Raw genomic sequence first — 72,089 nt, 5'->3', positions numbered from 1 at the left:
GTTTATTTCCAATACTTCAGAAATTGCTTCTTTTTTGAAATATTATAAAAAACTATACAAGACACCACATGATGAACCAGCTTAAGGCATGGAGTTTCTTAGACAAGCCAACTTGCCGACTTTAACCGATGAGGAGAGGGCCTTGTTGATAGCGCCAAATATCAGATGTTAGCTCCCCATATATTGTCCCATTTAATCTCCCAATATAATTCTTTGCTTGAGGGGAATCCACCTCCTTTGGGGTTCAATGAAGCCAGAATCATTATATTTCCTAAACCAGGTAAAGACCCTACCGTGGTTCATTCCTACCGGCCTATTTCTTTATTGAACCAGGATTTAAAACTTATGTTCCAATGTTTGCAAAGAATATTGCTCATATTTTACGGCGCAGCATGGTTTTATACAAGGGCGTTCTTCGGTGTACAATCTTCGTATGCTATTTGCAGCGATGTTTAGGAATTACCAACTGGCTAAAAAAATGCTATAATTGTCAGTTGTGATGCTGATAAGGCTTTCGATAGGGTTTCCTGGTCACATATACTATGTGTTCTTCATTGTCAACAATTTAGACCCGATTTTATACATATCTTCAGAATGTTATATTCCCAACCAGAGACGTTTATTACGGTTAATGGCTGTAATACATCCTTCATATTACAATGTGGCACCCATCAGGGATGCCCCTTATCGCCTTTACTTTTTAATATTGCCTTAGACCCCCTCATAAGAACTTTTATTCAGACAACTTCCTGGAAAGGAATCCCCACAGGAGATATAGACATTAAGGTCTCTGCATTTGCGGATGACCTTTTACTATATTTTAGTGAACCCACAATAGCTATACCCTTGTTACAATCGATACTTAAGGTTTTTCATAACATCTCCGTTTTTTTGATCAACCGCACTAAAACAGAGGCTCTGTCCCTGCACTTTTAAGCAAAGACTGACTGGGGAGATACTTTTCCCTTTCGTTGGGCCGACAATCTCTTGACATACTTAGGTTTGAGGATTTCGTCTTCCCTTAGAGATTTGTATAGATATAATATATCTTTTCATGTTCAGCAGCTGCTGAGAGAATTTGAAAAATGGAAACACTTACCACTTTAATTTTTGGGTAGATGCCACCTATATAAGATAGTGGCTTTTTCCTAGACTGCTCTATTCAGTCCAGATGCTTCCCTTTTTACTCTCGAAAAGAGAAAATCAAATTATTAAAACGGCTCTTGGTCGTTTTATTTGGGCAGCCAAGACGCCTTGCATTTTTCTTTATTTAAGCTGCAAGAACTACTTCTCAGGGCGATGTTAATTTACCATATGCTCAAGAATATGCCTTGGCAACGAATTATAGGGTAGAAGTGGACTGGATAGGGAGTGGGGATAATTACTGCTATCATAAACTGGATCATTCATTTTATCCACAAACTGACCTTTTAAGTTTATTACATACCCCGATGGGATGACTACCCCCAAATATAAAGTGTAATCCACTTCTTTATGCCCCTTGGATGGCCTGGCAGACTCTTAGGAGGTGACTAGGACTATCGCACACCCAGTCGTTTTTCTTACCGTTAGTGTCCAATCCAGATTTTCAAAAGGGTGATTCGGGTGTGGTGATTTGATCTTTGCAGCTCCGGGGTTTACGTATGGTTTATTAATTTCTAGATGTAGCGTGTTAATCTTTTCTGACGATATCTCAATTTAGGGAAAAATTTCCCTCTTTAGACTTTCCCCTATTTGTTTATTTTCAAGTAAGGACTTATGTGACTCCTCTGTTGTCACAACTTAATTCTTCTAACTTTTCCTGTGCCTTGGATTCCTCAATTAGATGTTGCCCACTCAGGCCTCACACTACCTCATTCATATACAGCTGTTCAAGACGTAAGTTGGATATGGATACGGTGGGGACGGGCTTAGCTAAATGGACGGAGGCCTGGCCTGGACTAGAATTAAAATTGGTGTTATCTTCTTTTGTATCACTTTACAAACAACTGGTGTCATCTTTCTATGCGGAGGTGCATTATAAGTTACTGCATAGAGCGTAGTACACACCTAAATTGAGGTTTCTCATGGAAGTTGCGGATAATGCTGTTTTAAATGTGCAGCTCCTGATGCAGATATTTTACATTGTATGTGGTCGTGCCCTATACTACAGGCTTTTTGGAACAATGACCAGACCTATATTAACTCTACACTGAACCTCCTGTCAAAGTCAAATTGCATATTTCGATATTTAGAATACACTATGGCATTTACTAATGGACGTGTCTACGGCGCATGCGTCAAATACGCATGCTATAGGTCAGTGATTTTCAACCTTTTCCAGTTCGTGGCACACTGAACAAGATTTAAAAATTGCCAAGGCACACCATCGGTACCCCACAGGAAAAAAAAATCACTCAGGGAAATAAAACAAACATATTTGTCCCCAAGGGGTAAAACACACACACATTGTCCCCAACAGTTATTGAAATAATGCACAGTAATTGAACACACTGTCTGCCACAGTAATTCCACACATTACCCCCCATAGTAATACCACCGCACACATCGACCCCCACAGTAATTGCACACATTGCCCCCATAATAATGCCACCACACACAATGACCCCCACAGTAATGCCCCCAGAGACACTGACCCCCATAGTAATGCCACCAGAGACACTGACACCCACAGTAATGCCACCAAACACACTGACCCCCCCAGTAATGCCCCCAGAGACACTGACCCCCACAGTAATGCCCCCAGAGACACTGACCCCCATAGTAATGCCACCAGAGACACTGACCCCCATAGTAATGCCACCAGAGACACTGACACCCACAGTAATGCCACCAAACACACTGACCCCCCCAGTAATGCCACCAAACACACTGACCCCCACAGTAATGCCCCCAGAGACACTGACCCCCATAGTAATGCCACCAGAGACACTGACACCCACAGTAATGCCACCAGAGACACTGACCCCCCAGTAATGCCACCAAACACACTGACCCCCCCAGTAATGCCCCCAGAGACACTGACCCCCATAGTAATGCCACCAGAGACACTGACACCCACAATAATGCCACCAAACACACTGACCCCCCAGTAATGCCACCAAACACACTGACCCCCCCAGTAATGCCACCAAACACACTGACCCCCCCAGTAATGCCCCCAGAGACACTGACCCCCACAGTAATGCCCCCAGAGACACTGACCCCCATAGTAATGCCACCAGAGACACTGACCCCCATAGTAATGCCACCAGAGACACTGACACCCACAGTAATGCCACCAAACACACTGACCCCCCCAGTAATGCCACCAAACACACTGACCCCCACAGTAATGCCCCCAGAGACACTGACCCCCATAGTAATGCCACCAGAGACACTGACACCCACAGTAATGCCACCAGAGACACTGACCCCCCAGTAATGCCACCAAACACACTGACCCCCCCAGTAATGCCCCCAGAGACACTGACCCCCATAGTAATGCCACCAGAGACACTGACACCCACAATAATGCCACCAAACACACTGACCCCCCAGTAATGCCACCAAACACACTGACCCCCCCAGTAATGCCACCAAACACACTGACCCCCCCAGTAATGCCACCAAACACACTGACCCCCAAAGTAATGCCCCCAGAGACACTGACCCCCATAGTAATGGCACTGCACACACTGTCTGTCGTAGTTATAAAGCACTGGCCCAAACCTTTTCTTCTTTTCCCCCTTAGCGGCAGGAGCAGTGAGGAGCAGAGCAGCACGGGCCACGAAGGGAAACTACCAGGCGGGATGGTGATCATGTGTAAGTGACCTATGAGTCACGCCACGTCATGTCATAGGGGTCACGGACGGGCCCGCAGGAGAGCTGCTGTCTTCACTATACCATAACCGCGGAAGAGCTGTCTGCGCTGCCCGATAGTAATACTGTAAATCAGTATCACTATCGGGCAGCGCAGGCAGCTCTTACGCGGTCATGTAAAGTGAAGACGGCAGCAGACGGGGACGGGCAGCAGGGATCTCTGGCGGCGGCACACCTAACAACCGCTGGCGGCACACTAGTGTGCCGCGGCACAGCGGTTGAAAAACACTGCTATAGGTAATACGGTAGGGTGCGAATGACCGTAATGGTGAGTTACTATGCACATTACGGTAGAAGACGCATTTGTTGATAAATATCATACTGTAACACATAGCGAATATTTCTTACTTACAGATAATATAAACTCAAATGTGTTCAAATTATGACGCGGCGAAAGAGAACAATCAGAAATACAAATGTAATATTGTCCTAGAACATATCAGATTGTTCTGTCCAAACAGGCATTGTGTCATAAAATGTGGTATTCCTTTATTCATGGAAGATAGACCTTTGACTGATTGGATGTGTAAATACCGTTGTTTGCCTCAATTGTTAGCGTGAACAATTGGTACTTGGTGGTGATTTAGTTGATCTTGTGCTGTCATTGTCTCTGAACTGCAGTATAACAAACAAGAAGCCAGATACCATACAATTGCTAAGGATATGTAGATTTCTGAATGTATGCGCTAACTCTGCATTTTTAACACACCCCTGCACATACCAGAATCTTGTGTGCATTTTAAATGATCTAAGCCAGGTGACCAAAAGTTGTATTCAATATAATACAGACCAGACATTGATATTTGAGTCAATAGTGATATGTCAAATGTGTTATGTATTCTGGCTTTGTGGTTTACACAGTACTGACCTGTCCCCTACACAATGAGTTACACATAGGCCCTCATTCTGAGTTGTTTGCTCGCTAGCTGCTTTTAGCAGCATTGCAAACGCTAGGCCTCTGGGAGTGTATCTTAGCTTAGCGAACAAAAGATTTGCAGAACTGCTACTAAATAATTCCCTGCAGTTTCTGAATAGCTCCAGACCTACTCCTAGACTGCGATCACCTCAGTCCGTATAGTTCCTGGTTTGACGTCACAAACACACCCTGCATTCGGCCAGCCACTCCCCGTTTCTCCAGCCACTCCTGCTTTTTTACCTGGCACGCCTGCGTTTTTTAGCACACTCCCTGAAAATGCAGAGTTGCCGCCCAGAAACACCCACTTTCTGTCAATCACACAACGAACACTCGAGCGATGAAAAAACATAGCTCGAGTAAAACCACAAACTTTTGTGTGAAAGTACTTAGCGCATGCGCGCTGCGTACCATGCGCATGCGCAGAATTGCCATTTTTTCACTTGATCGCTGCGCTGCGAAAATCGGCAACGAGCGATCAACTCGGAATGACCACCATAGTCTTTACACAGCTGGTCTGCTGGTCCCCCCCGGCACAGCCTTTTCTGCTTCCAGCTGCAGAGTGGGGGAGGAGGAGGAGCCTGGGGACTCCCAGTACACATCACCTCCAGGGGCTGGGAGGTGACAGGCCCCAGAGAGACCTCCCCCACACCTTCTGACAGGTATCAAGGGGGGCTCTGTCATCGCATTGCAATGTTAATCACATATGTTAGTACATATGCGATTAGTAGCACTGGTGAGGGGCGGCGAGGTATTTTAATTCATCCCGACCTTTGTCTGCAATATTTTCAGTGCCTGCAAATTAGTATTTCTACACCTGTGAATACCTGTCTTGTCAAGTATTTGTCAATATCATCCAAGTGTCTGCAAATCAGTATTTCTACATCTGTGAATATCAGCCTTGTATGGTGCTTATTTGTATCTCAAGTTTACTGCATATCCAGCCACACCTGAAGTTTATTTACCTTTGTTGTTTTACTGTTTCCTGCAATAAACACATTCGGTGGGATGTAATGGCGTCCGAGATCGGCGGAGGTGCGGGATAACAAATACCAGCTGTTTTGGGGCTGTCCCTGGGTTCTTGGATGGATTCAAACATGCTATACAACAGTCCCCTTTTCCATACATTGTTGAGTTCCTGTTTCCTTCATTGTGGAGTTCCTTTCTTTTGCTGCACAATGTTTTCTGAGGATGGATCTGACCTTTGGGCTAGTTGAAGTCTTCCCGATCTTGCTCCACCAAGTCAAGTATTGTCAATAAGTCAGAGGAATTGACAGGGGTGTAGCCAGAACCTTGTGGGACCCATAGTAACATTTTGAAGTGGCCCCTGTCCCAATGGTTCTAGTGAGATACTTCTCCACAGCAGTTGTTAATTTCATGCTCCATAATAGCACCCTACAGTAGTTAATTTTCTAATCCACAGCAGTGCCTTAGTTAATGTATTCCCCATAGTAGTGTACTACTTTATTTTATTAACATTAGTAGTGCTCTAGTTCATATTATGTCACATTGTAAAGCTGCCAATTCATATTATGTAACGCAGTACCCCCAATTCACATTAGGCATACAGAGACCCCAGTTCATATTATGCCACATTACAGTGCCCCAAGTTTATATTATGCCACAGTACAGTGCACACACTTCCTATTATGCTACAATATAGTACCTCCACTTAATATTGTGCCACATTACAGTGCTCCAGTTCATGTTATGTAACATTATAATGCAATCCAGTTCATTTTATGCTACATTACAGTAAGCAGATCCAGGGATATAACTAGATATGCTGTAGGCCCCAAGGCGAAAGTTTGTAAGGGCCACTATGGGTATCCCGGCTGTTGGGATCCCGGCAGCCATAATACCGACACCGGAATCCCAACAGCCACCAGAACACCGACAACGGAATCCTGACAGTCAGGATTCCAAAAGTAATGTTTAAGCTTCGGGAGGGGAGGGGGGGGGGGGGGGGGAGTTAGGTTTAGGCACACTCCAGTGGGGGGTTAGGGTCAGGCTGCAGGGTGGGGGAGGTTAGGGTTAGACACCACCAGGGGAGCGTTAGGCACTAAGGGGGAGTGGGGGTGGAGGTAGGTTTCGCTACCACTGGGGGGAGGTTAGGGTTAATCACCAATAGGAGAGGCTAGGGTTAGGCTGTGGACAGGGAGGGTTAGGGTTATGGAGTGGGGGAGGGAAGTTACGGTACCTAACACTCCCCTGTCGGCATTGCTGCGATCGGGATGCCGGTGTTGGGCTACTGACCGCTGGCATCCTGACCGCCAGCTTTTCATACTGAATCCCCACTGTGTACCACTCATGTACCATGGTGAAAAAGGTTTATAACACACCTAACTGTGACAGGGAAGGTGGGCGCCTCTCAGCTCTGGGCCCCATAGCAGCTGCACTACCTGCACCTATGGTAGCTACACCCCTGGGTGTTCGTACTACTGTCTTATGCTGCAGGTTCTGATGTTATGCTCTGGCACTGGGTTTTTACCTTTGGTAGTGGTGTACCATTTTTGGTGTAGCTGCGTGACGTCATGCACAGCTGTGGAAAGATGGCGACGGTGCGCCTGCCTTCGCAGCCAGGCTCCGAAGGCAAGGATGGTCCACAGTTGCTGCGACCGCAATTAAATTGTGGTCGCATACACAGGGTGGGATGGTCAGCATGCTGGGCGGCCTTGAGGTGGGTGGCCCCCAGCATGCGATAGAAGCAGTAGCAAATTCTGCTTTTTACAGAATAGGGTCCATTGTTCCTTTAAACATCAACCTTCACTTACCACTAATTATATTTCTGAAATAAACTCAAAAAATTTCATTTATATCCTTTGCAAATATGTCGAATAAGGTTATACAATTTTAATAATTTAAACATAGGTAATGGAGTCTGTTTTCTTATCAATTGGTTCTCCACACGAGCAGGACATTGTCCTCACAGCTTGTGTGGACAGACCACTAACTAGGGAAGGCCATCGATGTGCCCGCCATCAATGGTTGCCATTAATGGAAATTTCATTAGGAGCAATCAATGTTATGAAACTATGAAATGGCGTACCATTGATGGTTCCTGATATCAGAGATTTGCACATGTGCAGAAGGCACTTAACCTACACTAACGAACAGAATCAGTGGGAATAGTCACCTCTGTGTGGCTACTGTGAGAGAGCCAGGGGGCACGGCAGAACTGCTGACTGGCAGCTGAGCGAAGCCAGTCTCAGGTCAGTGAGTATAGATAAAGGCATCTCAGGGACATGTATTGAAATAATTTTTTTTGCATCTTCAGAAAAATATATTTTCTGGTGATATCAAATGATCACCAGTGAAAAGGGAACATGTCTATGTTGGTGGTGTTACATACTGACAGTGTCGGCTTTAGAACTTCAAACACGATGGTAAAGAAACATGTTTGAAGTTTTAAAGCAGGCACTATTAAAATGCTATAAATCGTATTAATAGCATATTGGCATGCCGCGTTCAATCTAACGGTGTCTACAATCTCATTGTCAGCATGATGACTAGAGATTACAACTACAGGTCATCCCCTTTATTTCTTCTCACTCTCGCTCTCTTTAGGCATGATAGATTTTTTTATACAGCTGTAAATGAAAAGATGGTCACCTTATAAGAGATTTTTATTTTCTTTGTTTGTATGAATAACTTTGTTTACATCTTTCACACGTGTATGCTAATTCTCATGGATACATACAATACTGCATTACCTAGTCTGATGCACTGTGCATGTACATGGTAATCTGCTGGGGTCTCAAGGACGACATGTAATTAGCTCATTCAGATGGAAGTGTGGGGACAGTAATGTGCGCTACCATTCCCTAGGAAACAAGTCTTTAAAAATAATGAACTAATTAGCTAGTTGTCTTCAGTACACTTCATTATACTTCATTAATGCAGTTGACAATGATCTACCTTTTCTTAAGATATCACTGAAACTGGATCCAATTATTTTCATATCTTTTAGAATAGCTCTGCTCTCAGGCATAAAGTATCTTCTATCAGTTATACAGCATAAAGGGGCTAATTCAGTAAGGATTGCAAATTCTGCTAATTAGCAGAATTTGCAATCCTTTGGATCGCATGCTGGGGGCCGCCCATTGCAGGGCAAGGCCTCCCAGCACACTGACCGCCGCCTTCCCCCCTTGATGAAGCAGAAATTGCGATTGCATTGCAATCTCTGCTTCATCGCAGGAATGTTCCCGATCGCGGTGGCTGCATGTGACATCACGCAGCCGCCGCGATCACGCCCCTGCCACGCAACCATTCATGCAGCACCCCCCATTTGGCCACCTCCACCACCACAACGTTCTGAGCAGTGGAAATGGAGTGTTGCCTCTCCCCCCTTCCCCCCCCCTGTGACCGCCTCTGCCTGATTCACAGGCAGAGGCGATTGCAAAATAATACAAATTCATATTACGCTGTACAGAAGTCGCCATTATTCAAATTACGCTCTACAGTAGCGCCACTTACACACATTACACCAGGTAGAGCCCCTTCCACACAATACGCTAGGCAGAGCCCCATTTTACACATGACTCCAGGTAAAAACCCGATCACACATTATGCCAGGTAGAGTCCCCTTTTGACACAGTATGGAATATATAGTCTTCTTTTGACACAGTACGGCAGACAGAGTAACTTTTACACATTGTGGCAGGAAGAGTCCCCCTTTTACACATTAGGCAGGTAGTGTCCCCTTTTACACATTACAGCAGGGAAAGTAACCCTTTTACACATTAGGCAGGTACTGTCCCCTTTTACACATTATGGCAGGGAGAGTCTCCTTTTTACACTTTACGGCAGCAGAGTCTCCCTTTTTACACATTACAGCAGCATAGTCCCCCTTTTTACACATTACAGCAGGCAGAGTCCCCCTTTTTATACATTACGGCAGGCAATGTTCCCTTTTTACATATTACAGCAGCAGAGTCCCCTTTTTACACATTACGACAGCAGAGTCCTCCTTTTTAACCATTAGGAAGGCAGAGTCCCCCTTTTACACATTACGGCGGCAGAGTCCCCCTTTTACACATTACGGCAGCAGAGTCCCCCTTTTACACATTACGGCAGCAGAGTCCCTTTTTTACACGTTAGGCAGGCAGAGTCCCCTTTTTACACATTACGGCAGCAGAGTCCCTCTTTTTACACATTAGGCAGCAGAGTCCCCTTTGTACACATTAGGCAGGCAGAGTCTTCCTTTTTTACACATTAGGCAGGCAAAGTCCCCCTTTTTTTACACATTAGGCAGAGTCCCCTCTAGTTACACATTAGGCAGGGAGAGAGAGAGTGTATAAGTATTATACTTACCTGTGACCAGCTGACACGCCTCTCCACCTTCCAGCCCCACACTGCGGCTCTTCGCAGTGCAGGGTATAGTGGGTAAGCTGGGGGCGGGCTTGAAGAGACATCTCTCCCAGCACTGGGGGGAGGATGGGGGGGGGGGGTGGAGGCGACTCGAGCTGCGATGTGGGATCTCCAACTACCTATGTGAGAAGAGGTAGCCGGGCAAGGCAGCTGAACGGTGATGGTGAATATCACAATTTCTGCTAGTTAGCAGAGACAGAGGACTGCACCTGCCGGCGCAGCTTAGCTGTACACGCAGGAGTCCCGCCGCCACGTTCTTAAACGCGACGGCTGCATGTGACATCACACAGCCACCGTGATCCCACCCCAGACAAAAGATGACATGCCCCTCCCTCATGCGGATTGGTTAAGTTCTCACTGTGATCGACAGACCTGCCTGGGAACACCAGGGACTTCCCCTGTGACATTGGGCAGATAGCAAACTCGTGCAGCACTGCAGCTGTACATGGTGACCTGGACGGACCGCTTTCTACCTGCTTTAGTAACTCCGGTTCAGATTCAACGGAACACACAGGGCCAGCATCCCTCCCCAAAACCTGGGCTCCGCAGACCTATAAGGCTCTTTTTCTCAATAAAAAAAGTACATCAAGTGGTATAGGTGGACTACTGGACCCTCTGGGCCGTAGGAAGCCGCCTATGCCACCCCTAACTCCTCAACACCTTGTAGCTGAAACCAGGCTCTCATATTCTGGTGCGGCACCTTCTGCAAATTCAGAACACCAATCATGAAATGACAGGGGCTGCCTTACTGACCTGCTTACAGACTCTGGGCCTGATTCATAGCTATACGCTACTGCTTCCGCAGATGCGATTTTTTTACTCCGAGGATGTACAAAAATATACAAATGTAACAGCTGCCGGGATTTGTATAGAGATGCCCCAGATGCAACTGCATACACATTTGCAGCATTGATGCAGAACCGGAAACATAGACTCAGAATGGCCGCCGCAACTGAAATGCCGGAGATGTGATTCCTGTGTACAGGATTGCAGTTGGTGGCTGATACAAGCCCCAAAAATGGTCCCGACACACTGGCATTTTTGCTGCAAGTCTCCATTACCTCTCAAATAATGGTGGCTTTCTGTCAATCACTTGCTAATGAATCCTCCCTTACAGTGACACATGCACAGCCAGTGCTGAAAGTAGAGATGAGCGCCTGAAATTTTTCGGGTTTTGTGTTTTGGTTTTGGGTTCGGTTCCGCGGCCGTGTTTTGGGTTCGAACGCGTTTTGGCAAAACCTCACCGAATTATTTTTGTCGGATTCGGGTGTGTTTTGGATTCGGGTGTTTTTTTCCAAAAACACTAAAAAACAGCTTAAATCATAGAATTTGGGGGTCATTTTGATCCCAAAGTATTATTAACCTCAAAAACCATAATTTACACTCATTTTCAGTCTATTCTGAATACCTCACACCTCACAATATTATTTTTAGTCCTAAAATTTGCACCGAGGTCGCTGTGTGAGTAAGATAAGCGACCCTAGTGGCCGACACAAACACCGGGCCCATCTAGGAGTGGCACTGCAGTGTCACGCAGGATGTCCCTTCCAAAAAACCCTCCCCAAACAGCACATGACGCAAAGAAAAAAAGAGGCGCAATGAGGTAGCTGTGTGAGTAAGATTAGCGACCCTAGTGGCCGACACAAACACCGGGCCCATCTAGGAGTGGCACTGCAGTGTCACGCAGGATGGCCCTTCCAAAAAACCCTCCCCAAACAGCACATGACGCAAAGAAAAAAAGAGGCGCAATGAGGTAGCTGACTGTGTGAGTAAGATTAGCGACCCTAGTGGCCGACACAAACACCGGGCACATCTAGGAGTGGCACTGCAGTGTCACGCAGGATGTCCCTTCCAAAAAACCCTCCCCAAACAGCACATGACGCAAAGAAAAAAAGAGGCGCAATGAGGTAGCTGTGTGAGTAAGATTAGCGACCCTAGTGGCCGACACAAACACCGGGCACATCTAGGAGTGGCACTGCAGTGTCACGCAGGATGTACCTTCCAAAAAACCCTCCCCAAACAGCACATGACGCAAAGAAAAAAAGAGGCGCAATGAGGTAGCTGTGTGAGTAAGATTAGCGACCCTAGTGGCCGACACAAACACCGGGCCCATCTAGGAGTGGCACTGCAGTGTCACGCAGGATGTCCCTTCCAAAAAACCCTCCCCAATCAGCACATGATGCAAAGAAAAAGAAAAGAAAAAAGAGGTGCAAGATGGAATTATCCTTGGGCCCTCCCACCCACCCTTATGTTGTATAAACAAAACAGGACATGCACACTTTAACCAACCCATCATTTCAGTGACAGGGTCTGCCACACGACTGTGACTGATATGACGGGTTGGTTTGGACCCCCCCCAAAAAAGAAGCAATTAATCTCTCCTTGCACAAACTGGCTCTACAGAGGCAAGATGTCCACCTCATCTTCACCCTCCGATATATCACCGTGTACATCCCCCTCCTCACAGATTATCAATTCGTCCCCACTGGAATCCACCATCTCAGCTCCCTGTGTACTTTGTGGAGGCAATTGCTGCTGGTCAATGTCTCCGCGGAGGAATTGATTATAATTCATTTTAATGAACATCATCTTCTCCACATTTTCTGGATGTAACCTCGTACGCCGATTGCTGACAAGGTGAGCGGCGGCACTAAACACTCTTTCGGAGTACACACTTGTGGGAGGGCAACTTAGGTAGAATAAAGCCAGTTTGTGCAAGGGCCTCCAAATTGCCTCTTTTTCCTGCCAGTATAAGTACGGACTGTGTGACGTGCCTACTTGGATGCGGTCACTCATATAATCCTCCACCATTCTATCAATGTTGAGAGAATCATATGCAGTGACAGTAGACGACATGTCCGTAATCGTTGTCAGGTCCTTCAGTCCGGACCAGATGTCAGCATCAGCAGTCGCTCCAGACTGCCCTGCATCACCGCCAGTGGGTGGGCTCGGAATTCTGAGCCTTTTCCTCGCACCCCCAGTTGCGGGAGAATGTGAAGGAGGAGATGTTGACAGGTCGCAATCCGCTTGACTTGACAATTTTGTCACCAGCAGGTCTTTCAACCCCAGCAGACCTGTGTCTGCCGGAAAGAGAGATCCAAGGTAGGCTTTAAATCTAGGATCGAGCACGGTGGCCAAAATGTAGTGCTCTGATTTCAACAGATTGACCACCCGTGAATCCTTGTTAAGCGAATTAAGGGCTGCATCCACAAGTCCCACATGCCTAGCGGAATCGCTCCGTGTTAGCTCCTTCTTCAATGCCTCCAGCTTCTTCTGCAAAAGCCTGATGAGGGGAATGACCTGACTCAGGCTGGCAGTGTCTGAACTGACTTCACGTGTGGCAAGTTCAAAGGGCATCAGAACCTTGCACAACGTTGAAATCATTCTCCACTGCACTTGAGACAGGTGCATTCCATCTCCTATATCGTGCTCAATTGTATAGGCTTGAATGGCCTTTTGCTGCTCCTCCAACCTCTGAAGCATATAGAGGGTTGAATTCCACCTCGTTACCACTTCTTGCTTCAGATGATGGCAGGGCAGGTTCAGTAGTTTTTGGTGGTGCTCCAGTCTTCTGTACGTGGTGCCTGTACGCCGAAAGTGTCCCGCAATTTTTCTGGCCACCGACAGCATCTCTTGCACGCCCCTGTCGTTTTTTAAAAAATTCTGCACCACCAAATTCAAGGTATGTGCAAAACATGGGACGTGCTGGAATTTGCCCATATTTAATGCACACACAATATTGCTGGCGTTGTCCGATGCCACAAATCCACAGGAGAGTCCAATTGGGGTAAGCCATTCCGCGATGATCTTCCTCAGTTGCCGTAAGAGGTTTTCAGCTGTGTGCGTATTCTGGAAAGCGGTGATACAAAGCGTAGCCTGCCTAGGAAAGAGTTGGCGTTTGCGAGATGCTGCTACTGGTGCCGCCGCTGCTGTTCTTGCGGCGGGAGTCCATACATCTACCCAGTGGGCTGTCACAGTCATATAGTCCTGACCCTGCCCTGCTCCACTTGTCCACATGTCCGTGGTTAAGTGGACATTGGGTACAACTGCATTTTTTAGGACACTGGTGAGTCTTTTTCTGACGTCCGTGTACATTCTCGGTATCGCCTGCCTAGAGAAGTGGAACCTAGATGGTATTTGGTAACGGGGGCACACTGCCTCAATAAATTGTCTAGTTCCCTGTGAACTAACGGCGGATACCGGACGCACGTCTAACACCAACATAGTTGTCAAGGACTCAGTTATCCGCTTTGCAGTAGGATGACTGCTGTGATATTTCATCTTCCTCGCAAAGGACTGTTGAACAGTCAATTGCTTACTGGAAGTAGTACAAGTGGGCTTACGACTTCCCCTCTGGGATGACCATCGACTCCCAGCGGCAACAACAGCAGCGCCAGCAGCAGTAGGCGTTACACGCAAGGATGCATCGGAGGAATCCCAGGCAGGAGAGGACTCGTCAGACTTGCCAGTGACATGGCCTGCAGGACTATTGGCATTCCTGGGGAAGGAGGAAATTGACACTGAGGGAGTTGGTGGGGTGGTTTGCGTGAGCTTGGTTACAAGAGGAAGGGATTTACTGGTCAGTGGACTGCTTCCGCTGTCACCCAAAGTTTTTGAACTTGTCACTGACTTATTATGAATGCGCTGCAGGTGACGTGTAAGGGAGGATGTTCCGAGGTGGTTAACGTCCTTACCCCTACTTATTACAGCTTGACAAAGGGAACACACGGCTTGACACCTGTTGTCCGCATTTCTGGTGAAATACCTCCACACCGAAGAGCTGATTTTTTTGGTATTTTCACCTGGCATGTCAACGGCCATATTCCTCCCACGGACAACAGGTGTCTCCCCGGGTGCCTGACTTAAACAAACCACCTCACCATCAGAATCCTCCTGGTCAATTTCCTCCCCAGCGCCAGCAACACCCATATCCTCCTCATCCTGGTGTACTTCAACACTGACATCTTCAATCTGACTATCAGGAACTGGACTGCGGGTGCTCCTTCCAGCACTTGCAGGGGGCGTGCAAATGGTGGAAGGCGCATGCTCTTCACGTCCAGTGTTGGGAAGGTCAGGCATCGCAACCGACACAATTGGACTCTCCTTGTGGATTTGGGATTTCAAAGAACGCACAGTTCTTTGCGGTGCTTTTGCCAGCTTGAGTCTTTTCAGTTTTCTAGCGAGAGGCTGAGTGCTTCCATCCTCATGTGAAGCTGAACCACTAGCCATGAACATAGGCCAGGGCCTCAGCCGTTCCTTGCCACTCCGTGTGGTAAATGGCATATTGGCAAGTTTACGCTTCTCCTCCGACAATTTTATTTTAGGTTTTGGAGTCCTTTTTTTTCTGATATTTGGTGTTTTGGATTTGACATGCTCTGTACTATGACATTGGGCATCGGCCTTGGCAGACGACGTTGCTGGCATTTCATCGTCTCGGCCATGACTAGTGGCAGCAGCTTCAGCACGAGGTGGAAGTGGATCTTGATCTTTCCCTAATTTTGGAACCTCAACTTTTTTGTTCTCCATATTTTATAGGCAGAACTAAAAGGCACCTCAGGTAAACAATGGAGATGGATGGATTGGATACTAGTATACAATTATGGACGGACTGCCACGGTTAGGTGGTATAAAAAAACCACGGTTAGGTGGTATATAATACAATTATGGATGGACGGACTGCCTGCCGAGTGCCGACACAGAGGTAGCCACAGCCGTGAACTACCGCACTGTACACTGGTTGATAAAGAGATAGTAGTATACTCGTAACAACTAGTATGACGACGGTATAAAGAATGAAAAAAAAACCACGGTTAGGTGGTATATATTATAATACAATTATGGTTGGACGGACTGCCTGCCGAGTGCCGACACAGAGGTAGCCACAGCCGTGAACTACCGCACTGTACACTGGTTGATAAAGAGATAGTAGTATACTCGTAACAACTAGTATGACGACGGTATAAAGAATGAAAAAAAAACCACGGTTAGGTGGTATATATTATAATACAATTATGGTTGGACGGACTGCCTGCCGAGTGCCGACACAGAGGTAGCCACAGCCGTGAACTACCGCACTGTACACTGGTTGATAAAGAGATAGTAGTATACTCGTAACAACTAGTATGACGACGGTATAAAGAATGAAAAAAAAAACCACGGTTAGGTGGTATATATTATAATACAATTATGGATGGACGGACTGCCTGCCGAGTGCCGACACAGAGGTAGCCACAGCCGTGAACTACCGCACTGTACACTGGTTGATAAAGAGATAGTAGTATACTCGTAACAACTAGTATGACGACGGTATAAAGAATGAAAAAAAAACCACGGTTAGGTGGTATATATTATAATACAATTATGGTTGGACGGACTGCCTGCCGAGTGCCGACACAGAGGTAGCCACAGCCGTGAACTACCGCACTGTACACTGGTTGATAAAGAGATAGTAGTATACTCGTAACAACTAGTATGACGACGGTATAAAGAATGAAAAAAAAACCACGGTTAGGTGGTATATATTATAATACAATTATGGTTGGACGGACTGCCTGCCGAGTGCCGACACAGAGGTAGCCACAGCCGTGAACTACCGCACTGTACACTGGTTGATAAAGAGATAGTAGTATACTCGTAACAACTAGTATGACGACGGTATAAAGAATGAAAAAAAAACCACGGTTAGGTGGTATATATTATAATACAATTATGGATGGACGGACTGCCTGCCGAGTGCCGACACAGAGGTAGCCACAGCCGTGAACTACCGCACTGTACACTGGTTGATAAAGAGATAGTAGTATACTCGTAACAACTAGTATGACGACGGTATAAAGAATGAAAAAAAAACCACGGTTAGGTGGTATATATTATAATACAATTATGGTTGGACGGACTGCCTGCCGAGTGCCGACACAGAGGTAGCCACAGCCGTGAACTACCGCACTGTACACTGGTTGATAAAGAGATAGTAGTATACTCGTAACAACTAGTATGACGACGGTATAAAGAATGAAAAAAAAAACCACGGTTAGGTGGTATATAATACAATTATGGTTGGACGGACTGCCTGCCGAGTGCCGACACAGAGGTAGCCACAGCCGTGAACTACCGCACTGTACACTGGTTGATAAAGAGATAGTAGTATACTCGTAACAACTAGTATGACGACGGTATAAAGAATGAAAAAAAAACCACGGTTAGGTGGTATATATTATAATACAATTATGGTTGGACGGACTGCCTGCCGAGTGCCGACACAGAGGTAGCCACAGCCGTGAACTACCGCACTGTACACTGGTTGATAAAGAGATAGTAGTATACTCGTAACAACTAGTATGACGACGGTATAAAGAATGAAAAAAAAACCACGGTTAGGTGGTATATATTATAATACAATTATGGATGGACGGACTGCCTGCCGAGTGCCGACACAGAGGTAGCCACAGCCGTGAACTACCGCACTGTACTGTGTCTGCTGCTAATATAGACTGGTTGATAAAGAGATAGTATACAATACTACTAATATACTGGTGGTCAGGCACTGGTCACCACTAGTCACACTGGCAGTGGCACTCCTGCAGCAAAAGTGTGCACTGTTTAATTTTAATATAATATTATTTATCATGTACTCCTGGCTCCTGCTATAACAACCTGCAGTGCTCCCCAGTCTCCCCCACAATTATAAGCTTTATATACAATACATTGATGTGCAGCACACTGGGCTGAGCAGTGCACACAGACTGAGTCACTGTGTGACTGTGTATCGTTTTTTTCAGGCAGAGAACAGATATATTAAATAAAACAAACAACTGCACTGTCTCTGGTGGTCACTGGTCACTGTGGTCGTCAGTCACTAAACTCTGTCTGCACTCTCTTCTAATCTACAGTATCACAGCAATCTCTCTCTCTCTCTCTCTTCTAAATCTAATCTAAATGGAGAGGACGCCAGCCACGTCCTCTCCCTATCAATCTCAATGCACGTGTGAAAATGGCGGCGACGCGCGGCTCCTTATATAGAATCCGAGTCTCGCGATAGAATCCGAGCCTCGCGAGAATCCGACAGCGTCATGATGACGTTCGGGCGCGCTCGGGTTAACCGAGCAAGGCGGGAAGATCCGAGTCGCTCGGACCCGTGAAAAAAAAAGTGAAGTTCGTGCGGGTTCGGATTCAAAGAAACCGAACCCGCTCATCTCTAGCTGAAAGTAGGGTCATACGAAGTACATTTAAGAAATATGGTGCTGTACCACAAGCCCACCGCTGGGGCATAATTTATAAGGGGCATTTTTGTGTGTGGGACATAAATTGTGTCAGTAGCATAACTGTGTGTGGCATAATATGTAATAGGCATTACGGTGTGTGGTATAATATGTAAGGCATTACGGTGTGTGGCATAATGTGTAATGTGTGTTACGGTGTCGGCATAATGTGTAAGGGGCAGTGTGTGGCTTATTGTGGCCATGCCCCTATTGTCATGTAGCCAGTCCCCTAGTTTTGTGTGACCACGCCTCCTCATGACACGGGACCACTCCCATTTTTATCAGTACCACTAAGAAAAAAATTCTACTTGCACCACTGTGCACAGCTTACTGTTAATCACCCTACCTATTCCTGCAAGCTTATCTAGCTGCTATATCTGATCACACCACTTTAACATGAGGCCAATGTTCTGAAATACTCTACCAGTCAAATGTTTAGAATACCCCAGATTTTCATTTTTTATTGAAGTGTAAGCATTCTAGGCAAGTGAAAATGTCATATTTCTGCAGCAGGTTACATTGCTTTACACAGGGAAAACATTGGGGTGTAACAGACTAAGGGGTCTATTTACTAAGCCTTGGATCGAGAGAAAGTCGCTGGAGATAAAGGAGGTCATTCTGACCCATTCGCTCGCTGCTTTTTATCGCAGCTGAGTGAACGGGTACCCACTGCGCATGCGCCGGTGCATGCCAGACGGCCAAAGGCCGTAGCGGGGCTGCGATCGCCTCTGCCTGATTGACAGGCAGAGGTGGTCGCTGGTTGGGAGGGGGCGGAACGGTGGCATTTGGCCGCCATTTCGTGGGCACGGTCCGGCCAACGTAGACGTGGGGAGTGGTCCGCAGCTGCTGCATGACGTCATACGCAGCCACTGCGGGCCGGGGAGTGACGGGGAGTGCTAAAGCTGCGCTGGTTGGGAGCTACTCTGGAAGTGCAAAGGCATCGCTGCTGTGCGATGCCTATGCACTTCTGCGGGGGGGGGGAGGGGGGGCGGCACTGACATGCGGGTGGACTAGCCCTGTGCTGGGCGTCCCCCCGTATGTCAGTGTGAATGATCGTAGCTGTGCTAAATTTAGCACAGCTACGATCATCTCGGCTAATCGGCTCCTAACTGTCATTTTTCAAACACAGCCTGTGGCATAGCAGTTAGGAGCCGATTGGCTGGTACTTTATCTCAATCCAAGGCTTAGTTAATAGACCCCTAAAACTTTATCTGTCCCACGATGCATTGGGGCCTCCTCTATAACCCCGCCTCCAAGCACTGAGAGCTCAGTTTCGAGTTGGTGCCTGCAGCAGCAGGTCACCTAACAGGAGGGCGGCACTGGGCAGCCCTGAAAAGCTTTTTTGAAAGAAGATTTCTTCATCTCTGGCTGGCAGCGCTGTAAGTCATAGTGACATTTCAGTGCTGCAGCTCCATCACTTCCCAAGCAGCATCGCATACTCCCGCGGCCTGGTCCTTGCTGCGGAGAAGTCATGGTTTAGGCACAGAGTTGCAGACCGCTCTCCTGGTTCGCGTGGCTGCTACGAGGAGGAGGTAAGAAGGTCCCCCAGGTGGTACCCGCCATTAAATCGCATTCCATCCGCGACCTAGGGAGACAGGTCATGGCGCTGGCATAGACACTGTCACCGAGTGGGGACCCCACTAGACCACCAGGGCAATAGAGTACAGGTCGGGTGTACTAACGCCCATTTATTAAGCCTTACTAGTAACTGGGGGGGAAGTCCAGCATAGGGGAACCGGCGCTTGACCTGTAGCCCCTCCCACGGCCCAGGGCACCATCTCCTCACAGACTTTCTACCCACTCACAGAGACACTGGGTGCTGTCTTACAGCATAGCAGTAGCAGCAGCTGGTCTCTGGGATTGCAGTGCAAAGTCTCCCATGTAAAGCTGCCTGTATACAGAGCCGTGACTTTACATTCACTTGAGTATCCTACATGTCTTGATACAGATAGCGTTAGTGTACTATGTGTATTTCACGAGACAATGGAACACTATACCCAAAACATTTTAATTTGGATGAGGTATATAGACGACCTGCTTATACTGTGGGATGGTCCCAGAGAAAAGTTTAGGGAGTTTATTGATATACTTAATAATAACACTTGAATCTTAAACTTACCTATGAGATCAGTGAGTATGAAGTGACATTTCTAGACCTGAAGGTGAAAAAACTGGAGGATGGTCAGATAGGAACAGATCTATATAGTGTTATGACAGCCAAGGCATCGACCACGCCTGTCCTGGCTTGCCGCATGCTGTGGTTGGGGTCATGGAAAGTGGACCTAGACTCCAAAAGACCTTGGAGGTACTCCCCTTCACTGGAGACATTTTGTTTGTGGAAGACCTAAATAAAATAGCGGCCACTAAAGACGGCTTTTTTCCCCACTACTAATCCTTCTGCACTGAAGGCAAAAGGTACCACTTTTCGTTCCTTTCATCCTGGAGGGAAAGCAAAAGGTCAGACATACCTGAGACAATCTTGTGATCCCAAAACCACCAATCCCAAGGCGAAATGATCCTGGGCAGCCCGTCAGCCTGCTTCAAAATATGACAAGCCTGCTGCATGACGGGGCGGGCTGAATTCTACAGTTCACCCAGGTCTGGTTAAAGACCACTTCAGATGCATGGGTACTGGAAGTTATCTCTCACGGGTAGCGCTTATTACCTGACGACAGCGGTTTGCTTGTGGGGAAATCCTGGGAACCCTTTTCCCACAGACTCTCATGCTGTTTATGAACTGTCTTATCACAGTTCCCACATCCTTGGTAATTATCCCATGCATAGAGTGATTGGAGAGCTGCCACTTAAAGGGCCACTGCTTCAATTTGTTATGTATAAGGAATTTTAACTGTAATTATCTGGACATTGGTGGTCATTCCGAGTTTTTCGATAGCTGCTTTCATTCGCTGTGCAGCAATGAGGCTAAAAAACGGCACTTCTGCGCATGCGTACCCAGCGCAAGGTGCACGCGCGACATACTATTACAATGAACTATGTCGTTTCACACAGGGTCTAGCGATGCTTTTCAGTCGCACTGGCTACCGCAGAGTGATTGACATGAAGTGGGCGTTTCTGGGTGTCAACTGACCGTTTTCAGGGAGTGTTCAGAAAAAACGCAGGTGTGGCTGGGCGAACGCAGGGCATGTTTGTGACGTCAAATCCAGAACTGAATGGGCTGCAGTGATTGTAAGCGCTGAGTAGGTTTGAAGCTACCCTGAAACTGCACAAAATTATTTTGTAGCCGCTCTGCGTTACAATCGTTTGCACTTCTGCTAAGCTAAAATACACTCCCAGTGGGTGGCGGCATAGCGTTTGCACGGCTGCTAAAAACTGCTAGCGAGCGATCAACTCGGAATGACCACCATTGTACTCTGTTCTTAATGTGATATTAAACTGTACTTCACTATATTTATTTTTCCTCATTTCCATACTGGCATGAGCTATTTCTGAAATGAGGATAAACTGTCTGACACCTTCAGTGAGCTAAGACTACTAAGGAGCGCTGGTTAAGTTATTTCTCCATTTCTTTATAAATTTGAAATGTCCATTGTTGGGTAGAACGCCATCTGCCAGCTATATCGGCAATGTTCATACCTGGTGTCCTAAACTGGGAAGCGGACTTCCTCAGTCGACAGGACATGGATGCCGGAGAGTGGAGTTTTCATCAGGAAGTCTTTCAACTCCCAGTGGGGCCTACCGAAGGTAGACCTCATGGCGTCTCGACACAATTACAAGGTTCCGGTCTATGGATCTTAGACCAGGGATCCTCAAGCAGCGTTCATGAATGCACTGGTGGTTCCATGGAACTTCCGGCTGCCCTACATGTTCCCTCCAGTGTCCACTCCTGTCCAGGGTCCTATGGAAGTTGAAACAAGAAGGAGGAATACTTTTTTTAGTTGCTTCAACGTGGCCCAGACGGCAATGGTTCTCAGACCTGCATGCGTCTATACATGACGTTCATACATTCACACAGGGTGTCCTGCGGATTCAGCCTCCCTATGTCCCTCTTGTGGCTCCATGGGACCTGTCTATTGTACTGCATGCCCAGCAAGAGTCTCTAAATGAACCTCTTGAATCGGTGGACCTGAAATGGCTCACGGCCAAGGTCTTGGCTATTGCCTCTGCAAGATGGGTGTCGGACTTAGGTGCTTTGTCCTGTCATCCACCCTTTCTGATATTTCACCGTGACGGGGCGGTTCTACGAACTCGACCAGGTTATTTACCTAAGGTGATGTAATCTTTTCACCTTAACCAAGAGATTGTGGTTTCGGCCTTTATCTCTTCGGACTTTCCTTCTAAAGAATGGACTGCCTCTGTCAGGAGGTCAGACACCCTTTTTGTCTTGTTTGGTTTCCACAAACGTGGCTGGCCTGCGAATAAGCAAACCTTGGCCAGATGGATTAGAATGGTGATTGCACAAGCGTATGCGCTATTAAAGCCCTTTCTACTCAGTCCGTTAGACCTTCTTTGACGGCCCGGCGTGGCGCGTCCACAGAACAATTGTGCAAGGCAGCTATGTGGTCCTCTATGAACATGTTTCTTAGGTTCTATGCCTTTGATACTTCGCCTCTCAGGATGTTTCTTTTGGGCACTGGATTTTCACATCCACTAAAGGCACGTCCCCTCCCTTGAGGAACTGCTTTGGGACATCCCCAAAGTTTTCCCTGTGGAAACCAATGTAACTTACCGCAGAAAAGGAGAGTTATAGTAGACTTACCATTGTTAACTCTCTTTCTGCAAGGTACATTGGGTTCCATAGGGAAAACATAGGGGTATAGTGTTAACCATAGTAAGTGTACCATAACTCTCCTTATATAGCACATAAATACAATTTAATCACATTAATACCGCCACAATTATGCAACAGACATCTTAAAACATTTAAAATCTGTATTAATAACACAATAAGTGTGTTAGTATAAGCGAGAAGCAGGGATAAAGCAGTCTTTTTTAGTGTTAGTGTGGTTCCTTAATTTAAATGGCAGTACAGTAAATAACCTGAACTGGTACTAGGGTAAGTGGTAAGATGCTATAGTTTAAAAATAGAAAGTTAGTAATAGCTCAAAATAATGTACATTTTTAGGAATGTAGGAAAAAAGTAATGGGTTAAGAACCAGGGACGTGCGGTGAGCTAAATGGCTCTGGAGGCACTGGCTAACCCCAGAGCCAGATTTACATGCAATATATGAGCCAAAGGGTACATCAGGGCATTATACACAGGTGCAGTATTATAAACTCCTGGAAATCGGGTGAGTTTTGATTAGAGATGTGTGGAAAAGATACACAGGTGAGGCCCAGAGTTTGAGCTATAAAAATTGTTAGAATAATGCAAAGAAGATATTTCCAACAAATTACAGGTTGAGTATCCCATATCCAAATATTCCGAAATACGGAATATTCCGAAATACGGACTTTTTTGAGTGAGAGTGAGATAGTGAAACCTTTGTTTTTTGATGGCTCAATGTACACAAACTTTGTTTAATACACAAACTTATTAAAAATATTGTATTAAATGACCTTCAGGCTGTGTGTATAAGGTGTATATGAAACATAAATGAATTGTGTGAATGTACACACTTTGTTTAATGCACAAAGTTATAAAAAAATATTGTCTAAAATGACCTTCAGGCTGTGTGTATAAGGTGTATATGAAACATAAATGCATTCTGTGCTTATATTTAGTAGAGATGAGCGGGTTCGGTTTCTCTGAATCCGAACCCGCCAGAACTTCATGTTTTTTTTCACGGGTCCGAGCGACTCGGATCTTCCCGCCTTGCTCGGTTAACCCGAGCGCGCCCGAACGTCATCATGACGCTGTCGGATTCTCGCGAGGCTCGGATTCTATCGCGAGACTCGGATTCTATATAAGGAGCCGCGCGTCGCCGCCATTTTCACACGTGCATTGAGATTGATAGGGAGAGGACGTGGCTGGCGTCCTCTCCGTTTAGAATTAGAATAGATTAGAGAGACACTTGATTTACTAATTTTGGGGAGCATTAGGAGTACTCAGTAGTGTACAGTGCAGAGTTTTGCTGATAGTGACCAGTGACCACCACTTTTATTTATAATCCGTTCTCTGCCTGAAAAAAGCGATACACAGCACACAGTGACTCAGTCACATACCATATCTGTGTGCACTGCTCAGGCTCAGGCCAGTGTGCTGCATCATCTATTATCTATATATAATATTATATATATCTGTCTGACTGCTCAGCTCACACAGCTTATAATTGTGGGGGAGACTGGGGAGCACTACTGCAGTGCCAGTTATAGGTTATAGCAGGAGCCAGGAGTACATAATATAATCCGTTCTCTGCCTGAAAAAAGCGATACACAGCACACAGTGACTCAGTCACATACCATATCTGTGTGCACTGCTCAGGCTCAGGCCAGTGTGCTGCATCATCTATTATCTATATATAATATTATATATATCTGTCTGACTGCTCAGCTCACACAGCTTATAATTGTGGGGGAGACTGGGGAGCACTACTGCAGTGCCAGTTATAGGTTATAGCAGGAGCCAGGAGTACATAATATATTATATAGTGAGTGACCACCAGACACACAGTGCAGTTTATTTAATATATCCGTTCTCTGCCTGAAAAAAGCGATACACACAGTGACTCAGTCAGTCACATACCATATCTGTGTGCACTGCTCAGGCTCAGGCCAGTGTGCTGCATCATCTATATATATTATATATCTGTCTGACTGCTCAGCTCACACAGCTTATAATTGTGGGGGAGACTGGGGAGCACTACTGCAGTGCCAGTTATAGGTTATAGCAGGAGCCAGGAGTACATAATATTATATTAAAATTAAACAGTGCACACTTTTGCTGCAGGAGTGCCACTGCCAGTGTGACTAGTGACCAGTGACCTGACCACCAGTATATAATATTAGTAGTATACTATCTCTTTATCAACCAGTCTATATTAGCAGCAGACACAGTACAGTGCGGTAGTTCACGGCTGTGGCTACCTCTGTGTCGGCACTCGGCAGCCCGTCCATAATTGTATATACCAGTGACCTAACCGTGGTTTTTTTTTCTTTCTTTATACATACATACTAGTTACGAGTATACTATCTCTTTATCAACCAGTCTATATATTAGCAGCAGACACAGTACAGTGCGGTAGTTCACGGCTGTGGCTACCTCTGTGTCGGCACTCGGCAGCCCGTCCATAATTGTATATACCACCTAACCGTGGTTTTTTTTCTTTCTTTATACATACATACTAGTTACGAGTATACTATCTCTTTATCAACCAGTCTATATATTAGCAGCAGACACAGTACAGTGCGGTAGTTCACGGCTGTGGCTACCTCTGTGTCGGCACTCGGCAGCCCGTCCATAATTGTATATACCACCTAACCGTGGTTTTTTTTTCTTTCTTTATACATACATACTAGTTACGAGTATACTATCTCTTTATCAACCAGTCTATATATTAGCAGCAGACACAGTACAGTGCGGTAGTTCACGGCTGTGGCTACCTCTGTGTCGGCACTCGGCAGCCCGTCCATAATTGTATATACCACCTAACCGTGGTTTTTTTTTCTTTCTTTATACATACATACTAGTTACGAGTATACTATCTCTTTATCAACCAGTCTATATATTAGCAGCAGACACAGTACAGTGCGGTAGTTCACGGCTGTGGCTACCTCTGTGTCGGCACTCGGCAGCCCGTCCATAATTGTATATACCACCTAACCGTGGTTTTTTTTTCTTTCTTTATACATACATACTAGTTACGAGTATACTATCTCTTTATCAACCAGTCTATATATTAGCAGCAGACACAGTACAGTGCGGTAGTTCACGGCTGTGGCTACCTCTGTGTCGGCACTCGGCAGCCCGTCCATAATTGTATATACCACCTAACCGTGGTTTTTTTTTCTTTCTTTATACATACATACTAGTTACGAGTATACTATCTCTTTATCAACCAGTCTATATATTAGCAGCAGACACAGTACAGTGCGGTAGTTCACGGCTGTGGCTACCTCTGTGTCGGCACTCGGCAGCCCGTCCATAATTGTATATACCACCTAACCGTGGTTTTTTTTTCTTTCTTTATACATACATACTAGTTACGAGTATACTATCTCTTTATCAACCAGTCTATATATTAGCAGCAGACACAGTACAGTAGTTCACGGCTGTGGCTACCTCTGTGTCGGCACTCGGCAGCCCGTCCATAATTGTATATACCACCTAACCGTGGTTTTTTTTTCTTTCTTTATACATACATACTAGTTACGAGTATACTATCTCTTTATCAACCAGTCTATATATTAGCAGCAGACACAGTACAGTGCGGTAGTTCACGGCTGTGGCTACCTCTGTGTCGGCACTTGACAGCCCGTCCATAATTGTATATACCACCTAACCGTGGTTTTTTTTCTTTCTTTATACATACATACTAGTTACGAGTATACTATCTCTTTATCAACCAGTCTATATATTAGCAGCAGACACAGTACAGTGCGGTAGTTCACGGCTGTGGCTACCTCTGTGTCGGCACTCGGCAGCCCGTCCATAATTGTATACTAGTATCCAATCCATCCATCTCCATTGTTTACCTGAGGTGCCTTTTAGTTGTGCCTATTAAAATATGGAGAACAAAAATGTTGAGGTTCCAAAATTAGGGAAAGATCAAGATCCACTTCCACCTCGTGCTGAAGCTGCTGCCACTAGTCATGGCCGAGACGATGAAATGCCAGCAACGTCATCTGCCAAGGCCGATGCCCAATGGCATAGTACAGAGCATGTCAAAACCAAAACACCAAATATCAGTAAAAAAAGGACTCCAAAACCTAAAATAAAATTGTCGGAGGAGAAGCGTAAACTTGCCAATATGCCATTTACCACACGGAGTGGCAAGGAACGGCTGAGGCCCTGGCCTATGTTCATGGCTAGTGGTTCAGCTTCACATGAGGATGGAAGCACTCAGCCTCTCGCTAGAAAACTGAAAAGACTCAAGCTGGCAAAAGCACCGCAAAGAACTGTGCGTTCTTTGAAATCCCAAATCCACAAGGAGAGTCCAATTGTGTCGGTTGCGATGCCTGACCTTCCCAACACTGGACGTGAAGAGCATGCGCCTTCCACCATTTGCACGCCCCCTGCAAGTGCTGGAAGGAGCACCCGCAGTCCAGTTCCTGATAGTCAGATTGAAGATGTCAGTGTTGAAGTACACCAGGATGAGGAGGATATGGGTGTTGCTGGCGCTGGGGAGGAAATTGACCAGGAGGATTCTGATGGTGAGGTGGTTTGTTTAAGTCAGGCACCCGGGGAGACACCTGTTGTCCGTGGGAGGAATATGGCCGTTGACATGCCAGGTGAAAATACCAAAAAAATCAGCTCTTCGGTGTGGAGGTATTTCACCAGAAATGCGGACAACAGGTGTCAAGCCGTGTGTTCCCTTTGTCAAGCTGTAATAAGTAGGGGTAAGGACGTTAACCACCTCGGAACATCCTCCCTTATACGTCACCTGCAGCGCATTCATAATAAGTCAGTGACAAGTTCAAAAACTTTGGGTGACAGCGGAAGCAGTCCACTGACCAGTAAATCCCTTCCTCTTGTAACCAAGCTCACGCAATCCACCCCACCAACTCCCTCAGTGTCAATTTCCTCCTTCCCCAGGAATGCCAATAGTCCTGCAGGCCATGTCACTGGCAATTCTGACGAGTCCTCTCCTGCCTGGGATTCCTCCGATGCATCCTTGCGTGTAACGCCTACTGCTGCTGGCGCTGCTGTTGTTGCCGCTGGGAGTCGATGGTCATCCCAGAGGGGAAGTCGTAAGCCCACTTGTACTACTTCCAGTAAGCAATTGACTGTTCAACAGTCCTTTGCGAGGAAGATGAAATATCACAGCAGTCATCCTACTGCAAAGCGGATAACTGAGTCCTTGACAACTATGTTGGTGTTAGACGTGCGTCCGGTATCCGCCGTTAGTTCACAGGGAACTAGACAATTTATTGAGGCAGTGTGCCCCCGTTACCAAATACCATCTAGGTTCCACTTCTCTAGGCAGGCGATACCGAGAATGTACACGGACGTCAGAAAAAGACTCACCAGTGTCCTAAAAAATGCATTTGTACCCAATGTCCACTTAACCACGGACATGTGGACAAGTGGAGCAGGGCAGGGTCAGGACTATATGACTGTGACAGCCCACTGGGTAGATGTATGGACTCCCGCCGCAAGAACAGCAGCGGCGGCACCAGTAGCAGCATCTCGCAAACGCCAACTCTTTCCTAGGCAGGCTACGCTTTGTATCACCGCTTTCCAGAATACGCACACAGCTGAAAACCTCTTACGGTAACTGAGGAAGATCATCGCGGAATGGCTTACCCCAATTGGACTCTCCTGTGGATTTGTGGCATCGGACAACGCCAGCAATATTGTGTGTGCATTAAATATGGGCAAATTCCAGCACGTCCCATGTTTTGCACATACCTTGAATTTGGTGGTGCAGAATTTTTTAAAAAACGACAGGGGCGTGCAAGAGATGCTGTCGGTGGCCAGAAAAATTGCGGGACACTTTCGGCGTACAGGCACCACGTACAGAAGACTGGAGCACCACCAAAAACTACTGAACCTGCCCTGCCATCATCTGAAGCAAGAAGTGGTAACGAGGTGGAATTCAACCCTCTATATGCTTCAGAGGTTGGAGGAGCAGCAAAAGGCCATTCAAGCCTATACAATTGAGCACGATATAGTAGGTGGAATGCACCTGTCTCAAGTGCAGTGGAGAATGATTTCAACGTTGTGCAAGGTTCTGATGCCCTTTGAACTTGCCACACGTGAAGTCAGTTCAGACACTGCCAGCCTGAGTCAGGTCATTCCCCTCATCAGGCTTTTGCAGAAGAAGCTGGAGGCATTGAAGAAGGAGCTAAAAGGGAGCGATTCCGCTAGGCATGTGGGACTTGTGGATGCAGCCCTTAATTCGCTTAACAAGGATTCACGGGTGGTCAATCTGTTGAAATCAGAGCACTACATTTTGGCCACCGTGCTCGATCCTAGATTTAAAGCCTACCTTGGATCTCTCTTTCCGGCAGACACAGGTCTGCTGGGGTTGAAAGACCTGCTGGTGACAAAATTGTCAAGTCAAGCGGAACGCGACCTGTCAACATCTCCTCCTTCACATTCTCCCGCAACTGGGGGTGCGAGGAAAAGGCTCAGAATTCCGAGCCCACCCGCTGGCGGTGATGCAGGGCAGTCTGGAGCGACTGCTGATGCTGACATCTGGTCCGGACTGAAGGACCTGACAACGATTACGGACATGTCGTCTACTGTCACTGCATATGATTCTCTCAACATTGATAGAATGGTGGAGGATTATATGAGTGACCGCATCCAAGTAGGCACGTCACACAGTCCGTACTTATACTGGCAGGAAAAAGAGGCAATTTGGAGGCCCTTGCACAAACTGGCTTTATTCTACCTAAGTTGCCCTCCCACAAGTGTGTACTCCGAAAGAGTGTTTAGTGCCGCCGCTCACCTTGTCAGCAATCGGCGTACGAGGTTACATCCAGAAAATGTGGAGAAGATGATGTTCATTAAAATGAATTATAATCAATTCCTCCGCGGAGACATTGACCAGCAGCAATTGCCTCCACAAAGTACACAGGGAGCTGAGATGGTGGATTCCAGTGGGGACGAATTTATAATCTGTGAGGAGGGGGATGTACACGGTGATATATCGGAGGGTGAAGATGAGGTGGACATCTTGCCTCTGTAGAGCCAGTTTGTGCAAGGAGAGATTAATTGCTTCTTTTTTGGGGGGGGTCCAAACCAACCCGTCATATCAGTCACAGTCGTGTGGCAGACCCTGTCACTGAAATGATGGGTTGGTTAAAGTGTGCATGTCCTGTTTTGTTTATACAACATAAGGGTGGGTGGGAGGGCCCAAGGACAATTCCATCTTGCACCTCTTTTTTCTTTTCTTTTTCTTTGCATCATGTGCTGATTGGGGAGGGTTTTTTGGAAGGGACATCCTGCGTGACACTGCAGTGCCACTCCTAGATGGGCCCGGTGTTTGTGTCGGCCACTAGGGTCGCTAATCTTACTCACACAGTCAGCTACCTCATTGCGCCTCTTTTTTTCTTTGCGTCATGTGCTGTTTGGGGAGGGTTTTTTGGAAGGGACATCCTGCCTGACACTGCAGTGCCACTCCTAGATGGGCCCGGTGTTTGTGTCGGCCACTAGGGTCGCTAATCTTACTCACACAGTCAGCTACCTCATTGCGCCTCTTTTTTTCTTTGCGTCATGTGCTGTTTGGGGAGGGTTTTTTGGAAGGGACATCCTGCGTGACACTGCAGTGCCACTCCTAGATGTGCCCGGTGTTTGTGTCGGCCACTAGGGTCGCTAATCTTACTCACACAGCTACCTCATTGCGCCTCTTTTTTTCTTTGCGTCATGTGCTGTTTGGGGAGGGTTTTTTGAAAGGGCCATCCTGCGTGACACTGCAGTGCCACTCCTAGATGGGCCCGGTGTTTGTGTCGGCCACTAGGGTCGCTAATCTTACTCACACAGTCAGCTACCTCATTGCGCCTCTTTTTTTCTTTGCGTCATGTGCTGTTTGGGGAGGGTTTTTTGGAAGGGACATCCTGCGTGACACTGCAGTGCCACTCCTAGATGGGCCCGGTGTTTGTGTCGGCCTCTAGGGTCGCTAATCTTACTCACACAGCTACCTCATTGCGCCTCTTTTTTTCTTTGCGTCATGTGCTGTTTGGGGAGGGTTTTTTGGAAGGGCCATCCTGCGTGACACTGCAGTGCCACTCCTAGATGGGCCCGGTGTTTGTGTCGGCCACTAGGGTCGCTAATCTTACTCACACAGTCAGCTACCTCATTGCGCCTCTTTTTTTCTTTGCGTCATGTGCTGTTTGGGGAGGGTTTTTTGGAAGGGCCATCCTGCGTGACACTGCAGTGCCACTCCTAGATGGGCCCGGTGATTGTGTCGGCCACTAGGGTCGCTAATCTTACTCACACAGCTACCTCATTGCGCCTCTTTTTTTCTTTGCGTCATGTGCTGTTTGGGGAGGGTTTTTTGGAAGGGCCATCCTGCGTGACACTGCAGTGCCACTCCTAGATGGGCCCGGTGTTTGTGTCGGCCACTAGGGTCGCTAATCTTACTCACACAGCTACCTCATTGCGCCTCTTTTTTTCTTTGCGTCATGTGCTGTTTGGGGAGGGTTTTTTGGAAGGGACATCCTGCGTGACACTGCAGTGCCACTCCTAGATGGGCCCGGTGTTTGTGTCGGCCACTAGGGTCGCTTATCTTACTCACACAGCGACCTCGGTGCAAATTTTAGGACTAAAAATAATATTGTGAGGTGTGAGGTATTCAGAATAGACTGAAAATGAGTGTAAATTATGGTTTTTGAGGTTAATAATACTTTGGGATCAAAATGACCCCCAAATTCTATGATTTAAGCTGTTTTTTAGTGTTTTTGGAAAAAAACACCCGAATCCAAAACACACCCGAATCCGACAAAAAAAATTCGGTGAGGTTTTGCCAAAACGCGTTCGAACCCAAAACACGGCCGCGGAACCGAACCCAAAACCAAAACACAAAACCCGAAAAATTTCAGGCGCTCATCTCTAATATTTAGGTCCCATCACCATGATATCTCATTTTGATATGCAATTATTCCAAATTACGGAAAAATCCGATATCCAAAATACCTCTGGTCCCAAGCATTTTGGATAAGGGATACTCAACCTGTATCAGTATTTTTCATATATTTTATTCAGTCAAAACTCTGGCTTAAACGTAAGTATGACAGGAAAGGCTCTGCCTCACCTGCCTCACCCCACCGCACGTCACTGTTAAGAACTTACATCTGTTCTGCAGCAAAAGTACATTAAGCCTTGTACGTTGATGCAAACAATCCTTAGGGTACACACCTAAATAATATTGGGACGATTTGCTGTATTGGAACTTCAAATCATCAACAATGTCTAGTGTGTACACACAATTGTGCGCACCCATGGGTCTTATGTGACATTCTCTGGTTGGCCGTGCTGCACAACCAACCAGAGGATCTCGCATACGTTTAGGTGCCAATCGTGTAGTGTGTATGACCAAGTGGACCACCAGACGATATGTCTGGCCGATTTGGCAAGTTTTGATGTCATATGTTGCCACTTCCATTTTCCCCACAGTCCTCAGCCTCTCCACCAGCGTGGAAGCTCCTTGGTGACTTTCCAGACACTGCCATTCACCTGGGACCATGTTGCAGATGCAGCTACTGACCTAGGAGCAACATCATCATCATCATCATCATCATCAGCAGCAGCAGCATCATTATACCAGTGTTTTCTTCTTGTGTGGTATGTGTTCCTATTTTGGTGGTGCTTACATTTTTGAGGGGCATGTGTACACATATAGATTGATTTACACACTTTATATTTTGTCCAAATGAATAGTTGTGGATTGTGCCACTCAGACACTTGCTTTTTATGTAAGCAGTCCTTTTACAACATTTGGGATGCAGGGGCAGATTAGCCTATTGGGACAGTGGGTAAATTGCCGATTGGGCCAGTCCCATGCCCTCACCTGTGGGCCGGAACTGGCTGAAATGCCAGCCAACACTGGCTGCCTGCTTCGGCTGCTGTAGTTCTGTAAGTTGTGTTCCAATGCAACCTGGAAGGTGTCATCTGCTACAGTTAGACGACACTTCCGGGTGTTTTTTTTTTCCAGTACCGGGCACAATTTTTTTTGCTGTAAGTTTTTTTTTTTCTGTAAGAAGGAAAATGTTTTTTTCCTGTACTTTTTCCCCCTGTAGGAGCGAATGTGTTTTCCTGTGGAGGCCAATTTTGTTTTCAATGTGTGTAAAAGTGGGCATCTCAGTCCATGCACATTTACACACACACACACACATGTATAGAAGGGAAGGGCTTTGTAGCTGCATTAGAATAAAGTCACAGACGCAACTGCAGCACTAGATGCAAGGAAGGCCGAAACTGCATCCCACTCAGGATCAGGTCCTATGAAGAGGAATCCTGCCCCCCTCTACAGACTCCACCCCATTAACATGCCCCACCTCCATTAGGGCTTCTTTCAGAAATTTCACGGGCTGATTTCCATCACAATCTGCCCCTGTTGGGGTGTCCCACCATTTGTTATCAACCGCTAAAAATCTTGTCCCTAAAGACAGGTGGGTGGACACCCCAAATGGTGGAATTAAAAGTAGTTTTTATACACAATATAAGTGTATATGAATGCCACAATCTGGAAATATAAATATATGGGCTACAAGCTTAAATGCATTGATCAATATATGAACTAAAACCCCACTGTTTATTATGGTGAGTGCTGAGGTCTGTGATTTTTATTAATACAGTGTGATCAGATGGCACTTTGCACCACAATCCTGGTAATGGTGAGTGCAGTGGATTTATATGTTTCACTGTCTGCTTGTAGCAATGCTGTCCTGCAGCACCACTCTCTGCCCTTATGTATACACTACAGTACTGTTTTTAGGAGTGGAGCTATAAAAAAGTGATAGAAAAGAAGGCACTCAAAATGGACTTTAAAATAAAACTTATCCCATGGAAAATACATTTTGGTCCAACAAACACAGCAATACTGCTCAAAGACAAAATGGTGTTTTCCTTTTATTTCCCCTTTACAGTACAGCCCACTGTACAGATCATTATTAAAATTAGCCAGTGATTGCTGTAGTGTGTACGGGAGCAACAGTATACAACCAATATGATACTATAAACCGTACGGTTGTACGTGAAATTTGTTGTCAGAGTGTTGCCGTGTTGGATATGAGTCCTCATTCCGAGTTGATCGCTCGCTAGCTACTTTTAGCAGCTGTGCAAACGCGTAGTTGCCGCCCACGGGGGAGTGTATTTTCACTTTGCAGGAGTGCGAACGCCTGTGCAGCAGAGCGGCCGCAAGCACATTTTGTGCAGAACAAGACCAGCCCTGTACTTACTTCTTCTGTACGATGATTGCTGCTACGAATGACACGGTAATGACGTCAGATACCCGCCCAGCAAATGCCCGTCCACACCTGCGTTTTTCCAAACACTCCCAGTAAACGGTCAGTTGACACCCAGAAACTCCCACTTCCTGTCAATCTCCTTGCGATCGGCTGTGCGACTGAAAGCGTCGCTAGAACCTGTGCAAAACCACAATGCTCTTTGTACCCGTTCGCCACGTGTGCGCATTGCGGTGCGTACGCATGCGCAGTATTGCCATTTTTAACTGATCACTACACAGCGAACAATGGCAGCTAGCGATCAACTCGGAATGAGGGCCATGGTGGGTTAGATTTGGGTGGGTTATTTTGTTTCTGTGCAGGGTAAATACTGGCTGCTTTATTTTTACACTGCAATTTAGATTTCAGTTTGAACACACCACACCCAAATCTAACTCTCTCTGCACATGTTATATCGGCCTCCCCTGCAGTGCACATGGGGGTCATTCCGACCCGATCGCTCGCTGCAGTTTGTCGCAGCGCAGCGATTGGGTCGGAACTGCGCATGCGCCGGCGCCGCAGTGCGCCGGCGCATGGCAGTTGTCGATGCCTAGTGATCGCCTCTGAGACAGAGGCGGTCACTGGGAGGGAGGGGGCTGGACGGCGGCGTTAAGCCGCCGTTTAGGGGGCGCGGTCCGGCCAACGCAGGCAGGGGCGGGCTGCGGCGGCTGCGTGACATCTCACACAGCCGCTGCGGCCAGCGGCAGTGAAGAACAACTCCCGGCCAGCCCCAGGAGCTGCGCTGGCTGGGAGAAACTCCAGATATACAGAAGCATCGCCGCTGTGCAATGCTTTTGTATTTGTGCGTGGGGGGGGGGGGGGCACTGACATGCGGGGCGGACTAGCCCTGTGCTGGGCATCCCCCCGCATGTCTGGGAAGATGATCGTAGCTGTGCTAAATTTAGCAGAGCTATGATCAACTCGGAATAACCCCCATGGTTTTGCCCATTAGCTAACAAATTTGTTGCTGCGATCAGATCTGAATTAGGCCCTTTGTTTCAGCTGCTGTTTTACATCAGTAATGTGCTCTTCTTGACCTGTTAGCAATAGATCATCCACATATACAACTATGATGAACAGTTTTTCCTCTATAGTTTTATTATTAAGAGCTCCATAGGTGTATTCCTGAACATCATTAAAGCCTTGTGACCGTTGACCCTCATTTTCTAATGAAGTGGTACTTAACGTATACAAACCACAACCCTTACCTTTTTGACATAATGATTAACTTAATCCTAAAATAAATGACACAGACACAAATAATTGACACTGACACATAAACGGCTTGGCTTGAAGGTCACAGCTGTTTATTCCAAATGTGAGTGACCTACGAGGTAAAGGTGGCCAGGAGACACTACAATCTCAGTTCTAGCCTTGACTATTGTATTGGGCCCTAGAGGACGACTGTCACGTCCCCCCTGCAATGACGAACTAGCATCGCGGGCACTCACCACACCTCATGGCCAAGACTGAAATGCCCCTACACAAAGGGCGTCCAGGTCCCCCGCACTGAGCAGGACAAACTCGACAGGTAATCATCAGAGGGTAGATGCCCCACGATGACATCTTGTGGCACAATAGGCCACTGAGACTGCAGCGCTCTCCCGCCACAGGCAGGCGCCGAAGGCCCTGACCCGCCACCAAAACCCACATCAATCCAAAAACGGATAACCAAACTGTGACACCAAATTAACCTATGCACAAATGCTACAAGGCCCGGGGCTCAACTAGCGCCTATGGGACCAACCTAGGCACCACAATAAGACCAGCTAAGCCGACCGACATTAGCTCCCTTAGACGGGCAAGGAACTACACACCGTGCAAAATTGACCCAGACGTTGCCACCCACATAAAGACTAACCCTGCATGAACCCCACATGTCCAACAGAAGACAACAACAAAATACCACAAAGGCCCACCACGAGGACCCCCGAACTCTACTCAAAAACATATGAATGTTATAAATAGAAATCATCTAGGTGACACTGGGCCTGAATCCAGGTCCCTCTACACTACAGACCTCTGCATTAGTCTGTCGAGCCACGGGCTCCACCCAAACAGCAAAATTAAACAGACCCTAAACCTGGAGTCACCACACCCAAACCACGTTATGAACATAACACAATAACTCAAAAGCATGCAAACGACAACCTGCAGGGAAAAGGAAACAGAACCCGAGTGAGGGGGCAAAAGAAAGCAACCTCCCGTGAACCAAAGGGGTCAAATGATGGCGCCCGGGAGCAAAAATAAAAAGGCACCCTGCACACCTTCAGTTGCCGAAGGCTAAACATTCTGCAACTGAGTGGTAAACTATGTTTTTGGGTCCACATGGAGCGCAAAACTACAGCATATCACTGTGTAATCTGACAGGAGACCCAAAACAGGAAACAACTCATACTCACTGGCTCCAGACCCCGACAAAACCGCGGGAACCGTAAGCGAGGGCAGAGGAGCTGCACTCCAGCCGAAGGGGCCACTTAGCCACCCGCCATTACGTCTGCCACAACCAACCCAGCAGCAACAGGAGAACCTCCAATCAAACCCAGTGCTGAAACTAAAAGCGAAGCATCAGAGGACAGAGAAACAACAAGAACAGACCCAGAATCCGCCAGGGAAGTGGCTGGCAAGGGGAAAGGTGGTAGCATGGGAGCGAGGGGTCCACCAGCAGGTAAGGGGCAGGATGCGTGGGGGCCACTGCGAAGAAGACATGAGAGGTGGGGGGAGGGGTAGGAGGAAAAATAGAGGAAGAAGGGTAGGCGGTACAGACATACGACATAACAGAGGGGCTCGCCGAGGAAGGGGAGTGGGGGGGACCCAAGGCAAAGGACCTGCATAAGGCATGGAATGGGGAAAAAAACAGTGAACAGGGGGAGGGCACATGGAAGAGAACGGGGCTACCGAGGCAGTAGGGTAAACTGCTTACGAAAACAAAAACTCAAGGTCACCAGCTGCAAAGCCAGGACCGAACGACAGGGTGGAAACCAGGACAACCCCCCATCCAGGAAAAGAGAAACCTAGGTACAGGGCAGAAATTATGCGCCAGCACAGGTGACAAATGGATTGCACTGCCTGGGGGGAGGAAACTATGGAGGAAAAACCCTGGGAATCTACCGGGGCCAGGGGAAACTGAAAAAACTGCTACACAGAACTGCCATATGCCTAGGAACCCGCAAGCCAAGCACCCGTGGAGTAAAAATGCCGGTGGACATGGCACTAAACCTGGAAGGCTGCAGGCTGCCCTGGAAGGGATGCAGTAGCAGAGAAGGCAAATGGAGTGGACGAAGCTGGTGCCGCCCCTGCTGGCTTAGCAGGGGGCAGCATACCTACTTCTAACACATCACCCACTACCTGCAGGGAGCCCCGAAAGCCACTGCCAGCCCCTGCAGGAAATGCTACAGCAAGGACAAGACCCATCCCTGTGGATGGGCCGGCCACTGTCTATTCTTCCCAGAGACCGCCTTACCCCCGGCCGCCGAAGCCCTGCTGGGTCTGCCTGCGGCCAAGGGGGCTCATAAACCACGACAGCGACAGGTGCGGGTCCCGCAATCCCCACAGAGGGGATGGGGTGTCCGCGCCCGAACCCCCCGCTTGCAGAGACAGCGATGCAGCTGGGTAACAGAAAGAAAACAAAAACAAAAAAAACAAGGGGAGAAATTATTGTATAGCCACATGGAAAATGCTATAAAGGTTTATAAAGGAGATACCGATTAATTTTATGCTATAAGTAAAATAAATTATTTTTAATTATACTCTGCTAGCGCTTGATATACTCTGTATTTGTTTCTTTGGTTTTTGAAGTGAAAGGGTAGAGTAGTCCCTTTTGATGATAGAGAGCAGCAGGTGGACTAATATTAAAATACTGAGACTTTTTTCAATTAGCGCCAGGAGGTACTTTGTTGCTTTTGTGTTTGGGCTTTATAACGAGCAATAGTCGTGTCCCCATTCAGCTTTCTGCAAAAGACCCACTTGTTCTTGATTGTCTTACGGTTATTCAGCCTGTCAACTACATGTACTGTTATCATCCAGAGCTGTAAGCTCTGTATCTATTGCTGACTTCCATTCTTTCCAGTCGCTACTTGATTTTGCTTCCTGTATATTTTGGGGTTCACAGCAAGCTATATTTGCATATTCCTCACTGTATCTTTTGGATGGAACACCTTTATTTCTCCTCATGGAACTTCTGTTTCCTGATTGGGTGTCCACATTAACACTTCCAGGTTCAGAGTTCCGGACTCTTTGCTTTCTTCCCTCTGTGTCCCCAGTCTCTCCAGCTAAAGCCCATTTGTTGGATACTCACCTTCAGCCTGATTTGACACCGTCATAATTATTTGGTGGAAAATAATACCAACCATGGCGTTACAAAGGAATATCATGTTCAAACAAGTTTATAAGTGAAAATATTTTGCTTACTTTATAGCATCATAAAAAGAAAAAAAGGTTTGACTGATAAATTGCATGTCTCTATAAATCGGGGGTCAAGGAACTTTTTTACCTTTTACCCCAAAATATATTTAGATATGCCGACGTTACCCCCTTGATTTGAAAGGAAGGAAATCATATATTATTGTGCATATATACTGGTTATCACTGTTTTAAGAATGCCAAATTGATTTCTCACAAATATTTAAAATGCCCGCTCTAATATATATTGTAAACGCCTGCACCTCTTATTACCATATCCCATGAATGTGCGCTATACATCACAAAACACTGCATCCCATAAGAGAAAATAATACACCCACACATTATCTGAGTTCCAAAGCTCATTGATGTATATATTTGTTATTAAAAGGATATGGATTAAATATATATTACAAAGTACAGTATACCTATAGTTACATGATTACAACTCACACAGTAAGCAGCTAAAACATACAGTTACATACAATTACATACAGTTACAGGCCAGTGATACAATTACCATTCCCTCCAATGCATCTTATGTCTCTCTCTCTTTGTAAATAAATACAGGAACTGATCTGCCAGCAAGTCCATCATCGTCTCAGACCTTACAGCCACTCTGAGACCAAAACAGGAACTACCTTCCTGTGTGATCAGTGTGTTATCTAGTTTCTGGGGGAGGGGTTCACGATGAGTCACCAGTCCCTTTGTATATGCTGAACAGGTTCAGCCTTGGGGACGTCCAAAGGGGCTGGCCTGAGTTTCCTGTCCACCACCTGTTTGGAATATCTATTGTTCTAATAAAAGTGATTTTAGCTTTTATACATTTAATCATAATTATCCGCTGCAATGTCCCACAACTTCACAACAAGCATCAAATGAATCTACACATCAATCTGGTTGCTTCAATAGTAAACATGACCGGTCTATCTGGTTTCGTTCAAATAATACACATACATGACATTAATTCATTAGATAATTTTAAATCATCATGATGTCTGGCGCTTGATATTATTATAATTATGTACTGTATGAAATAAGTGTTGAATCCATCTCTGTGGCATGTCCGTGTAAATGCGTGTGTTACCATATATGGCTGTGCTCGCTGCGCATATTTTCAAGTATAGCGACTTATAATGTGTGTACTACAGATTGGGGATTTGGAAGGGATCCCACTTGTGGCGCAAATGATATTCCAGCGGTGTTATTATTTACCGTTGAATACACTCTTCGTTATTTTCTCCGGAGAAAGTCCATCAAATTTCCAGAGAATAGTCCATGTGGAGATTCAGTTCAATGTGTAAATATGTGGGGAAAGCACAATGGGTATATAAAAGTTCAATTTGTGTCCCCAAACAATATAATAGATGTAAAAGATGATGAGGTGACTTCTGCCCGGATTCCTTAAATTATGTCCAATCAGGAAGTGCAGATGATATCGGTAAGGTTCACCACAGTGTGGATATAGTATGAGTGCTCCTCACATGTGTGCTTACTTTCAGACACTTGAGAGAAAACTTATAAAGGTTTCTTTGTGCGGAGTACTTCTTCTATTCAATTTTCATGCATAAAACATACAAGATAAAATTCATCTAGGTATGATGCTCACAGTAAGGCTTACTTCAAGAGACGCCGTTCTTTCATATAGCGGTTTCTTTCTCTGCAAGCCCGTTTGTCGTCCTCAGTCGTCCCGTGGTGCGTATTTTGCTCAATTTAAAGCAAAAAACACGAGGGAGTACATTAGGATTAATGTATATTTATTAAAACAAAATCTTTAAAACAATTTCTGGCTGTTGTGCCACAACTGTATCAGCAAATCAAGATATTTAACAACGCAGCCCAACAGTGAAACAGATGGTAACCCGGGATATCTCACCGTGTAGCTGAGTGTGCTGATTCGTGTGGTCCCCAGAATATCACATGCTCCACCAACGCGTTTCTACTAATGAGTCTTTATCAAGGTGCATGTGAGTGGGAGAATTTCCTGTATTTATGGGGTGTGTAATGTGTAACCGCCCCTTCCTGGGCGGGAATCAATCAACCAATGAAACATTTAATTAAGTATTTTTATGCTAGTAGGCTGGGGATGAGTAAAATGTCTGTGCCTATTAATAGTATTACAATCCTAATTACTGCTTCCACTCTTTTAAAAAATCGTGGAATCCAGTAAACTGGTGTGCGTTCCATGTCATGTGGAACGCACACAGCTTCCGCCGGACTTCCGGTGGTCTCGGCCCGCCGCGCGTGTGGATATTATTCCGGAAGTCGCGCCTCATTTCCGCCCTTCTGCGCTCTACTGTCTGTGGAGCGCATGACTCTGTGGTGCCTCCTAACCCCCGCCTTTCATTAGTTACCATGGCAGCGATGTGTCTATGCGTTCCAAATCGTACGGAACGCATAGCACTTAGGTGACGTGTAGGTCCTGCATGCGGATTGCTGATGTTAAACGTGAATGGGACGGTGACCTGGCAGGGGATAGTGGGAACAGGAGATAATGATGATGTTTACACTTTGTGCTCTTCTCTGTATAAAATATACTATTTGGAACAAAAAAAATGTAGGAAACAATACGTCGGAAGGAATACAAGGAAACTAAAGGAGCGTATGGCGGAACACATTCGCAACATCAAAAAAGGCGTCACCACCCACGGAGTATCAACCCATTTTAAAGAGGTACATCAATGCAAACTCTCAGACATTGTCTCCTTCTGTGGGATCCATACGATACAAAGGAATTGGAGAAAGGTTAATATGGAGGAAGAACTAGCAAAAAAAGAAATGCGAAGTATATTTGAGATGGGAACCTTACATCCGGGAGGTCTAAACCTGGATTTTGAGACCAAATGGTTCCTATGAAGATCACCTTTCTCTCCTTTTTTTTGGAAAAAATATATTCCTACCAAAATAGACTACCCATCCTCTTTGCACAGACCTAGACCGACTTAATTTACATTTCTATTTTTCCAAATCACAAAAATCAGTTCTTTCCAGCATTATAATTTGTCCACTCCCTCTCATGTATACCAATAAATGTAAAAACAAGAAACAAACCGACAGGGGGATAATAAGATTAGGATCAGCTGGCTGACTATTATATTCTTATGTTCCAAGACAGCCAGTCACACTCATTTATATTAAGTATTTCTCTTCCGTATTTGTTATTTCTCTCGTTTTCATTGTTTATTATTCCTCTTGTTCCAAATAGTATATTTTATACAGAGAAGAGCACAAAGTGTAAACATCATCATTATCTCCTGTTCCCACTATCCCCTGCCAGGTCACCGTCCCATTCACGTTTAACATCAGCAATCCGCATGCAGGACCTACACGTCACCTTAGTGCTATGCGTTCCGTACGATTTGGAACGCATAGACACATCGCTGCCATGGTAACTAATGAAAGGCGGGGGTTAGGAGGCACCAGAGCGTCATGCGCTCCACAGACAGTGGAGCGCAGAAGGGCGGAAGTGAGGCGCAACTTACGGAATAATATCCACACGCGCGGCGGCCCGAGACCACCGGAAGTCCGGCGGAAGCTGTGTGCGTTCCACATGACATGGAACGCACACCAGTTTACTGGATTCCACGATTTTTTAAAAGAGTGGAAGCAGTAATTAGGATTGTAATACTATTAATAGGCACAGACATTTTACTCATCCCCAGCCTACTAGCATAAAAATACTTAATTAAATGTTTCATTGGTTGATTGATTCCCGCCCAGGAAGGGGCGGTTACACATTACACACCCCATAAATACAGGAAATTCTCCCACTCACATGCACCTTGATAAAGACTCATTAGTAGAAACGCGTTGGTGGAGCATGTGATATTCTGGGGACCACACGAATCAGCACACTCAGCTACACGGTGAGATATCCCGGGTTACCATCTGTTTCACTGTTGGGCTGCGTTGTTAAATATCTTGATTTGCTGATACAGTTGTGGCATAACAGCCAGAAATTGTTTTAAAGATTTTGTTTTAATAAATATACATTAATCCTAATGTACTCCCTCGTGTTTTTTGCTTTAAATTGAGCAAAATACGCACCACGGGACGACTGAGGATGACAAACGGGCTTGCAGAGAAAGAAACCGCTATATGAAAGAACGGCGTCTCTTGAAGTAAGCCTTACTGTGAGCATCATACCTAGATGAATTTTATCTTGTATGTTTTATGCATGAAAATAGAATAGAAGAAGTACCCCGCACAAAGAAACCTTTATAAGTTTTCTCTCAAGTGTCTGAAAGTAAGCACACATGTGAGGAGCACTCATACTATATCCACACTGTGGTGAACCTTACCGATATCATCTGCACTTCCTGATTGGACATAATTTAAGGAATCCGGGCAGAAGTCACCTCATCATCTTTTACATATATTATATTGTTTAGGGACACAAATTGAACTTTTATATACCCATTGTGCTTTCTCCACATATTTACACATTGAACTGAATCTCCACATGGACTATTCTCTGGAAATTTGATGGACTTTCTCCGGAGAAAATAACGTGTATTCAACGGTAAATAATAACACCGCTGGAATATCATTTGCGCCACAAGTGGGATCCCTTCCAAATCCCCAATCTGTAGTAGAACCCCTTGGTGTGTGTGGTGACACATCAGGATAGGATCTCACTATAGGCAGCAAAGCAAGTGCGCAGGAACATATCTAAAAATCTTGGTTACTTAAGTATCTTTTCACCCCAGATATTTTCCAGCTGCACCCAGAATATGTTCTCACATAGAGATGTAAGAAGGGAGAAATTAGAGGAAATTTTTTTAGATCATGCAGACTCCACCGATTGTGTAGATGGAGATCTAGAAGGCATGATGGAAAAATTACAGTATGCCTCATTAAAAGAAGGGAAAATTTGGTGGGAAGTGATCTCTTTAGAAAGATACATTGCGGAGGAAATAATTCCCAAAGGCTTAAGAATAGACAAATTGCCCTCGTTTCAAAACAGATCCTCACCATTCGAAGTAGAATGGATGAGAATCCTAAATTCATGCTCTCTCTCCCTTATGAGACTGATAGTAAGAGAAAAAACCAAGGAACTTAAAGATCTAGATAGCGAAATTGACACCTTGAAATCATTGGTAGAGCCTTTTAAAGATCTCACAGATTATAAGGAATTTGAACAAGACATTGTGGATAAAATAAGACACAATGAAAAGGAATTAATGCAAAAGAAGAAGAAGAAATATCAACGTGATGTAAACGATTTTAAGGAAGGAAAACAACATCAAATCACCAGAAAAGAGAGAAATTTCTTTGGACTCCAAAGAACAATACCAAAGTCCTTTGAAAACAAAGTCAGATTCACAGAGGATCCCTCACCAAAACACAATAGGGAACCTCGAGGAGGGAAAAATGGAACAGCTGACACAAGGCCATACCAACATCAATGGAAAGGTCGGGCACCCTACCGTGGAAATCTCCGCAGAGAAGAAAGAAGAAAATCATGGAAAGAGAGAACTCTGGACATCCCAAGGAGTAGATATAGAATGGAAAGAAGAAGATCATGGAAAGAGAGAACCCCAGACATCCCAAGGAATAGATATAGAATGGAAAGAAGAAGATTGTGGAAAGAGGAATATCAACAGAGGAGAAGAACTAGCGACAATCATCTCCAGGAAGAAAATCCAAGGGAACCTACCTATACAGAAAAACGTAGAGGCTACAACAGAAGACCCCACCGCCATTTTGAAGATGATGAAGGGGAAGTTTTTTTAGGATAAAACCCGCCACAAAAAATAGAAGAGGGAAACGTGGCGGGAGAAAAACAGGAATTCAAGGATCAATACTACAGAAAAGAACCAGAAAAAGAAAGAACAGGAAGAGGAAAAAGAAGAAAGGAACTAGTTTGGATCCAGAAGGGTCCACAACAAATGATAACTCCATCACTCCCCCCGAAAAAGATAAGAGAAATGAGTTGGGATATGTTAAAATCTTCAACCTCAGCAATTACCACCTCACGGAGATGGAGGAAAGGGTTCTAACAAGAGGTCTAAAATTTGCCCCATCATCTAAAATGGACAACTTTGAGGTATACGTAGACCTACAGAGGTTTATACGTAAACTCACTTTGAAAAAGTTTTTTAAGGACCAACCAGTACAAGAGGAAGAGGAACGGAATATCTTCAAACCCAAATCCATTTTTTATCCTCAGCACAAAAAAGGATGCTTTATCGAAACTTTCGAAAAAGCGGTGAAAGAGGACCTAGAGCACGAATTCCCCTGGAGTAACGGATCTAGGAACCTAAACAAGAAGGAGAGGGAGGCACTGAAAAATCTGAAGGAACAATCCTCCATCGTAATAAAACCTGCCGACAAGGGGGGAGGCATAGTCATTTTAGATATGAAAGACTATGAGGAAGAAGTCCTGAGACAACTGAGGGATGAACAAACCTATAAAAAACTCAGAGGGAATCCATCCGAACAAATTAAGAAAAAACTCATCACCTTTTTGGATAAATATAAACATCAAAACACCATAACAGATAAAAATCATAAGTTTATGTTGATTCAGAACCCATCCATACCGGTTTTCTACATTTTACCCAAAGTGCATAAAAATCAGGAAAAACCTCCGGGGAGACCGATAGTGGCAGGAACTGAATCCCTCACGTCCAACTTATCACAATTCATCGATCACCTTTTGAAACCAGTGGTAATAAAAACACCCTCCTACTTAAAAGACTCCACGGACGTAATAAAGAAACTAGAAACCATCAAGTGGGAAACAGGATTGCATTTGGTGACAGCTGATGTGTCATCTCTCTACACCATCATTAACCATAGAGATGGTTTAGAATCAGTGTTACATTTCGTATCCAAGGAAACGCATCTAAATACCTTCCAGGATTTCCTCTTGGAAGGTATAGAACTCATTCTCAAGAATAACTTCTTTTCCTATCAGGATTCTTTTTACCTACAACAAAATGGCACGGCCATGGGTACCAGGTTCGCCCCGAGCTATGCCAATTTGTTCATGGCCAAATGGGAGCAGGAGGTCATGGACGGTTGGGGTGGCGAGGGGGCGAACCTGGTCACCTGGGTCCGGTATATAGATGACATTTTTTTCATATGGCGAGGGACAGACTCACTGTTATACGAGTTCTGTCAATTTCTGAATGACAATGAGAAAAACATAGTACTTACCTATGATATCAGTACTACATCTGTTCACTTCCTCGATTTGGAGATCTTCGTGGAAGAAGGTAAGATACACACCCGAACCTATACAAAACCCACGGACTGCAACTCTTTCATACCCTCCAACAGCAATCATCACAACAATTGGCTCACATCGGTACCTAAAAGCCAATTCTATCGCATTAGGAAGAATTGTTCCAGATTGGAAGATTACAATGTACAAAGTGCCAAACTCAAGGAACAGTTTACGTCAAAGGGATATTCAACCAAGATGATTGACATCCCCCTTCAAGAGTATAAGACAGGTAACAGAGAGGATCTCCTACATCCCAGAAATAAGACAGGGACTCAATCTGAAGATTATGGGGTACCATTCATTACCAAATTCAGCATTCAACACAAACAGATGGAGTCCATCATTAAGAAACACTGGGGCATCCTTTTGCGAGATCCAGCACTAAAAGGAACCCTGAAAGAAAAACCAAAATTCATCTATAGAAGGGCGGACAATTTGAAGAATATCCTAGTCAAAAGCACAGCACCAGGAAAAAAGAACACAACCATCAAGACCAAGGGTTTCCACAGATGTGGCACCTGCAGTATGTGCAGGAACTGCAAGAGTTCAGTTTCAAAGATCACAGAATACACTTCCACTACTACCCAAAAAACCAAACAGATCCAACAGTTTATTACGTGCAACAGCAATCATGTAGTATACCTCATAACTTGTTCCTGTAGGAAACAATACGTCGGAAGGACTACAAGGAAACTAAAGGAGCGTATGGCGGAACACGTTCGCAACATCAAAAAAGGCGTCACCACCCACGGAGTATCAACCCATTTTAAAGAGGTACATCAATGCAAACTCTCAGACATTGTCTCCTTCTGTGGGATCCATACGATACAAAGGAATTGGAGAAAGGATAATATGGAGGAAGAACTAGCAAAAAAAGAAATGCAAAGTATATTTGAGATGGGAACCTTACATCCGGGAGGTCTAAACCTGGATTTTGAGACCAAATGGTTCCTATGAAGATCACCTTTCTCTCCTTTTTTTTGGAAAAAATATATTCCTCCCAAAATAGACTACCCATCCTCTTTGCACAGACCTAGACCGACTTAATTTACATTTCTATTTTTCCAAATCACAAAAATCAGTTCTTTCCAGCATTATAATTTGTCCACTCCCTCTCATGTATACCAATAAATGTAAAAACAAGAAACAAACCGACAGGGGGATAATAAGATTAGGATCAGCTGGCTGACTATTATATTCTTATGTTCCAAGACAGCCAGTCACACTCATTTATATTAAGTATTTCTCTTCCGTATTTGTTATTTCTCTCGTTTTCATTGTTTATTATTCCTCTTGTTCCAAATAGTATATTTTATACAGAGAAGAGCACAAAGTGTAAACATCATCATTATCTCCTGTTCCCACTATCCCCTGCCAGGTCACCGTCCCATTCACTTTTAACATCAGCAATCCGCATGCAGGACCTACACGTCACCTTAGTGCTATGCGTTCCGTACGATTTGGAACGCATAGACACATCGCTGCCATGGTAACTAATGAAAGGCGGGGGTTAGGAGGCACCACAGCGTCATGCGCTCCACAGACAGTGGAGCGCAGAAGGGCGGAAGTGAGGCGCGACTTCCGGAATAATATCCACACGCGCGGCGGCCCGAGACCACCGGAAGTCAGGCGGAAGCTGTGTGCGTTCCACATGACTTGGAACGCACACCAGTTTACTGGATTCCACGATTTTTTAAAAGAGTGGAAGCAGTAATTAGGATTGTAATACTATTAATAGGCACAGACATTTTACTCATCCTCAGCCTACTAGCATAAAAATACTTAATTAAATGTTTCATTGGTTGATTGATTCCCGCCCAGGAAGGGGCGGTTACACATTACACACCCCATAAATGCAGGAAATTCTCCCACTCACATGCACCTTGATAAAGACTCATTAGTAGAAACGCGTTGGTGGAGCATGTGATATTCTGGGGACCACACGAATCAGCACACTCAGCTACACGGTGAGATATCCCGGGTTACCATCTGTTTCACTGTTGGGCTGCGTTGTTAAATATCTTGATTTGCTGATACAGTTGTGGCATAACAGCCAGAAATTGTTTTAAAGATTTTGTTTTAATAAATATACATTAATCCTAATGTACTCCCTCGTGTTTTTTGCTTTAAATTGAGCAAAATACGCACCACGGGACGACTGAGGACGACAAACGGGCTTGCAGAGAAAGAAACCGCTATATGAAAGAACGGCATCTCTTGAAGTAAGCCTTACTGTGAGCATCATACCTAGATGAATTTTATCTTGTATGTTTTATGCATGAAAATTGAATAGAAGAAGTACCCCGCACAAAGAAACCTTTATAAGTTTTCTCTCAAGTGTCTGAAAGTAAGCACACATGTGAGGAGCACTCATACTATATCCACACTGTGGTGAACCTTACCGATATCATCTGCATTTCCTGATTGGACATAATTTAAGGAATCCGGGCAGAAGTCACCTCATCATCTTTTACATCTATTATATTGTTTGGGGACACAAATTGAACTTTTATATACCCATTGTGCTTTCTCCACATATTTACACATTGAACTGAATCTCCACATGGACTATTCTCTGGAAATTTGATGGACTTTCTCCGGAGAAAATAACGAAGAGTGTATTCAATGGTAAATAATAACACCGCTGGAATATCATTTGCGCCACAAGTGGGATCCCTTCCAAATCCCCAATCTGTAGTAGAACCCCTTGGTGTGTCTGGTGACACATCAGGATAGGATCCCACTATAGGCAGCAAAGCGAGTGCGCAGGAACATATCTAAAAATCTTGGTTACTTATAATGTGTGTAGTTTGTATGTTCTCTTTATGTAATTTGTTTGACTTCGACAGTCCACCCTTTGGCAGTAAACAATAACTGCCATCAATTATTAACATAAGAAAAAAATTTCAGACCATAATCGGTGACCTATACAAGTATGTATGCATTTCGCAAATCAGACACTTGACTATATTTGGGGAAGACAGGGAGGAGGACGAGACATCCTCTATATGCACTCGGCGGTCATGGGACCACTGGTTGGGTGTGGGACAACATTCAACCTATAGAGTATGCTGGGACAGTGCTTTGGCCTATAATGTCTGATTTGCGACGGACATTTCACACATACATGTACCTACGTCTTTGTACACTGATGTTTGGATTCAATTGAGGTTCTGCTGGGTAGGTGAAGAAGACACAAACAAATCGTGACAGTGACATATAAAATTTTCATGATCTACATATTCCTATCATTTTCTGAACATTGTTTCCATTTCTGGAACGTATGCTAGGTCTGTTTAATCATTGAACAAGGGTTATAAGTAGTGTCCTTCCTAAATAACATAAACCTTCGGAGTTCAGGGAGAGCCACTCATAAACCTTTCTTCCACATATATTAATGAGCTCTTTATCTGCAATGTGTGAATAGCCATTGTCTGACTGTTCCTGATCACCTCCGAACTCCATAACTACTAGACCTTTGATTTTTCTCTGATTTTAACAAACTGATCGGCTAACCCTGGGATCCTATAAGGAAATCACTCCTTCCTACAGAACCAGTTCCAGTCCCACACTCAACTCCTCATCAAAAAAAACTCGCAAAAATAGAATATCCTGAAAGAAAATGTTTGTCAGCGGGAAAGAGAGAAAAGAGAAATAGAACAAAACAACTCTTGTTCATAACAAATCAATTACAATGACTGGTCTTTCTGCAATCCTTTAGTACGCTCAGGTAGTGTTCAACAGTGCTGCCTCTCAGTCTTCACGGAACAGAGTCTCTGGTGATAAGAGGTTCTCTTTGCCTTGCTCTTTGAACACACAGTTCACTTTGCTCTCCACCTTGCTCTTTGAACACACAGTTCACTTCGAACACACAGTTCACAAACTCTCCACCTTGCTCTTTGAACACACAGTTCACTTTGAACACACAGTTCACAAACTCGATGAATGTGAGCCATAAACTACTTTGTCACGAGTTCTCTCCGGGTCAGCGACCTTCTTGCAGTGGGACGAGTGGACCCAAGTCTCTCTTTCGGCGACCTTTAGTGCTGTCAACAAATCTTGGTATGGTCCTTCCTACCTGTCTATTAGGCAACCTGAGTGTAAGAACAATCACACAATCTCTTGGTTCACAATCAAGACAGTTAGCATTTGGCATACCAGCAATCAACAGTTTCAAGTTGTTTTGTCAAGTTCTCAAATGCTGGCTCATCTCAATAAGGTACTGTACTGTCACCTCATTGGTGTATTTCTGATCATTGTGCGGATCAATCATGACATGAGGTTGTCTTCCAAAAACAACCCAAAAAGACACAAATACCAAAACAAAAACAAATTTAGAAGAGGGTGATTCGTCGAGTGAAGATCTGGGAGTGGTTCCGAAGCTACATAATACTAGTGGCAGGGTCTATGATCACAATAGTACAATTTCAAGCTTTGCTCCTACTTCTAGGGGTACCATTATCTACACACAAATTTCTGCGCAATTTTCCTTTGTGGTAAACACAGCAGCATCCGTGGCGGCAGGAAATGCCTCTACCCAGTTTGAGAAAACATCAGTGCACACCAATACATAACAATAATTCCTAAAGGGTGTTAACTGTACGAAGTCGATTTGTATTTCCTGAAAAGATCCATCTGCAGGAGGGATATGGGATGGCTCTGTTGGTATTGCTTTACCAATATTCTTCCTCAAGCAAGCAAGACAGGTCATTGCTCTCTTACCTGCATGAGAATAGAATCCTGGCGCACACCAGTAGGCTCTCATCAGCCTGCACCTACCCTCTTTGCCTAGATGAGTCAGACCGTGTGCCACCTCAGCTAGACTTGGAAGGTATGGTCTGGGGGATACTGGCTTACCGTGTCTACCTGCCCACAGTCCTGAGGACTCCTGGCCATACCCCTTTGTCCTCCAGACTGCCTCTTCCTGCAGGGAACACAAATTTTTGTATCTTCATTTAACTATCGTGTGTTGGCAATGTAGAGTACCATGAGCATAACTCAAAAAAAAAAGAAAAAAAAAAAAGAAACATCTCTAGAGGAGAGAAAGAAGAAGAAAATGAAAAAGAAAATGTCAGGTTTGCCATTCACCAACAGGCATATCAGTGTCTATACAAAATTTCCCTTCACCAGTATTCCGATTCTCCACCCTTTGTGCATGACAAGGCACACTGCAGTAATACTGGTGTCATCGTGCTGTTGAGATATACTGGGTTCGGGCAAAACTCTGAAGGACCTAGGCATGTGGAGTTTGAACTGTACTTGGGTCCATGTATTGTACCACCCTTTGTGAACGCAAAAGATGAAGAGGAAACTATAGAGAAACAGAATAGAGGTTGGTGACAGATGAGTTTGTAGAGGTGGAGAAGATTTTATAAATATTTGACAACTGGATTGGGCACTACGGAGAAGTGATTCTCTACTTGGTCTACTCACCTTAAAAAAACTTTTCTGTGTCTTATCTCTACTGGGACTATCCCAGCCATCAATCCAGTGTCCTGTCCATCCTAAGTTCATAGGGAACCCGGTATCTGTGAGATAATTTCCTCTACCTGTGATGGACATGCATCTAGAACAGTGAAATGTAACATTAGTAAGTTGCATTTATTCTGTTCTTCCCATTAACCAAATCTGTGTTTTCTATATGGCTTATGATTCCTTACTATATGTCCCTTGGTCCCGTCTATGTGTTTTATAATGTGGCTTGTGTTTTCTGTCTAGGGGATCTATATTGACTATGTGTCCTACTACTCCTACAATCTCTGACAAAATGACCTTCCTTCCTACAAGTGTAACATATTATTGACCATTAGGGATCTAGGGTTTGGACTGATGGGTCTCTCCTGTATGTGCCAGTATACTTACAGTCCTCAACCTCTCCACCTGTTGTTCTTTGCGCCTAGCACTATTCTGGTGATGTTCAATGGCACACTATCTAAAATTAGCTACTGTGACTCCTTTCCAATTTTGCAAAGAAGTCTGCACCCTGACACTCAATGCCTTATTGAGCCCGTCCATTTGCACAGAGACAGCCACCTCCCATTTGCTGAATTAGTGTTTACCAGTGGTCTTATCCAGATGGAGAGTTTTCTATTACTGCAAGAGACAAAAAAAAAAAAGTTTAACAAGCTTCTAGGTCATGCGAAGTATTCATTCAATCCTTCTCATCCCGTATTAAGGGTCTGTACATGGTCCAACAAACATTTCCAAGCTCATCTTTACTAGGGGCATTACTAGGAATGAATACTTCTTATATGGTAACTGAAAGAAATACCCTGGGGTTACCTTGTCTCTGTCCGCTTTCCTACTGGCAAATACTAATGTGGGGACAGGTTTTTTTTTTTCTCCATTTCTGACGTTCTCCATTTTTAATTTTTTTTTTTTTTATTTTTTTTTTACTATATATGTACACGAATGATACCATACTTACCTGTTCCACTGGTCTCAGCCATTTCCCCCACAGGCTACTGCTCTTCTTTTACCGGTTGGATACTCCTCTGGGTGCATGAGAATGATCAGGTCACCTTCTCCTCCTAAATAAAGCTTCAACATTCATTAGTACATATATAGGTTACAGTCATATTTTTCATATTTTTATTATTTTCTATAGTTTGTATGCTGGACGTAACTGCTTCCACATCTACATATGGCGGTGTACTTGCATTCTCTTTTTTTTTCTTCCTACTTATTTATTGTTGCTACAAGTTCAAACAGTTCTTATATTTCCATTCTTGTCTTATATGACTTTGGTTAAACATACCACCTGCAATACCTTAGGATCAAACTCACCAACCCCTCTTGCTGTCACGGGTTTAAACAATTTGTATGTCTGACCCTTTGTTTTCGGGATTTTATCAGACATATTCTTATCCTTAAGTTCTGCAATACCTCTGGTTCAAAGCTGCCCACTTTAGGGAATGGTTCCCTATCTTTGTCAGTCATACATACCCATTCAGACAAAAAGTCTTCTGTGTGTGATCCATATTTACCACACATAATAAACCTCGCTGACCCCCTGGGCCGCGGCACCTCAACCTGAGCCCTAGTTACCAAACGCCCACTGCTTGTGCAATTGGATCCCATCGCGGACTTTTTCCTTTTTACGCAATCCCCAATGCACACCGCAGATAGACGGTGAAAGTTCTTAGAGCGCTTTCACCCACTCCTTCTCCGCCGAGTACCACGACTCACTCCAATAGTGACCACCGCGAACCCAGTGAGGCCCCTATCTGGTTTCTATTCACTGAAAGTGTTTAGGAGTGACTTACCTATTCCAGTGAATATACACCGCTGGAGATTTTCCTGAGAGAGACCAGCGAAAACTCCCTATACACTTATACACAAATCACACTTGCGTATGCTCTATATAGCGCTAATGACACCGCGATTTTACGCAAAAGTTCGTAAAGGGGTATCCAGTTGTGCTATATATATCGCACCCACAAATGCGCGGTCCAATCGCACAGCATATAGGTACTTGTTACCTATCTGCCGTACAACCACGGGTCGATGTACAAACTGCGACCCTCAGTTCGGAGCGTAATACAAAAACCTTTTAACTTCAATCGCAATACTATGCACTATCACGCTCCTCTGCAAACACCTCACGATTTGCATATTTCAATCTATATTAACGTGAGTCAGCCACTTCACGCCACCAAGCCTCCTCTTACTTGATGTACCCCGGGACCCGACTTCCGGGGTTCAGTTCCACTCACTCCTACGTTCGCTCGCTCAAGTACACTTTGTCTTTTCTGTACAGAAAATTTGGATTCATTCAGATAGGGAGCTTTACCCCAGAGGCAATACAGTTTTTAAACTAAATTTAGAGTAACCTGCTTTTGAAATCTGATAGTTATGTGCTATTGTATTAAATGTCTACTATCCCACCTTTGAACTAAATGACACTATTGTATAATTTATACTTAGCGTCCGCATTCTTACGCACTTTGCACAAACACGCGACCGTGCGTGTCCCTTACGCTGCATGCGCAGTCCTTTACTTTGTCCGAGACACGTGTACAAAACCCTGCGTCTGCAATAAAACAAATCACACAGCTTCTATAAATGTGAGCAATACTAACTACTATTGCCCACTAGACACAACTTGTTATTTATATGCAGACCTGCGTTTGTGTCTTTATACTTACTTCCTTAAACACTGTTATTTTAGTTTTAACTATATAGCAACAAATGTATCCTATTTCACACAGATCTATAATGACTCTAGCAATAATCAATAATTTAAATGATATGATTCAGATTGGATAGCTATCTTGCAGAACATACACTGATATAAATACACACACAATTATAATAATATTATATTTAATATATATTTATATAATATATATACCACTTGGCTCTCATAGAACCCCCACACAGTACACACCTACTGAATGAATGCATTTCCTTCAAAGTTTCTAATTTGCATATCAACAGAGGTTCATATGCCTGTTCAAGAGGGTAGTGGGACAGGTTAATTAACATTTCAATTGCTATCCTAAACTAGCAATCAGATTTTAACTAAATCCTAGAGGTAAAAGAAAAAAAACAACTTTTTTTTATATCTGTGTGTAATTCTTACATCAAGTATTCATCTCTTAACTCTCACTAGGCCCAGCTGAAACTATTTGTAATTAACTATGGCATGGGTTAAATAAATGCATTAGTAACTCATAAATGGTGTTTGATGTGACCAAGGAAAGCTGATTATTCTGAGCAGTGAAAATCAGCCATTTAGAAAATGACCTTCCCAAAATGGCCGCTGCTCCTCCCCCTTCCACATCCATGAGGGTTGCACAAAATGGTGGACAGGCCATGTGGTTAGTCCAAAATGGAAGACAGACCATGCGGCTTCCTTTGTCATAAAGAAATCACACATCATACAAGCACCAGAAGTTATTTTAGGCCTGAGTTAAAAAAAAAAACTATATCAAGGCTATGCAGCAACTTTTAAATATACTTTTAAACCTACTTAAACAGATAAACAATCCAATCTGAATCAAACACAATATGACTTATTTGAACCTTGTTTTGCAACAATAAAAATACATTTTAGCATCTTAAATATTATGAGAAACGCAGTGTTCCTTGAAATTTCATATCATTGGCTTACTGATAACACAACAATACATTAACGTGGATGTTATTTTCATCAGCTTCGCAATGTGTCCATCGGAGCCGGTCAATTACAGCCGCGTTTGTAATGTACAGTGCATCATTAATACCCTGATATCCCATAAGAGCCCTCATCTAAGAATGCCAAATTGATTTCTCACAAATATTTAAAATGCCCGCTCTAATATATATTGTAAACGCCTGCACCTCTTATTACCATATCCCATGAATGTGCGCTATACATCGCAAAACACTGCATCCCATAAGAGAAAACAATACACCCACAGATTAGCTGAGTTCCAAAGCTCATTGATGTATATATTTGTTATTAAAAGGATATGGATTCGATATATATTACAAAGTACAGTATACCTATAGTTACATGATTACAACTCACACAGTAAGCAGCTAAAACATACAGTTACATACAATTACATACAGTTACAGGCCAGCGATACAATTACCATTCCCTCCAATGCATCTTATGTCTCTCTCTCTTTGTAAATAAATACAGGAACTGATCTGCCAGCAAGTCCATCATAGTCTCAGACCTTACAGCCACTCTGAGACCAAAACAGGAACTACCTTTCTGTGTGATCAGTGTGTTATCAAGTTTCTGGGGGTGGGGTTCACGATGAGTCACCAGTCCCTTTGTATATGCTGAACAGGTTCAGCCTTGGGGACGTCCAAAGGGGCTGGCTTGAGTTTCTTATCCACCACCTGTTTGGAATATCTATTGTTCTAATAAAAGTGATTTTAGCTTTTATACATTTAATCATAATTATCCGCTGCAATGTCCCACAACTTCACAACAAGCATCAAATGAATCTACACATCAATCTGGTTGCTTCAATAGGTAACATGACCGGTCTATCTGGTTTCGTTCAAATAATACACATATATGACATTAATTCATTAGATAATTTTAAATCATCATGATGTTTGGCGCTTGATATTATTATAATTATGTACTGTATGAAATAAGTGTCGAATCCATCTCTGTGGCATGTCCATGTAAATGCGTGTGTTACCATATATGGCTGTGCTCGCTGCGCATATTTTCAAGTATAGTAACTTATAATGTGTGTAGTTTGTATGTTCTCTTTATGTAATATTTTTTTTACTTTGACAGTTTATATGGCATTTCTGAGATACTGTGTCTATATATATATAGTCGAAGTCAAAAATATTACATAGAGAGAACATACAGACTCCACACATTATAAGTTGCTATGCTTGCAAATGTGCACAGCGAGCACAGCAATATATGGTAACATATGCATTTACACAGACATGCCACAAAGATAGATTCAACACATATTTCATACAGCACATAAATTGAACATATCAAGCACCAGACATCATAAGGTTTTAAATTATATAATGGAGTAACGTCATGTATGTGTATTATTGGAGCGGAGCAAGATGGACATGTCATGCTTTGTGTCAAAGTAACCAGATTAATGTGTGTGTCAATTTGATGCCTGTGATTAGGTTGTAGCACATTGCCATGAGTAGATATGATTAAATGTATGAAAGCTAAAGTCACTCTTATTAGAACAATGAATTTCCCGGAAGACATCATGCTTCCAGCTTGGTACCAGTGGCTATCTCCTGTAATTACACCATCAAGGCTGGACGTTGCTTGCATATGAACTGACCAATAACTCATCATGACTGAGAAAGTTTCCTCCCCTAGACCAATAGCAAGAGATCTGTATACCCCCAACAGCCTGAGTGTATAGCTGAGGAGACACACAGAATTCTCTGTCCCAGACGCTGATCGAGATGGGTTTCTGATGATACTCTGCTGTGAGCATGGAGGGGGAGCGTAGTGAGCATTGAGGGAGATGGTAATTGTATTGCTGGCCATGTCTGTATTTGAATTAGTTTGTAATAACTGCTTACTGTGTAAATTGTAACCATGTAACTATATATATATACTGTACATTGTGATATATTGAATACATATCCTTTTAATAACAAATATATACATCAATGAGCTTTGAAACTCAGATAATGTGTGGGTGTATTGTTTTCTCTTATGGGATGTAGTGTTTTGCGATGTATAGCGCACATTCATAGCACATGGTAATAAGATGCGCAGGCGTCCACAGTATATAATAGAGCTGGCATTTTAAATATTTGTTTAAAAGTAATTTGACTTGAACAATATATACAAATGTTTTTCAAGGAAGGCACTCACCAGTCTTGTCCATAGTGAAAAAGTATAGATTTATTCCAACCTCACATCATTTACAGGGTCAGGTCAACATTTCGGTCCGTACCAGGACCTTTTTCAAGACCAAAGCTCCAGGCTGCCACCTGAAGCTTTGGTCTTGACAAAGGTCCTGGTAAGGACGAAACGTTAAACTGACCCTGTAAATGATGTGAGGTTGGAATAAATCTACACTTTTTCACTATGGACAAGACTGGTGAGTGAGTGCCTTCCTTGAAAAACATTTGTATTATTGGGACTTTTCCTGGCTTGGAGAGTCTCTGGATGGTGCACACCCCGGCAGTTGTGGATAAAGCAATTGTGAGTGCAACTCTGTGAACAAAATATATATATATATATATCTATATATCTCCATAATAGGTTGCACTCACATCAAATTCTGCATCACATCCACTGGGGTGACTCCCACAAAGTCCAGCATCCAGACAACCAAATATAGAAAGCAGAATAGAGGGGCACTCACCAGAAGTTTGCACTTAAAAGAATATTTAATTTATACTTGACAATGTACAGATTCAATCTCCTCAATGTTTATGCAGCAAAAGACAGCATGACTCAATTGCCCATGAGCATCAGTATCAAAATTTTTTTTTGATACTGGTACTAATGGGCATTTTAGTCATGCTGTCTTTTGCTGCATAAATTGCAAATCCTGAGGAAGATCCGGGATGGATTGAAACATTGAGGAGATTGAATCTGTACATTGTCAAGTATAAATTAAATATTCTTTTAAGTGCAAACTTCTGGGGAGTGCCCCTCTATTCTGCTTTCTATATAAATATATATATTTATATATATAATTAATATTATTATTATTTAATTTTTTCCCAGCCAATTATTTTATGGCATTGAATGGGTTAATTAACCCTTTCTCCCCAAAACACCAGAATGAATGTAAGAAAGATGGATGAGGGGGGAAGCGGGGGACACGACTTTTAGGAGACAGATGGTCTCATCCTCACCTCAGTAATGTCAGTGGGAATTTCCCACTGATTTGTGGGCCACTGTCTGATCCTGCGGAACTCCGTCAGTGTGTGTGGGTTGGTGAGCCGCAGGTGGGAGGACAGCGCAGGACGGGCGGGCGTGAGGGAGCAAGGTGTGACGTCAGCACGTCACACCGTGGTCAGGAACACAGCACAGGGCGGCCAGGAGTGCAGGGCAAGCAGGAGGAAGCGTGTTGTGACATCAGCACGTCACATCGCGAGCCGGCCGGTATTGGACGGGGCTGTGTCTCGGCAGCAAGACCGTCCATTACCCCCAGGAATTTCATTTTTACCCCATTTGGGGTAATTTACCCCTGTTCCCTGACTACTGCTAAGGGGAGTGAGCACACAGATTGTAGAAAGTTTAGAAGCTGCATGTCTGGATGATTTCTTGAATTACAGATATACAGTATGCCATCAGGTTAAATACAAATGTGGCACAATATTCCTCAGGCTTTGAATGCAGAGTGGTAATCAGATTCACAGCAGTCGTCTATTACTTCATCAGAAACAGTCACAGATACCTTAAGGTGTCATAGTAAGATCACATATCAGGAGATACAATATAACCAGTCCAAAACATGTTAGGAGTTGTAGTCCCTAATGTAGTTTGAAAGGGTTCAAAATTGATTATCCAAATATGGACAGAAGGTGCATAATAAATATTCTGGGCAGCATGACAATGAATGTAGTCATTTGTCAAATAAGCATCATGCATCCCAAATAAAAAATATAAAATGTCCTTAGACAATAGGTGCATCTCCGTTATGCCAGACAGCATGAAAGAACATGTAATCATATATAAACTTAGCAGCATCCCTTGTCGTTGTTATGTACAGATGTGTCCTCGTTAATATTACACGCAATGTGTACTCGTGTGCATATGTATTGTATATAAGATTAGCCACCCAAGCTGCATCTAGTCGCACCCAGCGACTTAGCTGATATATATGAATTGGTCGCTTATAAACGCTCCCGTTCGTGGACACACTTGCCACAGCTATCTTACTCCGATGCGTATTCTCTACATGTAAGATCAGTCAGGACCCATCTGTATGTACTGTATATCACAGTTAATTAGCATGATTCCATGCTAACAGGGTCGGATTAAGCCTTGGGGGTGCCCGGGGCACTTTAGACAGGGGGGCCCCAATGGAAGGGGGGCCTGTATATAAGATTGTGCATACCTCCCAACAAGACCTATTCCAGGAGGGACAAAATGCTCTTTACATGGTCTTCTTTTTTAATATATGATTGTAGTCACATGTGTTGAACTATTTAATCAATGAGAAAGGTGTTTCAACACAGGTGATTGCCATCATAACTTAAGAAGGAAGGAGGTAGAGAGCATTTTATCCCTCCTGGAATGGGTCATGTTGGGATGTATAGATTGCGTATATTAAATTTAGCCCATTGATGTATATTAGATGTAAACTAATAGTTTAATAATGCCTGGGCACTGTTTATAGCTCCACCTAATTGAAAGACAACTATTTTATAAAAAGTTCTTGTAGGGGAATAAAGACAACTTTAAGAACAACCTTAAAATACACACAGAAAAATAAAATCTTCAATTTATCTTGTCACATGCAAAAATAGCAGCAGCCTCTGTACTACTTACACATTGGGACAGGACTCAGGAGGACTGTGTGTGTCTCTCTCTAGACCCTCAATAGATAACAAGTTACACGGGACTCAGACACCCAGGTGTGGAGAAAGCTATAAGTGACACAGGGATCCCACCCTGTGTCACTTAGTTACAACTCTCTCCACCCTCTACCTCTCCTCTGTTTGGGAAGATCAGTCGATAGTTCATGAAATCTCATACTCCTGTGTCTCTGCCTGCACTGCATTCTGTCCTGCTCGTATTCTGGCTGTCTGGTGCTGCTGCTGGATAAGAGAGAAAGCTAGTGATGTCAGTGTGCCATGGTCCCCTGACAAAGGGGGGCCCGGGGTACAGTATGTCCTGCACCCTCCCCTTAATCTGGCTATGCATGCTAATTGATAGCAAAAATGTAATTTATGCAATCAAGTGTATTTGCAATCTATTTTATATAGGACGTACCACTAGGGCACTAAAAGTCCGCCTGGGAGAGCATGTTAGAAATATAAAAAAGGGTTTACCCACCCACTCGCTTTCTGCTCATTTTCAGTTAAAGCACAATTGTTTAATTACAGATGTAATAGGGTTCTATGGGATTAAACATGTCCAAGGAAATAAACGCAATAAAGATCAGGCCACACAGCTTGCAAAATCTGAGATGCATTGTATCTTCACTTATGGGACCTTGAATCCCCAAGGTTTAAACTGTGATTTTGAACTTAAATGGTTTCTGTAAATATGATTTTACCTGCACACTTTGGTTTTTGCATAATGTGGAGTGTGTTGTCAATGAATAACAATTGTTTTATTATGAATAATAACACTTGTTTGTTTGTTTATTTTGCTAATTCATCAGTCTATCATCTCTGAATGAAAATTCCTGAGTTATGAAAAAATCTATAGAATTCCGGGCAGTGACGCTATTAAACTACATATACCATGATCCTCTTGAAAAAGAACAGAACATGCGCAACGTCACTTCCGGTCACTTTCCTGTATGTGGAACAGAGATGACGGTACAACGGGAGGACCTAAAATGCAGTTACCACTATTGACTTCCGGCGGAACTCCTTATAAGGCCGCTGGAGTCTTGCAAACGGACTACATCCCCCATGATTCCCAGTGGTATTCCCTGATCGCGAGTGAAACCGAGGGTTGTAGCGCTATTATATGTGTGTAATACCAATTGTGCAGCTTGGGGATTTATGGGCTCCTTGTTTTGGTTAGTTTCTTGTAACACAGTTAATTTCTATGTATGTATTGGTGGTTGCAATTTCCGGCGGAACTCCTTATATGGCCAATGGAACCTGGCTCCTTTGACTACATCCCCCATAATCCTTAGCGTTTTTTTCAGAATTATGGCTCAAATAGAGATTTGGGGTTTCATATATCATTTAGAACACTTCTAATGGGGTTCAATAGGATACATGTCCAGTTTGTTTTATGTATTCATACAATTTGATTATGTTTTAAAGAAATGTAATTATGTAATCAATCAACGATGTAATTTCCTGCTACTCACTGATTGGATGTTTGTACCACAAAAATATCCAGACTCCTCACAGTACAGACAGTTCTTGATAAAGGTCCTGCTAAAGACCGAAACGCGTTGAACAAACAGTACTGTGAGTAGCCATGGATGATCAAAGTTGGATCCATTTTTTATTCTGCTGCATATTATTATTATTTTCAAGAAAAACATTTTTGATGTACTTTGGAAATAAAGCCTTCTTTTTTAATCAAACAAAGAGGAACCTTTCCCCATTTTTTCCGTATCTTGTGTTGGATAATTCCTTGAGACTTTGGATAAAGATACCATGATAGGAGTCGAATATCCATATATCCAGTGAGTTGTGGTACGCACATTCTTGATGTTAGAAAATTTTAAAGATACCTTTATACATATGTCTCAACTGCAAATTGTGTAAGTTGGGGTACGCATCTGACAGATTTTAAAGATACCTTGATGTGAATTATCACCATTTCTCTATTGTGAGTTTTGGGTACGCTCCTGAGATTTATACTTTAACACCATAAGGACACCAGTTCATTGAAAGATACCTTTATGGGTTTCCACTCACTTGTTTCTGTGTGAGTGGGGTACGCCCTTCTGCTTTCTGAGTTGTGGAAATAATCAGATTGGTGTGAAACTGTTCTACACATTTTCTATTTCACTTTTGTTTTTTATGAACATTGGGATCAATATATGGTTCTTCGAGAGGAGGAAGAGCAAATCAGAGAGGTTCTGAAGTTGCTACATGAAGGATACATCTTCTCGTCAGTAATAAAAGGGATGTATTTTATGAAATATTTATTTCTTATGCGCCCTGTACACAGACATATACCACCCCACATTTTTCCATTGTCTATCTAGAATTACCCAATTTATTTTAGCACTCACAATAAAGTTAATACATTTTCTATTACCACAAGTGTACAAAGAGTCTTCTGTCTTGTTATCATATATTCTATGAACATAATGACTCTAGGATGCACCACCAACCTGACAAATGTTGATACCTAGGGACAATATTATTTAAATTGTTGGTTTTAACATATAGTCATTGTACATTTCTATTTTCAAACCCAGTGCGGAAGTAATCTGTTTTTCTGTGAACAAACAAGAGTGTGACCGTTGGCACAGTTGACCCCTCTCTGTTGTTTGTGCCAGTGGCACTGGTATATGAGGCATGTACATTATGACCATTGGATTTCACCAGAATAATGATGCAAAGTATTTTAACTGATATAAATGTATGCCTTGACAACATTTTTTTAAAAGAAGCCAGTGGGAAATGCATTTCTGTTATTAAAAAAATATATATTATTTAATACAACACATATATAAAATTCAAATCAAAGTACAAATAAATACTGACATCTGTTTTTTCCCCTTTAAGAAATCAAATGGGAACTTTCTTTCCTGCTGAAAACGTTATGTAAATATCAATTAAGTAATATGAATAGACAGCCACGACTTTTATGCCTTACTCCTATTCCGTACAATGCATTAAGCAAATGCTTTTTATTAATTGTCTGTATGCTAACTATTCTCATTATGCTGCCATAAGTATATACTTAATACCTCACATGTCTTGTACATTTTTTATTGCACTAATTACAATTCCATCTTTTCATGCTTAAAACACAGGTGAAAAGTCACTCAATAGCAAGGTATTTTTTATACAGGCAGTGACGTAGTAAAATCAACACATTTTAATGAGCTTATGTACTTCTTTGTAAGTGATGGTGGTGTTAAAAAAGCATGGAATTAGTGTAAAAGAGAGCAAGGTATACCCCTTTTGCTGCAGCCTTTCTTGCTGTGCTCTGAGTTGGTGAAGGGGACTCACACTGTGAGAACATATTTTCAATTTAGTACGTATACTGAGGAACATAAACACACTCATTTATGGGCATATTTATCAACTTTATTTTTACTAAAATAATGTGAAAACAGATTTTTGTCAGGACTCGAGGCTCGACCCGGGTATTGACTATGTGTGAACAGACCCAACTCAGGTCAGGTGATCCGGGTCCACGACCATGGTCAGTACCAGTTTTTTTTTCCCCAGGAGCGACCAGGGTCACCTGTAGTGTGAACAGCATTACCCGGGTCGCGATGACCCAGGTGATAACTAAAACGGTCTGATGACATCCTCTCCAAGCATCCACTATAAGCCAAAAGACCCAGGTCACTGGAAGACCTGGGTCCAGTGTGAACTATGTCTGTGAGGGGGTAAGTACTGAAACCCTGGCTTCAACCCGTACTCAGTGTGTGGTGGTGGTGGGGTTAGGGGCAATGGTAACCAATGACATAGAAGGTTCTAATCATTGGGTCCTTGTGTGAATATCTTTCTGCTTCTACTGAAATGGTGTGGGGCCTATGTAAATCAATATATTAAATTGTTGAAAATATTCAAAAATAATGTTCTAGTGTCTTCTAATTTTTTGAATCTCCTGTGCACAGTCTTTATTTAATGCAGATTTTAATCCCAAATCACTGATTATTTAAAATACTATAAAATCAGACATTTGCAATTTTATCATGCAGCATCTACAGTATACCGTACTTCTCTTCTCCCTGTGAGTTATGACACTTTACCGGCCAAGAGGGTGAGGGGAGATGTTGAATGTTAAAATGATTTTCTACTTTAGCACACAATACAGTATTTCATCACAATCCAAAGTCACTGGTCAGCCTATACAAAACCCTGATTTGCATCTGCTTATGGACAGCAGAAAGGATGTCAGCCTTGGTTGTGCATATGCTGCATGCAAATCTACTTGGTTCACCTTTACCCAAAGTAGCCAAACTTTTTGTTCCAACAATGGTATATGACATAGCAAAAGATAACACTGCTAATATTTATACGGACTGCCAAAATACTTTTAGAGTAATACATGACATTGAAGCATTATGGAAAATTCAGAATTTTCTCACATACGACAGTACACCTATTGATTTATTTGGAAAATTACCTAACCTTATGTTGACCCTGGTTCCTGATCTCTTCAAAGTACAAGATGTTGCTATTAAATATTTTGGGGGGTATTTATCAAAGATCAGAGAGAGAGAGAATTGTGAGAGCTAAAGTACTAACCAATCAACTTTGACAGTACCTTTCGTTTTGTAGGCTGTGTTTGAAAAATGACAGGACCTGATTGGTTGGTACTTTAGCTCTCTTCAAGCTTTGATAACTACCCCCCATTGTCACTATGAGTAGGAAAATTAAGAAAATACATGAAGCTGTAACTTTATATTCAAACTAACAATCATGATCTTATTGTGATTTTGTGATGATGAACTGTGTATTCCGGATTTTTGTTTGATTGATGAGAAAGACCTTTCTACAGCTACAGCTGTTAAGGTAGGAGATCTGGAGTAATTGTTATGGAGGGGATGCGGTAAGGATCCCACAAGTTGAGTTCCCGACAGTTAAAAGAACAACAGCACGTAATCCAACAGACAGAATCCTGATTCCACTAGGAAGTACTGGTGTTTGTGGTTACACACTAGGGAGAGGATCAGGGTTAGGCTGTGGTGGTGGGGGGAGGTTTGTGTTATGGTTGGGGGATGGTTAGCATTAGCCTGAAGGAAGTGGAGGTTAGGGTTTGGCTGCAGGAGAAATGGGTTATAGCTAGTGGTAGGGGTAAAATACTTACAGGCATAAATTGGGATTCTGTCTGCTGCAGCTCTGCTGACAGGCTTCTGACTATTGGGAACCCGACAGCCGGGATTTTGTACCCAACCTTTCTCTGACGTCCTAGTGGATGCTGGGAACTCCGTAAGGACCATGGGGATAGCGGCTCCGCAGGAGACTGGGCACAACTAAAGAAAGCTTTAGGTCACCTGGTGTGCACTGGCTCCTCCCACTATGACCCTCCTCCAAGCCTCAGTTATATTTTGTGCCCGGCCGAGGTTGGATGCACACTAGGGGCTCTCCTGAGCTTCTAGAAAGAAAGTATAGAATTAGGTTTTTTATTTTCAGTGAGACCTGCTGGCAACAGGCTCACTGCAGCGAGGGACTAAGGGGAGAAGAAGCGAACCTGCCTGCTTGCAGCCAGCTTGGGCTTCTTAGGCTACTGGACACCATTAGCTCCAGAGGGATCGACCGCAGGCCCAGCCTTGGTGTTCGGTCCCGGAGCCGCGCCGCCGTCCCCCTTACATAGCCAGAAGCAAGAAGAGGTCCGGAAAATCGGCGGCAGAAGACATCAGTCTTCACCAAGGTAGCGCACAGCACTGCAGCTGTGCGCCATTGCTCCTCATACACACTTCACACTCCGGTCACTGAGGGTGCAGGGCGCTTGGGGGGGGCGCCCTGAGCAGCAATAAAAACACCTTGGCTGGCAAAAATACCACAATATATAGCCCCAGAGGCTATGTGGTAAATACCCCTGCCAGAATCCAGAAAAAAGCGGGAGAAAAGTCAGCGAAAAAGGGGCGGAGCTATCTCCCTCAGACACACTGGCGCCATTTTCTCTTCACAGTGCAGCTGGAAGAAAGCTCCCCAGGCTCTCCCCTGTAGTTTTCAGGCTCAAAGGGTTAAAAAGAGAGGGGGGGCACTAAATTTAGGCGCAATATTATATATACAAGCAGCTATTGGGGAAATTTCACTCAGTTATAGTGTTAATCCCCACATTATATAGCGCTCTGGTGTGTGCTGGCATACTCTCTCTCTGTCTCCCCAAAGGGCTTTGTGGGGTCCTGTCCTCAGTCAGAGCATTCCCTGTGTGTGTGCGGTGTGTCGGTACGGCTGTGTCGACATTTTTAATGAGGAGGCTTATATGGTGACGGAGCAGATGCCGATAAATGTGATGTCGCCCCCTGTGGGGCCGACATCAGAGTGGATGGTTAGGTGAAAGGTATTAACCGACAGTGTCAACTCCTTACATAAAAGGGTGGATGACGTAACAGCTGTGGGACAGCCGGCTTCTCAGTCCGCGCCTGCCCAGGCGTCTCAAAGGCCATCAGGGGCTCAAAAACGCCCGCTCACTCAGATGGCAGACACAGATGTCGACATGGAGTCTGACTCCAGTGTCGACAAGGTTGAGACATATACACAATCCACTAGGAACATCCGTGACTTGATCCCGGCAATAAAAAAAAATGTGTTACACATTTCTGACATTAACCCTCTAAAAATGGGTTTTTATGTTGGGGAGAAAAAGCAGGCAGTGTTTTGTTCCCCCATCAGATGAATGAATGAAGTGTGTGAAAAGCGTGGGTTCCCCCCGATAAGAAACTGGTAATTTCTAAAAAGTTACTGATGGCGTACCCTTTCCCGCCAGAGGATAAGTTACGCTGGGAGATATCCCCTAGGGTGGATAAGGCGCTCACACGGTTGTCAAAAAAGGTGGCACTGCCGTTTTAGGAACGGCCACTTTGAAGGTACCTGTTGATAAAAAGCAGGAGGCTATCCTGAAGTCTGTATTTACACACTCAGGTACTAGATTGAGACCTGCAGATCGTGCTGCTGCAGCGTGGTCGGTGACCCTGTCAGGGTATTAGAGACCTGTCACTGGACAGGTGATGCTGACTTTAAAAGGCGCATAGAGATTCTGCCTTATAAGGGTGAGGAATTATTTGGGGATGGTCTCTGGGACCTCGTATCCACAGCAACAGCTGGGAAGAAATATTTTTACCTCAGGTTTCCTCACAGACTAGGAAAGCACTGTATTATCAGGTACAGTCCTTTCGGCTTCAGAAAAGCAAGCGGATCAAAGGCGCTTCCTTTCTGTACAGAGACATGGGAAGAGGGAAAAAGCTGCACCAGTCAGCCTGTTCCCAGAATCAAAATTCTTCTCTCGCTTCCTCTGAGTCCACAGCATGATGCGGGGGCTCCACAGGTGTAGCCAGGTACGGTGGGGGGCCGTCTCAAAAATTTCAGAGATCAGTGGGCTCGCTCACAGGTGGATCCCTGTTTCCTTCAAGTAGTATTTCAGGGGTACAAGCTGGAATTCGAGATGTCTCCCCCCCGCCGTTTCCTCAAATATGCCTTGCCGACAACTCCCTCAGGCAGGGAGGCTGCGCTAGAGGCAATTAATAAGCTGTATTCCCAGCGGGTAATACTCAAGGTGCCCCTACTTCAACAAGGACGGGGTTACTATTCCACACGGTTTGGGGTACCGAAACCGCATGGTTCGGTGTGACCCATTTTATATTTAAAATCCTTGAACACATACATAAAAAAATTCAAGTTCAAGATGGAATCGCTCAGGGCGGTTATTGCAAGCCTGGACGAGGGGGATTACATGGGATCCCGGGACATCAAGGATGCTTACCTGCATGTCCCCATTTACCATCCTCGCCAGGAGTACCTCAGATTTGTGGTACAGGATTACCATTACCAAGTCCAGACACTGCCGTTTGGACTGTACATGGCACCGAGGGTGTTTACCAAGGTAATGGCCGAAATGATGATACTCCTTCAAAAAAAGGGAGTTTTTAATTATCCCGTACTTGGACAATCTCCTTATAAGGGCAAGGTCCAAGGAGCAGTTGCTAGTCGGGGTAGCACTATTTTGGAAAGTGCTACAACAGCACGGTTGGATTCTAAACAGTCCAAAGTCACAGCTGGTTCCTACGACACATCTACTGTTCCTGGGGATGGTTCTGGACACAGAACAGAAATAAGTGTTTCTCCCGGAGGAGAAAGCCAAGGAGCTGTCATCTCTAGTCAGAGACCTCCTGAAGCCAAAACAGGTATCGGTGCATCATTGCACGCGAGTCTTGGGAAAAATGGTAGCTTCCTACGAAGCAATCCCATTCGGCAGGTTCCATGCAAGAACTTTTCAGTGGGACCTGTTGGACAAGTGGTCCGGATCACATCTTCAGATGCATCGGCTGATAACCCTGTCTTCAAGGACCAGGGTATCTCTACTGTGGTGGCTGCAGAGTGCCCATCTTCAAGAGGGCCGCAGGTTCGGCATACAGGACTAGGTCCTAGTGACCATGGATGCCAGCCTTTGAGGCTGGGGGCAGTCACACAGGGAAGAAACTTCCAGGGACTTTGGTCAAGTCAGGTGACTTCCCTACACATAAATATTCTGGAACTGAGGGCCATTTACAATGCCCTGAGTCAGGCAAGGCCTCTGCTTCAAAACCAGCCGGTACTGATCCAATCAGACAACATCACGGCAGTCGCCCATGTAAACCAACGGGGCGGCACAAGAAGCAGGATGGCGATGGCAGAAGCCACAAGGATTCTCCGATGGGCGGAAAATCATGTGTTAGCACTGTCAGCAGTGTTCATTCCCGGAGTGAACGACTGGGAAGCAGATCTTCTCAGCAGACACGACCTCCACCCGGGAGAGTGGGGATTTCATCCAGAAGTCTTCCAAAGGATTGTACACCATTGGGAAAGGCCACAGGTGGACATGATGGTGTCCCGCCTCAACAAAAAGCTATAAAAGATATTGCGCCAGGTCAAGGGACCCTCAGGCGATAGCTGTGGACGCTCTGGTAACACCGTGGGTGTACCAGTCGGTTTTATGTCCCCCCTCTGCCTCTCATACAAAAGGTACTGAGAATAATAGGAAGGCGAGGAGTAAGAACGATACTCGTGGTTCCGGATTGGTCAAGAAGAGCTTGGTACCCAGAACTTCAAGAAATTATATCAGAGGACCCATGGCCTCTGCCGCTCAGACAGGACCTGCGGCAGCAGGGGCCCTGTCTGTTCCAAGACTTACCGCGGCTACGTTTTGACGGCATGGCGGTTGAACGCCGGATCCTAAAGGAAAAGGGCATTCCGGAGGAAGTCATTCCTACGCTGATTCAAGCCAGGAAAGATGTAACTGCAAAACATTATCACCGCATATGGCGGAAATATGTTGCTTGGTGTGAGGCCAAAAAAGGCCCCAACAGAGGAATTTCAACTAGGTCGATTTCTGCATTTCCTACAAGCAGGAGTGTCTATGGGCCTAAAATTAGGCTCCATTAAGATACAGATCTCGGCTCTGTCGATTTTCTTCCAGAAAGAACTAGCTTCAGTACCTGAAGTTCAGACATTGTAAAAGGAGTGCTGCATATTCAGCCCCCGGTTGTGCCTCCAGTGGCACCTTGGGTTCTCAACGTGGTGTTGAGTTTCTTAAAATCACATTGGTGTGAGCCACTAAAAACCGTGGATCTAAAATATCTCACGCGGAAAGTGGTCATGTTATTTGCCTTGGCTTCAGCCAGGCGTGTATCAGAATTGGCGGCTTTGTCATATAAAAGTCCTTATCTGATTTTCCATATGGATAGGGCAGAATTGAGGACTCGTCCCCAGTTTCTCCCTAAGGTGGTATCAGCTTTTCACTTGAACCAACCTATTGTAGTGCCTGCGGCTACTAGGGACTTGGAGGATTCCAAGTTACTGGACGTAGTCAGGGACTTGAAAAATTATGTTTCCAGGATGGCTAGAGTCAGGAGAACTGACTCGCTGTTTATCCTGTATGCACCCAACAAACTGGGTGCTCCTGCTTCTAAGCAGACTATTGCTCGCTGGATTTGTAGCACAATTCAGCTGGCGCATTCTGCGGCTGAACTACCGCAGCCAAAATCTGTAAAAGCCCATTCCACAAGGAAGGTGGGCTCATCTTGGGCAGCTGCCCGAGGGGTCTCGGCTTTCCAACTTTGCCGAGCTGCAACTTGGTCAGGGGCAAACACGTTTGCTAAATTCTACAAAATTGATACCCTGGCTGAGGAGGACCTGGAGTTCTCTCATTCGGTGCTGCAGAGTCATCCGCACTCTCCCGCCCGTTTGGGAGCTTTGGTATAATCCCCATGGTCCTTACGGAGTTCCCAGCATCCACTAGGACGTCAGAGAAAATAAGATTTTACTCACCGGTAAATCTATTTCTCGTAGTCCGTAGTGGATGCTGGGCGCCCATCCCAAGTGCGGATTGTCTGCAATACTTGTATATAGTTATTGCCTAACTAAAGGGTTATTGTTGAGCCATCTGTTGAGAGGCTCAGTTATATTCATACTGTTAACTGGGTATAGTATCACGAGTTATACGGTGTGATTGGTGTGGCTGGTATGAGTCTTACCCGGGATTCAAAATCCTTCCTTATTATGTCAGCTCGTCCAGGCACAGTGTCCTAACTGAGGCTTGGAGGAGGGTCATAGTGGGAGGAGCCAGTGCACACCAGGTGACCTAAAGCTTTCTTTAGTTGTGCCCAGTCTCCTGCGGAGCCGCTATCCCCATGGTCCTTACGGAGTTCCCAGCATCCACTACGGACTACGAGAAATAGATTTACCGGTGAGTAAAATCTTATTTTTTGTAGTGTGCACTCTGACCATTCAGCTGCTGGGACATAAATACCTCTGCGTGCTTCACCACTTTAGTTATAATACAATCCTCCCCTCAACCCATGGAGATGGGGGTATTGCAGACACAAATTGTCTTGGTAAAAAGTAATATAATGGGTCATAAGCTGGACATCAAAAAGAAAACCTAAATTCTTATTATCCACAAGGCTATTTCATAAGTCAATAATAACACTAACTGTTGTGTATGTATTCATGTGTGAATATATTTGATGAAACTGATAGTGGCAATAAAGGACCGATATTTCCCCCTGCTTTCCGGACAGATGTAAATAATATTTTTGTTACAAAGATTTTAGAAATATTTGAAGCACAAAAACATTGAAGTTACATCTGTTGTACTAGGGGGTGATTCAGAACTGATTGTAGATGTGCTAAAAATAGCACATCTATGATCACAATCTCTGACATGCGGGGGATGCCCCACATGTCAAGCCCTACCCCCCCAACAGAGGTGCGAAAACATCACACCCCTCGACTAGCTCCCTGCCTACACAGCCTAGCTACGGAAGCAGGCAGGCTACCCGCCATGTATTGGGTTGCAGAGGCTGCGTGTGACATCAGGCAGCCGCCGTGGCCCGCCCCAGCAATGGTCCAGACATGCCTGCGTTGTCTGGACCACGCCCACCTAAAGCCACTGACCCCCCCCCCTGAACGCCTCCGATGTGACCGCCTCTGCCTGTCAATCATGCAGAGGTGATCGCACCAGTGATTTTGCATGTCACTGTGTGTGCATGCACAGTGTGGCCGCTGCACGTGCATACAAGACAATGAGCTTCACGTTGCGATCGCTCTCATTGCAGCGATCAGGTCTAAATTAGGTCCTAGATGACTACGGTGATATGGAGGCTTTAGAAACATAGAAATCACTTCTAAAGGATAATGCAACTATTGTGATCATAACAGAGTCAGTATTTTTTTACATTAAGAATTATTCAAACATGAGAATGTTGAAGAAACAAAATCTAAACTTTAGCCTATTCATTACAAAAGGTTGTTTTTTACACCTTTCCACACAAAGCAAATACCTGGTTTTATGCCGCGACTTGAGGCTCAACTGAGGTCTTTACTGTGTGTGAACAGACCCAGCCTGTACCAGGGTTTTACCATGGTAGTGTGAACAGCATTACCCGGGTCACGATGACCCAGGTGATAACTGAAAAGGTCTGATGACATTCTCTACAAGCGTCCACTATAAGTCAGAAGATCCGGGTCAACGGAAGACCTGGGTCCAGTGTGAACCCTGTCTGAAAGGGGGTAAAAACTGAAACCCTGGCTTCAACCCGTACTC

This window comes from Pseudophryne corroboree, chromosome 5 (assembly GCF_028390025.1).
Source record: "Pseudophryne corroboree isolate aPseCor3 chromosome 5, aPseCor3.hap2, whole genome shotgun sequence".
NCBI lineage: Eukaryota > Metazoa > Chordata > Amphibia > Anura > Myobatrachidae > Pseudophryne > Pseudophryne corroboree.
The sequence above is the reverse complement of the archived record's forward strand: the minus strand, read 5'-3'. Positions refer to the sequence as shown.